Source organism: Schistocerca americana, chromosome 4 (assembly GCF_021461395.2).
Source record: "Schistocerca americana isolate TAMUIC-IGC-003095 chromosome 4, iqSchAmer2.1, whole genome shotgun sequence".
Taxonomy (NCBI): Eukaryota; Metazoa; Arthropoda; class Insecta; order Orthoptera; family Acrididae; genus Schistocerca; species Schistocerca americana.
The window spans coordinates 48,481,802-48,553,890 of record NC_060122.1 but is presented as its reverse complement, the minus strand read 5'-3'; positions in this window follow the sequence as shown (position 1 = coordinate 48,553,890).

Here is a 72,089-nt window from a genome sequence, read left to right as displayed (position 1 = left end):
GGAATAGTGCATCGGAAAGGAGACAGTCGTATCCGAAAAGAAAATCCCCTCGTTTCCGTAGAAACGTTACTCGATTTACAAGGAGATATCATAGAAGACATTGTATTTTATAGCGACGGAATTCCTGCGTTAAATCGTCAATGTGAGGGAGTGAGGGATGCAGTAAAAAGGAGTAGTGCATCGGAAAATAGATACTCGAATCCCAAAAGAAATTACTGTCGTTTCCATAGAAACGTTACTCGATTTAGACGGAGATGTCACAGAACCCAAAGTATTTTATAGCCCCCCAATTTTTGTGTTAATTCGTCAAAGTGAGCTATTCATTGATGCAGTAAGGAAGGAATACTGCATCGGAACGGAGAGAGTCGTATCCCAACAGAAAATTGTGTAGTTTCCATAGAAACTATACTCCATTTAGAACGAGAAGACATAAATCACATAGAATTTCATAGCGACGCAATTTCTGTGCTAATTCGTCAATTTGAGGGAGCGAGAGATGCAGTACAGAAGAAATAGTGCATCGGAAAGGAGATACTCGTATCCCAAAAGAAAATACAGTTGTTTCCACAGAAACGTTATTTGATTCAGAAGGAAAAGTCATAGAACACATTGTATTTTTTAACTACGCTATTTCTGTGTTAAATCGTCAATGTGAGGCAGCGAGGGATGCAGTAAAGCAGGAATAGTGCATCGGAAATTAGATAGTCGTATCCCAAAAGAAAATCCTGTCGTTTCCATAGAAACTTTACTCCATTTACAAGGAGTTGTCACCAAACACATAGTATTTCATAGCGATGCAAATTCTGTGTTAAGTCGTCAATGTGAGAGAGTGAGGGATGCAGTAAAGAATTAATAGTGCATCGGAAAGGAGGTACTCGTATCCCAAAAGAAAATCCTGTCGTTTCCATAGAAACGTTACTCGACTTAGAAGATGTCATATAACCCATAGTATTTCATAGCGGCGAAATATTTGTGTTAATTCGTCAATGTGAGGGAGCGAGGGATGCAGTAAAAAAGGAATAGTGCACCGGAAAGGAGATACTCGTATCCGAAAAGATAAATCCTGTCGTTTCCATAGACACGTTACTCGATTTAGAAGGACATGTCATAGAACCCGGTGTACTTCATAGCGGCGCAATTTCTGTGTTAATTCGTCAATGTGAGGGCGCCAAGAATGCAGTAATGAAGGATTAGTGCCCCGGAAATGAGTTACTCGTATCCCAAAAGAAAATCCTGTCGTTTCCATAGTTACGTTACTCGAAATTGATGGAGATGTCTTAGAACCCAAATTATTCCATAGCGACGCGATTTCTGTGTTAATTCCTCAATATGAGGGAGCGAGGGATGCAGTTCAGAAGGGATTGTACATCGGGAAGTAGATAGTCGTATCCCAAAAGAAAATCCTGTCGTTTCCATTAAAACGTTACTCCATTTAGAGGTAGATGTCCCACAACCCATAGTATTTCATAGCGACCCGATAACAGTATTAATTCGACAATGTGAGGGAGCGAGGGATGCAGTAAACAACGAATAGTGCATCGGAAAGGAGACAGTCGTATCCCATAAGAAAATCCTGTCGTTTCTATAGAAACGTTACTCGATTTAGAAGCAGATGTCATACAACCCTTTGTATTTCATAGCGCCGCAATTTCTCTGTCATTTCGTCAATGTGAGGGAGCGAGGTTTGCAGTAAGGAAGGAAGAGTGCATCGCATAGGAGATACTCGTATCCCAAAAGAAAATCCTGTCGTTTCCATAGAAACGTTACTCGATTTATAAGATGTCATATAACCCATAGTATTTCATAGCGGCGAAATTTTTGTGTTAATTCGTCAATGTGAGGGAGCGAGGGATGCAGTAAAAAAGGAATAGTGCACCGGATCGGAGATACTCGTATCCCAAAAGATAAATCCTGTCGTTTCCATAGACACGTTACTCGATTTAGAAGGAGATGTCATAGAACGCGGTGTACTTCATAGCGGCGCAATTTCTGTGTTAATTCGTCAATGTGAGGGCGCCAGGAGTGCAGTAATGAAGGAATAGTGCTTCGGAAAGGAGACAGTCGTATCCCAAAAGAAAATCCTGTCGTATCCATAAAAACAATACTCGATTTAGAAGGAGATGTCATAGAACCCATACTATTTCATAGCGACGCAATATCTGTGTTAATTCGTCAAAATAAGGGGGGGCGATGGACGCAGTAATGAAAAAATAGTGCATCGGAAAGGAGACACTCGAATCGCAAAAGAAGTTACTTTCGTTTTCATAGAAACGTTACTCGATTTAGAAGGAGAAGTCATAGAACCCATAGCACTTCATAGCGACGCAATTTCTGAGTTAATTCGTCAATGTGAGGGAGCGAGGAATGCAGTAATGAAGGAATAGTGCATCGGAAAGGTGATAATCATATCTCAAAAGAAAATCCTGTCGTTTCCATAGAAACGTTACTCGATTTAGAAGGAGAAGTCATAGAACCCATAGTATTTCATAGCGACAGAATTTCTGTGTTATTTCGTCAATGTGAGGGAGCGAGGGATGCAGTAAAGAAGGAGTAGTGCATCGGAAAGGAGACACTCGTATCACAAAAGAAAATCCTGTCGTTTCCATAGAAACGATATTCTATTCAGAAGGAGAAGTCATACAACCCTTAATATTTCATAGCCCCGCAATATCTGTGTTAAGTCGTCAATGTGAGGGAGTGAGGAATGCAGTAAAGAATTAATAGTGCATTGGAAAGGAGATACTCAAAACACTAATGAAAATAATGCCGTTTCCATAGAGACGTAACTCGTTTTAGAAGGAGATGTCATAGTACCCATAGTATTTCATAGCGCCGCCAGTTCTGTGTTATTTCGTCAATGTGAGGGAGCGAGGGATGCAGTAAAGAAGGAATAGTGCATAGGAAAGGAGATACTCGTATCCCAAAAGAAAATCCTGTCGTTTCCATAGAAACGTTATTCGATTTAGAAGGAGAAGCCATTGAACCCCTAGCATTTTATAGCCCCTCAATCTCTGTGTTATGTCGTCTATGTGAGGGAGTGACGGATGCAGTAAAAAACTAATAGTGCATCGGAATGGAGACACTCGTATGCCAAAAGAAAAAAAACGGTCGTTTCCATAGAAACGTTACTCGAATTAGAAGGAGATGTCATAGAACACAAAGTATGTCATAGCGACGCAATTTCTATGTTAATTCGTCAATGTGAGGGAGCATGGGATGCAGTGAAGAAGGAATAGTGCATCGGAAGGGAGATAGTCGTAACCCAGAAGTAAATCCTGTCGTTTCCATAGAAACGTTACTCGATTTTGAATGAGATGTCTTGGAACCCATAGTATTTCATAGCGACGCGATTTCTGTGTTAATTCTTCAATGTGAGGGAGCGAGGGATGCAGTAAAGAAGGTATAGTGCATCGGAAAGGAGATACTCGAATCCCAAAAGAATTTACTGTCGTTTCCATTGAAACGTTACTCGTTTTAGAAGGAAAAGTCATAGACCTCACACTATTTCACAGCGACGCAATTTCGGTGTTAATTCTTCCATGTGAGGGAGCGAGGGTTGGAGTAAAGAAGGAATAGTGGATCGGAGTGGAGATAGACGTATCCCAAAAAAATTCTGTCATTTCCATTGAAACGCTACTCGATTTACAAGGAGATGTCATAGAAGCCACTGTATTTGATAGCGACGCAATTGCTGTGTTAATTATTCAATATGAGGGAGCGAGGGTTGCAGTAAAGAAGGGATAGTTGCATCGGAAAGGGGATACTGGTATCCCAAAAGAAAATCCTGTCGTTTCCATAGAAACGTACTCGATTCAGAAGGAGATGTCACAGAACACGTAGTATTTAATAGCCCCGCAATTTCTGTATTAAATCGTCAATGTGAGGTATTGAAGGATGCAGTAAAGAAGGAATACTGCAATGGAAAGGAAATAGTCGTATCCCAAAAGAAAATCCTGTCGTTTCCATAGAAACTTTACTCCATTTACAAGGAGTTGTCACCAAACACATAGTATTTCATAGCGATGCAAATTCTGTGTTAAGTCGTCAATGTGAGAGAGTGAGGGATGCAGTAAAGAATTAATAGTGCATCGGAAAGGAGGTACTCGTATCCCAAAAGAAAATCCTGTCGTTTCCATAGAAACGTTACTCGACTTAGAAGATGTCATATAACCCATAGTATTTCATAGCGGCGAAATATTTGTGTTAATTCGTCAATGTGAGGGAGCGAGGGATGCAGTAAAAAAGGAATAGTGCACCGGAAAGGAGATACTCGTATCCGAAAAGATAAATCCTGTCGTTTCCATAGACACGTTACTCGATTTAGAAGGACATGTCATAGAACCCGGTGTACTTCATAGCGGCGCAATTTCTGTGTTAATTCGTCAATGTGAGGGCGCCAAGAATGCAGTAATGAAGGATTAGTGCCCCGGAAATGAGTTACTCGTATCCCAAAAGAAAATCCTGTCGTTTCCATAGTTACGTTACTCGAAATTGATGGAGATGTCTTAGAACCCAAATTATTCTATAGCGACGCGATTTCTGTGTTAATTCCTCAATATGAGGGAGCGAGGGATGCAGTTCAGAAGGGATTGTACATCGGGAAGTAGATAGTCGTATCCCAAAAGAAAATCCTGTCGTTTCCATTAAAACGTTACTCCATTTAGAGGTAGATGTCCCACAACCCATAGTATTTCATAGCGACCCGATAACAGTATTAATTCGACAATGTGAGGGAGCGAGGGATGCAGTAAACAACGAATAGTGCATCGGAAAGGAGACAGTCGTATCCCATAAGAAAATCCTGTCGTTTCTATAGAAACGTTACTCGATTTAGAAGCAGATGTCATACAACCCTTTGTATTTCATAGCGCCGCAATTTCTCTGTCATTTCGTCAATGTGAGGGAGCGAGGTTTGCAGTAAGGAAGGAAGAGTGCATCGCATAGGAGATACTCGTATCCCAAAAGAAAATCCTGTCGTTTCCATAGAAACGTTACTCGATTTATAAGATGTCATATAACCCATAGTATTTCATAGCGGCGAAATTTTTGTGTTAATTCGTCAATGTGAGGGAGCGAGGGATGCAGTAAAAAAGGAATAGTGCACCGGATCGGAGATACTCGTATCCCAAAAGATAAATCCTGTCGTTTCCATAGACACGTTACTCGATTTAGAAGGAGATGTCATAGAACGCGGTGTACGTCATAGCGGCGCAATTTCTGTGTTAATTCGTCAATGTGAGGGCGCCAGGAGTGCAGTAATGAAGGAATAGTGCTTCGGAAAGGAGACAGTCGTATCCCAAAAGAAAATCCTGTCGTATCCATAAAAACAATACTCGATTTAGAAGGAGATGTCATAGAACCCATACTATTTCATAGCGACGCAATATCTGTGTTAATTCGTCAAAATAAGGGGGGGCGATGGACGCAGTAATGAAAAAATAGTGCATCGGAAAGGAGACACTCGAATCGCAAAAGAAGTTACTTTCGTTTTCATAGAAACGTTACTCGATTTAGAAGGAGAAGTCATAGAACCCATAGCACTTCATAGCGACGCAATTTCTGAGTTAATTCGTCAATGTGAGGGAGCGAGGAATGCAGTAATGAAGGAATAGTGCATCGGAAAGGTGATAATCATATCTCAAAAGAAAATCCTGTCGTTTCCATAGAAACGTTACTCGATTTAGAAGGAGAAGTCATAGAACCCATAGTATTTCATAGCGACAGAATTTCTGTGTTATTTCGTCAATGTGAGGGAGCGAGGGATGCAGTAAAGAAGGAGTAGTGCATCGGAAAGGAGACACTCGTATCACAAAAGAAAATCCTGTCGTTTCCATAGAAACGATATTCTATTCAGAAGGAGAAGTCATACAACCCTTAATATTTCATAGCCCCGCAATATCTGTGTTAAGTCGTCAATGTGAGGGAGTGAGGAATGCAGTAAAGAATTAATAGTGCATTGGAAAGGAGATACTCAAAACACTAATGAAAATAATGCCGTTTCCATAGAGACGTAACTCGTTTTAGAAGGAGATGTCATAGTACCCATAGTATTTCATAGCGCCGCCAGTTCTGTGTTATTTCGTCAATGTGAGGGAGCGAGGGATGCAGTAAAGAAGGAATAGTGCATAGGAAAGGAGATACTCGTATCCCAAAAGAAAATCCTGTCGTTTCCATAGAAACGTTATTCGATTTAGAAGGAGAAGCCATTGAACCCCTAGCATTTTATAGCCCCTCAATCTCTGTGTTATGTCGTCTATGTGAGGGAGTGACGGATGCAGTAAAAAACTAATAGTGCATCGGAATGGAGACACTCGTATGCCAAAAGAAAAAAAACGGTCGTTTCCATAGAAACGTTACTCGAATTAGAAGGAGATGTCATAGAACACAAAGTATGTCATAGCGACGCAATTTCTATGTTAATTCGTCAATGTGAGGGAGCATGGGATGCAGTGAAGAAGGAATAGTGCATCGGAAGGGAGATAGTCGTAACCCAGAAGTAAATCCTGTCGTTTCCATAGAAACGTTACTCGATTTTGAATGAGATGTCTTGGAACCCATAGTATTTCATAGCGACGCGATTTCTGTGTTAATTCTTCAATGTGAGGGAGCGAGGGATGCAGTAAAGAAGGTATAGTGCATCGGAAAGGAGATACTCGAATCCCAAAAGAATTTACTGTCGTTTCCATTGAAACGTTACTCGTTTTAGAAGGAAAAGTCATAGACCTCACACTATTTCACAGCGACGCAATTTCGGTGTTAATTCTTCCATGTGAGGGAGCGAGGGTTGGAGTAAAGAAGGAATAGTGGATCGGAGTGGAGATAGACGTATCCCAAAAAAATTCTGTCATTTCCATTGAAACGCTACTCGATTTACAAGGAGATGTCATAGAAGCCACTGTATTTGATAGCGACGCAATTGCTGTGTTAATTATTCAATATGAGGGAGCGAGGGTTGCAGTAAAGAAGGGATAGTTGCATCGGAAAGGGGATACTGGTATCCCAAAAGAAAATCCTGTCGTTTCCATAGAAACGTACTCGATTCAGAAGGAGATGTCACAGAACACGTAGTATTTAATAGTCCCGCAATTTCTGTATTAAATCGTCAATGTGAGGTATTGAAGGATGCAGTAAAGAAGGAATACTGCAATGGAAAGGAAATAGTCGTATCCCAAAAGAAAATCCTGTCGTTTCCATAGATACGTTACTCGATTCTGAAGGAGAAGTTTTGGAAACCATAGTGGCTCATAGCGACGCAATATCTGTGTTAATTCGTCAATGTAAGGGAGCGAGGGATGCAGTAAAGAAGGAATGGAGCTTCGGAAAGGAGAAAGCCGTATTCCAAAAGAAAACCCAGTTTCCATAGAAACGTTACTCGATTTTGAAGGAGATGCCATAGAACCCATGGTAGTTCTTAGCGACGCAATTTCTGTCTTAATTCGTCAATTTGATGGATCGAGGGATGCAGTAAAGAAGGAATAGTTCATCGGAAAGGAGATAGTCGATTCCCAAAAGAAAATCCTGTCGTTGCCATACAAACGTTACACGATTTACAAGGAGAAGTCATAGAACACATAGTATTTAATAGCGATGGAATTTCTGGGTTAATTCGTCAATGTGAGGGAGCTAGGGATGCAGTAAGGAAGGAATAGTGCATCGGAAATTAGATAGTCGTATCCCAAAAGAAAATCCAGTCGTTTCTATAGTTACGTTACTCGACTTAGAAGGAGAAGTCATAGAACCCATAGTATTTCAAAGCGACGCAATTTCTGTGTTCATTCGTCAATGTGAGGGCTCCAGGAGTGCAGCCAAGAGAGATTAGTGCATCGGAAAGGAGATACTCGTATCCGAAAGGAAAATCCTGTCGTTTCCATAGAAACATTACTCGATTTAGAAGGTGATGTCATTGAACACAAAGTATTTCATGGCGACGCAATATCTGTGTTAATTCGTCAATGTTAGGGAGCGAGGGATGCAGTAAAGAAGGAATAGTTCATCGGAAAGGAGATAGTCGTATACGAGACGAAAAACCTGTCGTTTTCATAGAAACGTTACTCGATTTAGAAGGTGATGTCATAGACCACAAAGTATTTCCTAGCGACGCAATAACTGTATTAATTCGTCAAAGTGAGGGAGCGAGGGATGCAGTAAAGAAGGAATAGTGCATTGGAAAGGAGATACTCGTATCCCAAAGAAAATCCTATCGTTTCCACAGAAAAGTTACTCGATTTAGAAGGGGATGTCATAGAAACCATAGTATTTCATAGCGACGCAATTTCAGTGTTCTCCAATCCCTAAAGAAAGTAGAGTCGTTTCCATAGAAACGTTACTCGATTAAGAAAGAGAAATCATACAACCCATAGTAATTCATAGCGACGCAATTTCTGTGTTAATTCGTCAATCTGAGGGAGCGAGGGATGCAGTAAAGAAGGAATAGTGCATCGGAAACGTAGATAGACGTATCCGAAAAGAAAATCCTGCAGTTTCCATTAAACGTTATCCGATTTAGAAGGAGAAGTCATAGAACACATAGTATTTCATAGCGACGCCATTTCTGTGTTAATTCGTCAATGTGAGGGAGCGAAGGATGCAGTAAAAAAGGAATAGTGCATCGGAAAGAAGATAGTCGTATCCCAAAAAAAAGCCTTGTCGTTTCCATTGAAACGTTACTCGATTTAGAAGGAGATGTCATAGAACCCATGGTATTTCATAGCGGGGCAATTTCTGTGTTAATTCGTCAATGTGAGGGAGCGAGGGATGCAGTTAAGAAAGAATTGTGCATCGGAAAGTAGAGACTCGTATCCCAAAAGAAATTCATGTCGTTTCCATTGAAACGTTACTCGATTTAGAAGGAGAGCTCATAGAACCCACAGTACTTCATAGCGACGCAATTTCTGTGTTAAATCGTCACTGTAAGGGAGCGAGGGATGCAGTGAAGCAGGAGTAGTGCATCGGAAATTTGTTAGTCGTATCCCAAAAGATAATCCTGTCGTTTCCATAGAAACTTTACTCCATTTAGAAGGAAATGTCGTCGAACACATTGTATTTCGTAGCGACGCAATTTCTGTGTTAATTCGTCAATGTGAGGAAGCGTGGGATGCAGTATAGAAGGAGTAGTGCATCGCAATGGAGATAGTTGCATCCCAAAAGAAAATCCTGTCGTTTCCATAGAAACGTTATTCGAATTAAATGGAGGTGTCATAGAACCCATTGAATTTCATAGCGACGCAATTTATGTGTTAATTCGTCAATGTGAGAGAGCGAGGGATGCAGTAATGAAGGAATAGGGCATCGGAATGGAGACAGACGTATTCGAAAACAAAATCCTGTCGTTTCCATTGAAACGTTACTCGTTTTAGAAGGTGATGTCATAGAACCTATTGTATTTCATAGCGACGTAATGTCTGTGTTAATTTGTCAACGTGAGGGATTGAGGGATGCCGAAAAGAAGGAATAGTGCATCGGAAAGGAAATACTCGTATCCCAAAAGAAAATCCTGCCGTTTCCATTGAAACGTTACTCAATTTAGAAGGAGAAGCCATAGAACCCATAGTATTTTAGAGAAACGCAATGTCTGTGTTAAGCCGTCAAAGTGAGGGAGTGAGGGATGCAATAAAGAATTAATTGTGCATCGGAAATGAGATAATCGGATCCCTAAAGAAAATCCGTTCGTATCCATAGAAACGTAACTCGATTTAGAAATTGTCATAGAATCCATAATATTTCATAGCGACGCAATTTCTGTGTTAATTCACCAGTGTGAGGGAGCGCGGGATGCAGTAAAGAAGGAATAGTGCATCGGAAAGGAGATAGTCGTATCGCAAAAGAAAACCCTGTTTCCATAAATACGTTACTCGATTTAGAAGGAAATCTCATAGAACCCATAGTATTTCACAGCGACGCATTTTCCGTGTTAAATCGTCAATGTGAGGTGTGAGGGATGCAGTAATGAAGGAATAGTTCATCGGAAAGTGCATGGTCGTATCCCAATACAAATTCCTGTCGTTTCCTTAGAAACGTTACTTGATTTAGAAGGAGATGTCTTAGAACCCATAGTATATCATAGCGCCACAATTTCTGTGTTATTTCGTCAATGTGAGGGAGCGAGGGATACAGTAAAGAAGGAATAGTGCATCGGAAAGGAGATAGTCGTATCCCAAAAGAAATTCCTGCCGTTTCCATAGAAACGTTATTCGATTTAGAAGGAGATGTCATAGAACCCATAATACACTCCTGGAAATGGAAAAAAGAACACATTGACACCGGTGTGTCAGACCCACCATACTTTCTCCGGACACTGCGGGAGGGCTGTACAAGCAATGATCACACGCACGGCACAGCGGACACACCAGTTACCGCGGTGTTGGCCGTCGAATGGCGCTAGCTGCGCAGCATTTGTGCACCGCCGCCGTCAGTGTCAGCCAGTTTGCCGTGGCATACGGAGCTCCATCGCAGTCTTTAACACTGGTAGCATGCCGCGACAGCGTGGACGTGAACCGTATGTGCAGTTGACGGACTGTGAGCGAGGGCGTATAGTGGGCATGCGGGAGGCTGGGTGGACGTACCGCCGAATTACTCAACACGTGGGGCGTGAGGTCTCCACAGTACATCGATGTTGTCGCCAGTAGTCGGCGGAAGGTGCACGTGCCCGTCGACCTGGGACCGGACCTCAGCGACGCACGGATGCACGCCAAGACCGTAGGATCCTACGCATTGCCGTAGGGGACCGCACCGCCACTTCCCAGCAAATTAGGGACACTGTTGCTCCTGGGGTATCGGCGAGGACCATTCGCAACCGTCTCCATGAAGCTGGGCTACGGTCCCGCTCACCGTTAGGCCGTCTTCCGCTCACGCCCCAACATCGTGCAGCCCGCCTCCAGTGGTGTCGCGACAGGCGTGAATGGAGGGACGAATGGAGACGTGTCGTTTTCAGCGATGAGAGTCGCTTCTGCCTTGGTGCCAATGATGGTCGTATGCGTGTTTGGCACCGTGCAGGTGAGCGCCACAATCAGGACTGCATACGACCGAGGCACACAGGGCCAACACCCGGCATCATGGTGTGGGGAACGATCTACTACACTGGCCGTACACCACTGGTGATCGTCGAGGGGACACTGAATAGTGCACGGTACATCCAAACCGTCATCGAACCCATCGTTCTACCATTCCTAGACCGGCAAGGGAACTTGCTGTTCCAACAGGACAATGCACGTCCGCATGTATCCCGTGCCACCCAACGTGCTCTAGAAGGTGTAAGTCAACTACCCTGGCCAGCAAGATCTCCGGATCTGTCCCCCATTGAGCATGTTTGGGATTGGATGAAGCGTCGTCTCAAGCGGTCTGCACGTCCAGGACGAACGCTGGTTCAACTGAGGTGCCTGGTGGAAATGGCATGGCAAGCCGTTCCACAGGACTACATCCAGCATCTCTACGATCATCTCCATTGGAGAATAGCAGCCTGCATTGCTGCGAAAGGTGGATACACACTGTACTAGTGCCGACATTGTGCATGCTCTGTTACCTGTGTCTATGTGCCTGTGGTTCTGTCAGTGTGATCATGTGATGTATCTGACCCCAGGAATGTGTTAATAAAGTTTCCCCTTCCTGGGCCAATGAATTCACGGGGTTCTTATTTCAATTTCCAGGAGTGTATATCATAGCGCCGCAATTTCTGTGATAATCCGTCAATGTGAGGGAGCGAGGGATGCTGCAAAGAAGGAATAGTGAATCGGAAAGGAGTTAGTCATATCCCAAAAGAAAATCCTGTCGTTTCCATAGATACGTTACTCGATTTAGGAGATGTCATAGTACGCGTTATATTTCATAGCGACGCAATATCTGTGATAATTCGTTAATGTGAGGGAGCGAGGGATGCAGTAAAGAAGGGATTGTCCATCGGAAAAAAGAAAGTCGTATCCCAAAAGAAAATCCTCTCGTTTCCATAGAAACGTTACTCGATTTAGAAGGAGATGTCATAGAACCCTTTGTATTTCATAGCGCCGCAAATTATGTGTTAAGTCGTCAATTTGAGGGAGCGAGGGAATCAGTAAATAAGGAAGAGTGCATCGGAAAGGAGATACTCGGATCCCAAAAGAAAATCCTGTCGTTTCCATAGAAACGTTACTCTATTTAGAAGGAGATGTCATAGAACCCATAGTACTTCATAGCAACGCAATTCCTGTGTTAGTTCGTCAATGTGAGGGCGCCAGGAGTGCAGTAAAGAAGGATAAGTGCATCGTTTAGGAGTTAGTCGTATCCCAAAAGAGAATCCTGTCGTATACATAGAAACGTTTTTCGGTTTAGAGGGAATCGTCATAGAACCAATAGTATTTCATAGCGACGCAATTTCTGTGTTAAATTGTCAATGTGAGGGAGGGAGGGATGCAGTAAAGACGGAAAAGTGCATCGGAAAGGAGATAGTCGTATCCCTAAATAAAATCCTGTCGTTGCCACAGAAACGTTACTCGATTTAGATGGAGACGATATAGAACCCATAGTATTTCATGGCGACGCAATTTCCTTGTTAATTCGTCAATGTGAGGGAGTGAGGGATGCAGTAAAGAATTAATAGTGCATCGGAATGGAGATACTCGTATCCCAAAAGAATATCCTGCCGTTTCCATAGCAACGTTAATCGATTTAGAAGGAGATGCCGTAGAAACCAAAGTATTTCAAAGCGACGCAATTTCTGGGTTAATTCGTCATTGTGAGGGAGCGCGGGATGCAGTAAGGAAGGAATAGTACATCGGAAAGGAGATAGTTGTATCCACAAAGGAAATCCTGCTGTTTCCATAGAAACGTATCTCGATTTAGAAGGAGGAGTCATAGAACCCATAGTATTTCCTAGCTACGCAATTTCTGTGTTAATTCGTCGATGTGAGGGCGCCAGGAGTGCAGTAAAGAATGATACGTGCATCGGATAGGAGATAGTAGTATCCCAAAAGAAAATCCTGTCGTTTCCGTGGAAACATTACATGATTTAGAAGGATTTGTCATACTACCCATAGTATTTCATAACGACGCAATTTCTATGTTAATTCGTGAATGTGAGGGAGTTAGGGATGCAGTAAAATGGGAATGGTGCATCGGAAATTAGATACTCGCATCCCAAAAGAAATTACCGTCGTTTCAATAGAAACGTTTCTCGATTTAGAAGGAAATGTCATAGAACCCATAGTATTTCACAGCGACGCATTTTCCGTGTTAATTCGTCAGTGTGAGGAGTGAGGGATGCCGTAAAGAAGGAATAGTTCATCGGAATGTGGATGGTCGTATCCCAAAACAAATTCCTGTCGTTTCCTTAGAAACGTTACTTGATTTAGAAGGAGAGGTCATAGAACCCATAGTATTTCATAGCGACGCAATTCCTGTGTTAAATCGTCAATGTGAGGGAGCGAGGGATGCAGTGAAGCAGGAATAGTGCATCGGAAATTAGTTAGTCGTATCCCAAAAGAAAATCCTGTCGTTTCCATAGAAAATTTACACCATTTAGCAGGAGATGTCATCGAACACATTGTAATTCATAGCGACGCAATATCTGTGTTAATTCGTCAATGTGAGGGCGCGAGGAGTGCAGTAAAGCAGGAATAGTGCATCGGATACGAGATAGTCGTATCCCAAAAGATAATCCAGTCGTTTCCATAGAAACGTTACTCGATTTACAAGGAGATGTCATAGAACCCATAGTATTTCATAGCGACGCAATTCCTGTGTTAATTCGTCAATGTGAGGGAACGAGGGATGCAATAAAGAAGGAATAGTGCATCGGAAAGGAGATACTCGTATTCCAAAAGAAAATCCTGTCGTTTCCATAGAAACGTTATTCGATTCAGAAGGAGAAGTTATGGAACCCATGGTATTTCACAGCAACGCTATTTCTGTGTAAAGTCGTCAATGTGAGGGAGTGAGGGATGCAGTAAAGTATTAATAGTGCATCGGAAAGGAGATACTCGTATCCCAAAAGAAAATCCTGCCGTTTCCATAGAAACGATACTCGATTTAGAAGGAGATGTCATTGAACCCATAGTATATCATGGCGCCGCAATTTCTGTGTTATTTCGTCAATGTGAGGGAGCGAGGGATGCTGTAAAGAAGGAATAGTGCATCGGAAAGGGGATACTCGTATCCCAAAAGAAAACCCTGTCGTCTCCATAGAAACGTTAGTCGACTTATAAGATGTCATAGAACTCATAGTATTTCATAGCGACGCAATTTCTGTGATAATTCACAATGTGAGGGCGCGAGGGGTGTAGTAAAGAAAGAATGGTGCTTCGGAAAGGAGATAGTCGTATCCCAAAAGATAATCCTGTCGTTTCCATAGAAACGTTACTCGATATAGAAGGAGATGTCATAGAACCCATATTATTTCATAGCGACGCAATTTCTGTGTTAATTTGTCAATGTGAGGGCGCCAGGTGTGCGGTAAAGAAGGATCAGTGCATCGGATAGAAGTTAGTCGTATCCCAAGAGAAAATCCTGTCGTTTCCATAGTAACGTTACATGATTTAGAAGCATAAGTCATACAACGCAAAGTATTTCATTGCGACGCAATTTCTGTGGTAATCCGTCAATGTGAGGGAGCGAGGGATGCAGTAAAGAAGGAATAGGGCATCGGAAAGGAGATAGTCGTATCCGAAATGAAAATCCTGTCATTTCCACAGAAACGTTACTCCATTTAAAAGGCGATGTCATAGAAACCATTGTATTTCATAGCGACGCAATATCTGTGTTAATTCGTCAATGTGAGGGAGCGAGGCATGCAGTAAAGAAGGAGTAGTGAATCGGAAAGGAGATACTCTTATCCCAATAGAAAATCCTGTCGTTTCCATAGAAACGTTACTCGATTTACAAGGAGATTTCATGGATCCCATAGTATTTCATAAAGACGCAATTCCTGTGTTTATTCGTCAATGTTAAGGAGCGAAGAATGCAGTAAAGAAGGGGTAGTGCTTCGTAAAGGCGATACTCGTATCTTAAAAGAAAATCCTGTTGTTTCCATAGAAACGTTACTTGATTCAGAAGGAAAAGTCATAGAACGCATAGTATTTCATAGCGACGTTTATTCTGTGATAATTCGTCAATGTGTGGGCGCAAGGAGTGCAGTAAAGAAGGATAAGTGCATCGGTAGGGCGTAGTCGTATCCCAAATGAAAATCCTGTCGTTTCCATAGAAAAGTTACATGATTTACAAGGATTTGTCATACAACTGATAGTATTCCATAGCGACGCAATATCTGTGTCAATTCGTCAATGTGAAGGAGCGAGGGAAGCATAAAAGAAGGAATAGTGAATCGGAAAGGAGATACACTTATCCCAATAGAAAATCCTGTCGTTTCCGTAGAAACGTTACCCGATTTACACGGGGATTTCATGGATACCATAGTATTTCATAACGACGCAATTCCTGTGTTTATTCGTCAATGTTAGGGAGCGAAGGATGCAGTAAAGAAGGAGTAGTGCATCGGAAAGGTGATACTCGTATCTTAAAAGAAAATCCTGTCGTTTCCATAGAAACGTTACTCGATTCAGAAGGAAAAGTCATAGAACACATAGTATTTCATAGCGACGTTTATTCTGTGAGAATTCGTCAATGTGTGGGCGTAAGGAGTGCAGTTAAGAAGGATAAGTGCATCGGATAGGAGGTAGTCGTATCCCAAAAGAAAGTCCTGTCGTTTCCATAGAAACGTTACATGATTTAGAAGGATATGTCATACAACTGATAGTATTCCATAGCGACGCAATTTCTGGATCAATTCGTCAATGTGAGGAAGCGAGGGATGCAGTAAGATGGAATAGTGCATCGGAAAGGAGATAGTCGTATCCTAAAATAAAATCCTGTCGTTGCCACAGAAACGTTACTCGATTTAGATGGAGACGATATAGAACCCATAGTATTTCATGGCGACGCAATTTCCTTGTTAATTCGTCAAAGTGAAGGCGCGAGGAGTGCAGTAAAGAAGGAATAGTGCATCGGAAAGGAGATTGTCGTATCCCAAAAGAAAATCCAGCCGTTTCCATAGAAACGTTTCTCGATTTACAAGGCGATGTCATAGAACCCATAGTATTTCGTAGCGACGCAATTTCTGTGTTAATTGCTCAATGTGTGGGATGGAGGGATGCAATAAAGAAGGTATAGTGCATCGGAAAGGAGCTACTCGTATCCCAATAGAATATCCTGTCGTTTCCATAGAAATGTTTTTCGATTCAGAAGGCGATGTCATGGAACAAATAGTAATTCATAGCCCAGCAATTTCTGTGTTAAGTCGTCCATGTGAGGGAGTGAGGGATGGAGTAAAGAATTAATAGTGCATCGGAAAGAAGATACTCGTATCCCAAAAGAAATTCCTGCCGTTTCCATAGAAACGTTACTCGATTTAGAAGGAGATGTCATAGAAGCCATAATACACTCCTGGAAATGGAAAAAAGAACACATTGACACCGGTGTATCAGACCCTCCATACTTGCTCCGGACACTGCGAGAGGGCTGTACAAACAATGGTCACACGCACGGCACAGCGGACACACCAGTTTCCGCGGTGTTGGGCGTCGAATAGTGCTAGCTGCGCAGCATTTGTGCACCGCCGCCGTCAGTGTCAGCCAGTTTGCTGTGGCATACGGAGCTCCATCGCAGTCTTTAACACTGGTAGCATGCCGCGACAGCGTGGACGTGAACCGTATGTGCAGTTTACGGACTTTGAGCGAGGGCGTATAGTGGGCATGCGGGTGGCCGGGTGGACGTACCGCCGAATTGTTCAACACGTGGGGCGTGAGGTCTCCACAGTATATCGATGTTGTCGCCAGTGGTCGGCGGAAGGTGCACGTGCCCGTCGACCTGGGACCGGACCTCAGCGACGCACGGATGCACGCCAAGACCGTAGGATCCTACGCAGTGCCGTAGGGGACCGCACCGCCACTTCCCAGCAAATTAGGGACACTGTTGCTCCTGGGGTATCGGCGAGGACCATTCGCAACCGTCTCCATGAAGCTGGGCTACGGTCCCGCACACCGTTAGGCCGTCTTCCGCTCACGCCCCAACATCGTGCAGCCCGCCTCCAGTGGTTTCGCGACAGGCGTGAATGGAGGGACGAATGGAGACGTGTCGTCTCCAGCGATGAGAGTCGCTTCTGCCTTGGTCCCAACGATGGTCGTATGCGTGTTTGGCGCCGTGCAGGTGAGCGCCACAATCAGGACTGCATACGACCGAGGCACACAGGGCCAACACCCGGCATCATGGTGTGGGGAACGATCTCCTACACTGGCCGTACACCACTGGTGATCGTCGAGGGGACACTGAATAGTGCACGGTACATCCAAACCGTCATCGAACCCATCGTTCTACCATTCCTAGTCCGGCAAGGGAACTTGCTGTTCCAACAGGACAATGCACGTCCGCATGTATCCCGTGCCACCCAACGTGCTCTAGAAGGTGTAAGTCAACTACCCTGGCCAGCAAGATCTCCGGATCTGTCCCCCATTGAGCATGTTTGGGCCTGGATGAAGCGTCGTCTCACGCGGTCTGCACGTCCAGGACGAACGCTGGTCCAACTGAGGCGCCTGGTGGAAAAGGCATGGCAAGCCGTTCCACGGGACTACATCCAGCATCTCTACGATAGTCTCCATGGGAGAATAGCAGCCTGCATTGCTGCGAAAGGTGGATATTCACTGTACTAGTGCCGACATTGTGCATGCTCTGTTGCCTGTGTCTATGTGCCTGTGGTTCTGTCAGTGTGATCATGTGATGTATCTGACCCCAGGAATGTGTTAATAAAGTTTCCCCTTCCTGGGCCAATGAATTCACGGGGTTCTTATTTCAATTTCCAGGAGTGTATATCATAGCGCCGCAATTTCTGTGTTAATCCGTCAATGTGAGGGAGCGAGGGATGCTGCAAAGAAGGAACAGTGCATCGGAAAGGAGATACTCGTATGCCAAAAGAAAATCCTGTCGTTTCTATAGAAACGTTACTCGGTTTAGAGGGAGATGTCATGGAACCCATAGTATTACATAGCGGCGCAGTTTCTGTGTTAATTCGTCGATGTAAGGGCGCCAGGAGTGCAGTAAAGAAGGATAAGTGCAACGGATAGGAGTTAGTCGTGTCCCAAAAGAAAATCCTGTCGTTTCCATAGAAACATTACATGATTTAGAAGGATATGTCTTACAACCCATAGTATTTCATAGCGAACCAATTTCTGTGTTAATTCGTCAAAGTGAGGGAGCGAGGGATGCAGTTAAGAAGGATTAGTGCATCGGAAAGGAGATGGTCGTATCCCAAAAGAGAATCCTGTCGTATACATAGAAACGTTACTCAGTTTAGAGGGAATCGTCATAGAACCCAAAGTATTTCATAGCGACGCAATTTCTGTGTTAAATTGTCAATGTGAGGGAGCGAGGGATACAGTAAAGACGGAAAAGTGCATCGGAAAGGAGATAGTCGTATCCCTAAATAAAATCCTGTCGTTTCGATAGAAACGTTACTCGTTTTAGAAGGATATATCATACAACCCATAGTATTTCATAGCGACCCAATTTCGGTGTTTTATTCGTCAATGTGAGGGAGCAAGGGATGCAGTAAAGAATGAATAGTGCATTGGAAAGGAAATAGCGTTTCCGAAAAGAAAATGCTGTTGTTTCCATAGAAACGTATCTCGATTTAGGAGGAGGAGTCATAGAACACATAGTATTTTCTAGCTACGCAATTTCTGTGTTAATTCATCAATGTGAGGGTGCCAGGAGTGCAGTATAGATGGATTAGTGCATTGGAAATTAGATAGTCGTATCCCAAAAGAAATTCCTGTCGTATCCATAGAAACGTTACTCGGTTTAGAGGGAGATGTCATAGAACCCATAGTATTTCATAGCAATGCAATTCCTGTGTTAGTTCGTCAATGTGAGGGCGCCAGGAGTGCAGTAAAGAAGGATAAGTGCTTCGGAAATTAGATAGTCGTATCCCAAAAGAAAATCCTGTCGTTTCCATAGAAATATTACATGATTATGAAGGATAAGTCATACAACACATAGTATATCATAGCGACGCAATTTCTGTGTTAATTCGTCAATGTGAGGGAGCGAGGGATGAAGTAAAGAAGGAATAGTGCATCGGATAGGAGTTAGTCGTATCCCAAAAGAAAATCCTGTCGTTTCCATAGAAACATTACATGATTTAGAAGGATATGTCATACAACCCATAGTATTTCATAGCGAACCAATTTCTGTGTTAATTCGTCAAAGTGAGGGAGCGAGGGATGCAGGTAAGAAGGATTAGTGCATCGGAAAGGAGATGGTCGTATCCCAAAAGAGAATCCTGTCGTATACATAGAAACGTTACTCAGTTTAGAGGGAATCGTCATAGAACCCATAGTATTTCATAGCGACGCAATTTCTGTGTTAAATTGTCAATGTGTGGGAGCGAGGGATACAGTAAGGACGGAAAAGTGCATCGGAAATGAGATAGTCGAATCCCTAAATAAAATCCTGTCGTTTCAATAGAAACGTTACTCGTGTTAGAAGGATATGTCATACAACCCATAGTATTTCATAGCGACCCAATTTCGGTGTTTTATTCGTCAAAGTGAGGGAGCGAGGGATGCAGTAAACAAGGAACAGTGCATCTTTAAGAAAATAGTCGTATCCCAAAAGAATATCCTGTCGTTTCCATTGGAAAGTATCTCAATTTGGAAGGAGATGTTTTAGAACCCATAGTATTTCATAGCGACGCAATTTCTGTGTTAATTCGTCAATGTGAGGGAACGAGGGATGCAGTAAAAAAGGAATAGTACATCGGAAAGGAGATAGTTGTATCCCAAAAGAAAATCCTGTCGTTTCCGTAGACACATTATTCGATTTAGAAGGAGAAGTCGTAGAACCCATAGTATTACATAGCGACGCAATTTCTGTGTTACTTCGTCAATGTGAGGGAGCGAGGGATGCTGTAAAGAAGGAATAGTGCATCGGAAAGGCGGTACTAATATCCCAAAAGAAAATGCTGTCGTTTCCAAAGGAACGTTACTCAATTTAGGAGAAGAAGTCATAGAACACATAGTATTACATAGCGACGCAATTTCTGTGTTAATTCGTCATTGTGAGGGCGCCAGGAGTGCAGTATAGATGGATTAGTGTATCGGAAATTAGATAGTCGTATCCCAAAAGAATTTCCTGTCGTATCCATAGAAACGTTACTCGGGTTATAGGGAGATGTCATAGAACCCATAGTATTTCATAGCGACGCAGTTTCTGTGTTAATTCGTCGATGTGAGGGCGCCAGGAGTGCAGTAAAGAAGGATAGGTGCATCGGATAGGAGATAGTAGTATCCTAAAAGAAAATCCGGACGTATCCATAGAAACGTTACTCGGTTTAGAGGGAGATGCCATAGAACCCATAGTATTTCATAGCGACGCAATTTCTGTGTTAATTCGTCAATGTGAGGGAGCGAGGGATGCAGTAAAAAAGGAATAGTACATCGGAAAGGAGATAGTCTTATCACAAAAGAAAATCCTGTCGTCTCCATTGAACCGTTACTCGAATTAGAAGGAGAATTCGTAGAACCCATAGTTTTACATAGCGATGCAATTTTTGTGTTAATTCGTCAATGTGAGGGTGCGAGGGATGCAGTAAAGAAGGAATGGTGCATCGGAAAGGAGATAGTCGTATCCCAAAAGAAAATCCTGTCGTTACTCGATTTCGAAGGATATGTCATACAACCCATAGTATTTCTTAGCGACGCAATTTCTGTGTTAATTCGGCAATGTGAGAGAGCGAGGGATGCAGTAAAGAATGAATAGTGAGTCGGAAAGGAAATAGTCGTAACCCAAAAGAGAAAACTGTCCTTTCCATAGGAACGTTACTCGATTTAGAAAGAGATTTTATTGGAGAAATAGTATTTCATAGCGACGCAATTTCTGTGTTAATTCGGCAATGTGAGGGAGCGAGGGATGCAGTGAACAATGATTAGTGCATCTTAAAGAAAATAGTCGTATCACAAAAGAAAATCATGTCGTTTCCATTGGTAAGTTTCTCGATTTAGAAGGAGATGTTTTAGAACCCATAGTATTTCATAGCGACGCAATTTCTGTGTTAATTCGGCAATGTGAGGGAGCGAGGGATGCAGTACAAAGAGGAATAGTAGATCGGAAAGGAGATAGTCGTATCCCAAGAGGAAATCCTGTCGTTTCCATAGAAACGTAACTCGATTTTGAAAGGGATGTCATAGAACCCAAAGTATTTCATAGCGACGCAATTTCTGTGTCAATTCGTCATTGTGAGGGCGCCAGGAGTGCAGTATTGATGGATTAGTGCATCGGAAATGAGATAGTCGTATCCCAAAAGAATTTCCTGTCGTATCCATAGAAACGTTACTCGGGTTATAGGGAGATGTCATAGAACCCATAGTATTTCATAGCGACGCAGTTTCTGTGTTAATTCGTCGATGTGAGGGCGCCAGGAGTGCAGTAAAGAAGGATAGGTGCATCGGATAGGAGATAGTAGTATCCCAAAAGAAAATCCTGTCGTTTCCATGGAAACATTACATGATTTAGAAGGATATGTCATACTACCCATAGTATTTCATAACGACGCAATTTCTATGTTAATTCGTGAATGTGAGGGAGCGAGGAATGCAGTAAAGATGGAGTAATGCATCGGAAAGGCGGTACTTATATCCCAAAAGAAAATCCTGTCGTTTCCAAAGAAACGTTACTCGAATTACAAGGGGATGTCATAGAACACAAAGTATTTCATAGCGACGCAATTTCTGTGTTAATTCGTGAATGTGAGGGAGCGGGGGATGCAGGAAAGAAGGAATAGTGCATCGGATAGGAGATAGTAGTATCCCAAAAGAAAATCCTATCGTATCCATAGAAACGTTACTCGATTTAGAGGGAGGTGTCATAGAACCCATTGTAATTCGTAGCGACGCAATTTCTGCGTTAAATAGTCAATGTGAGGGAGCGAGGGATGCAGTAAAGACGGAATTGTGCATCGGAAAGGAGTTAGTCGTATCCCAAACTAAAATCCTGTCGTTTCCATAGAAACGTTACTCGATTTAGAAGGATATGTCATACAACCCATAGTATTTCTCAGCGACGCAATTTCTGTGTTAATTCGCCAATGTGAGGGAGCGAGGGATGCAGTAAAGAATGAATAGTGAATCGGAATAGAAATAGTCGGATCCCAAAACAGAATACTGTCGTTTCCATAGAAACGTTACTCGATTTAGAAGGAGATTTTATTGGACCCATAGTCTTTCATAGCGACGCAATTTCTGTGTTAATTCGTCAATGTGAGGGAGCGAGGGATGCAGTAAACAAGGAATAGTGCATCTTACAGGAAATGGTCGTATCCCAAAAAACAATCCCGTCGTTTCCATTAAAACGTTTCTCGATTCAGAAGGAGATGTTATAGAACCCATAGTATTTCATAGCGACGCAATTTCTATGTTAATTCGTCAATGTGAGGGTGCGAGGGATGCAGTAAAGAAGGGATAGTACATCGGAAAGGAGAAAGTCGTATCCCAAAAGAAAATCCTGTCGTTTCCATGGAAACGTTACTCGAATTAGAATGAGAAGTCGTAGAACCCATAATATTACATAGCGACGCAATATCTGTGTTAATTCGTCAATGTGAGGGAGCGAGGGATGTAGTAAAGAAGGAATAGAGCATCGGAAAGGAGATACTCGTATCCCAAAAGAAAATCCTGTCGTATCCATAGAAACGTAACTCGGTTTAGAGGGAGATGTCATGGAACCCATAGTATTACATAGCGGCGCAGTTTCTGTGTTAATTCGTCGATGTGAGGGCGCCAGGAGTGCAGTAAAGAAGGACAAGTGCATCGGATAGGAGTTAGGCGTATCCCAAAAGAAAATCCTGTCGTTTCCATAGAAACATTACATGATTTAGAAGGATATGTCATACAACCCATAGTATTTCATAGCGAACCAATTTCTGTGTTAATTCGTCAAAGTGAGGGAGCGAGGGATGCAGTTAAGAAGGATTAGTGCATCGGAAAGGAGATGGTCGTATCCCAGAAGAGAATCCTGTCGTATACATAGAAACGTTACTCAGTTTCGAGGGAGTCGTCATAGAACCCATAGTATATCATAGCGACGCAATTTCTGAGTTAAATTGTCAATGTGAGGGAGCGAGGGATGCAGTAAAGACGGAAAAGTGCATCGGAAAGGAGATAGTCGTATCCCTAAATAAAATCCTGTCTTTTCGATAGAAACGTTACCCGTTTTAGAAGGATATATCATACAACCCATAGTATTTCATAGCGACCCAATTTCGGTGTCTTATTGGTCAATGTGAGGGAGCAACGGATGCAGTAAAGAATGAATAGTGCATTGGAAAGGAAATAGTTGTATCCCAAAAGATAATCCAGTCGTTTCCATAGAAACGTGACTCAATTTAGAAGGAGATCTTACTCAAACCATAGTACTCCATAGCGACACAATTTCTGTGTTGATTCGTCAATGTGTGGGAGCGAGGGATACATTAAACAAGGAACAGTGCATCGGAAAGAAAATGGTCGTAACCCTAAAGAAAATCCGGTCGTTCCATTGAAACAATACTCGATTTAGTAGGAGATGTTATAGAACCCATAGTATTTCATAGCGACGCAAATTCTGTGTTAATTCGTCAATGTGATTGAGCGAGGGATGCAGTAAAGAAGGAATAGTACATCGGAATGGAGATAGTCGTATCCCAAAAGAAAATCCTGTCGTTTCCATAGACACGTTATTCGATTTAGAAGGAGAAGTCGTAGAACCCATAGTATTACATAGCGACGCAATTTCTGTGTTAATTCGTCAATGTGAGAGAGCGAGGGATGCAGTAAAGAAGGAATAGTGCATCGGAAAGGAGATAGTAGTATCCCAAAAGAGAATACTGTCCTTTCCATAGAAACGTTACTCGATTTAGAAAGAGATTTTTTTGGACCCATAGTATTTCATAGCGACGCAACTTCTGTGGTAATTCGTCAATGTGAGGGAGCGAGGGATGCAGTAAACAAGGAATAGTGCATCTTAAAGAAATGAGTCGTATCCCAAAGGAAAATCCTGTCGTTTCCATTGGAAAGTTTCTCAATTTAGAAGGAGATATTTTAGAACCCATAGTATTTCATAGCGACGCAATTTCTGTGTTAATTCGTCAATGTGAGGGAGCGAGGGATGCAGTAAAAAAGGATTAGTACATCGGAAAGGAGATAGTCGTATCCCAAAAGAAAATCCTGTCGTTTCCATAGACACGTTATTCGATTTAGAAGGAGAAGTCGTAGAACCCATAGTATTACATAGGGACGCAATTTCTGTGTTAATTCGTCAATGTGAGAGAGCGAGGGATGCAGTAAAGAAGGAATAGTGCATCGGAAAGGCGGTACTTTTATCCCAAAAGAAAATCCTGTCGTTTCCAAAGAAACGTTACTCGAATTAGAAGGGGATGTCATAGAACCCTAAGTATTTCATAGCGATGAAATTTCTGTGTTAATTCGTGAATGTGAGGGAGCGGGGGATGCAGGAAAGAAGGAATAGGTCATCGGATAGGAGATAGTAGTATCCCAAAAGAAAATCCTGTCGTATCCATAGAAACGTTACTCGGTTTAGAGGGAGATGTCATAGAACCCATAGTAATTCATAGCGACGCAATTTCTGTGTTAATTCGTCAATGTGAGGGAGCGAGGGATGCAGTAAAAAAGGAATAGTACATCGGAAAGGAGATAGTCTTATCACAAAAGAAAATCCTGTCATTTCCATTGAACCGTTACTCCATTTAGAAGGAGAAGTCGTATAACCCATAGTATTTCTTAGCGACACATTTTCTGTGTTAATTCGGCAATGTGAGAGAGCGAGGGATGCAGTAAAGAATGAATAGTGAGTCGGAAAGGAAATAGTCGTATCCCAAAAGAGAATACTGTCCTTTCCATAGAAACGTTACTCGATTTAGAAGGAGATTTTATTGGACCCATAGTATTTCATAGCGACGCAATTTCTGTGTCAATACGTGAATGTGTGGTAGCGCGGGATGCAGTTAAGAATGAATAGTGCATCGGAAAGGAGATAGTCGTATCCGAAATGAAAATCCTGTCGTTTCCATTGAAACGTAACTAGATTTAGAAGATGTCATAGAATCCATAGTATTTCATGGCGACGCAATTTCTGTGTTAATTTGTCAATGTGAGTGCGCGAGGTGTGCAGTAAAGAAGGAATAGAGCATCGGAAAGTAGATACTCGTATCCCAAAAGAAGGTCCTGTCGATTCCATAGAAACGTTACGCGGTTTAGAGGGAGATGTCATAGAACCCATAGTATTTCATAGCGACGCAGTTTCTGTGTTAATTCGTCAATGTGAGTTCGCCAGGGGTGCAGTAAGGAAGGATAAGTGCTTCGGATAGGAGATAGTAATATCCCAAAAGAAAATCCTGTCGTTTCCATAGAAACATTATACGATTTAGAACGAAATGTCATACAACCCATAGTATTTCATAACGACGAAATTTCTGTGTTAATTCGTCAATGTGAGGGAGCGAGGGAAGCAAGAAAGAAGGAATAGTGCATCGGATAGGAGATAGTCGTATCCCAAAAGAAAATCCTGTCGTTTCCATAGAAACGTTACTCGATTTAGAAGGAGAAGTCGTAGAACCCATAGTATTTCATAGCGACGCAGTTTCTGTGTTAATTCGTCAATGTGAAATCGCCAGGGGTGCAGTAAAGTAGGATAAGTGCTTCGGATAGGAGATAGTAATATCCCAAAAGAAAATCCTGTCTTTTCCATAGCAACATTACATGATTTAGAACGATATGTCATACAACCCATAGTATCTCATAACGATGCAATTTCTGTGTTAATTCGTCAATGTGAGGGAGCGAGGGAAGCAGGAATGAAGGAATATTGCATCGGAAAGGAGATGGTCGTATCCCAAACTAAAATCCTGTCTTTTCCATAGCAACGTTACTCGAATTAGAAGGAGATATTATTGGACCCATAGTATTTCATAGCGACGCAATTTCTGTGTTAATTCGTGAATGTGTGGTAGCGCGGGATGCAGTTAAGAATGAATAGTGCATCGGAAAGGAGATAGTCGTATCCCAATATAAAACACTGTCGTTTCAATAGAAACGTTACTCGATTTAGAAGGATACGTCATACAACCCATAGTACTTCTTAGCGACGCAATTTCTGTGTTAATTCGTCAATGTGAGGGAGCGAGGGATGCAGTAAACAAGGAATAGTGCATCGGAAAGAAAATAGTCGTACCCCAAAATAAATCCTGTCGTATCCATTGAAACGTTACTCGATTTAGAAAGGGAAGTCATAGAACACAAAGTATTTCTTAGCGACGCAATTTCTGTGTCAATTCGTGAATGTGTGGTAGCGCGGGATGCAGTTAAGAATGAATAGTGCATCGAAAAGGAGATAGTCGTATCCCAAAAGAGAATACTGTCGTTTCCATAGAAACGTTACTCGATTTAGAAGGATATGTCATACAACCCATAGTATTTCATAGCGACGCAGTTTCTGTGTTAATTCGTCGATGTGAGGGCGCCAGGAGCGCAGTAAAGAAGGATAAGTGCATCGGCTAGGAGATAGTAGAACCCCAAATGAAAATCCTGTCGTATCCATAGAAACGTTACTCGGTTTAGGGGGGGATGTCATAGAACCCATTGTATTTCATAACGACGCAATTTCTGTGTTAAATTGTCAATGTGAGGGAGCGAGGGATGCAGTAAAAACGGAATAGTGCAACGGAGAGGAGTTAGTCGTATCCCAAACTAAAATCTTTTCGTTTCCATAGAAACGTTACTCGATTTAGACGGATATGTCATACAACCCATAGTATTTCTTAGCGACGCAATTTCTGTGTTAATTCGCCAATGTGAGGGAGGGAAGGATGCAGTAAACAATTAATAGTGAATCGGAAAGGAAATAGTCGTATCCCTAAAGAGAATACTGTCGTTTCCATAGAAACGTTACTCGATTTAGAAGGAGATATTATTGGACCCATAGTATTTCATAGCGACGCAATTTCTGTGTTAATTCGTCAATGTGAGGGAGCAAGGGATACAGTTAACAAGGAACAGTGCATCTTAAAGAAAATAGTCGTATCCGAAAAGAAAATCCTTTCGTTTCCATTGGAACGTTTCTCGATTTAGAAGGAGATGTTATAGAACCCATAGTATTTCATAGTGACGCAATTTCTGTATTAATTCGTCAATGTGAGGGAGCGAGGGATGCAGTAAAGAAGGAATAGTACATCGGAAAGGAGAAAGTCGTATCCCAAAAGAAAATCCTGTCGTTTCCAAAGAAATGTTACTCGATTTAGAGGGAGAAGTCGTAGAACCCATAGTATTACATAGCGTCGCAATTTCTGTGTTAATTCGTCAATGTGAGGGAGCGAGGGATGCAGTAAAGAAGGAATGGTGAATCAGAAAGCAGATAGTCGTATCCCAAAAGAAAATCCTGTCGTTTCCATAGAAACGTTACTCGATTTCGAAGGATACGACATACAACCCTAAGTATTTCTTAGCGACGCAATTTCTGTGTTAATTCGTCAATGTGAGAGAGCGAGGGATGCAGTAAAGAATGAATAGTTAGACGGAAAGGAAATAGTCGTATCCCAAAAGAGTATACTGTCCTTTCCATAGAAACGTTATTCGATTTAGAAGGTGATATTATTGGACCCATAGCATTTCATAGCGACGCAATTTCTGTGTTAATTCTTCAATGTGAGGGAGCGAGGGATGCAGTGAACAAGGAATAGTGCATCTTATAGAAAATAGTCGTAGCCCAAAAGAAAATCCTGCGTTTCCATTGGAAAGTTTCTCGATTTAGAAGGAGATGTTTTAGAACCCATAGTATTTCATAGCGACGCAATTTCTGTGTTAATTCGTCAATGTGAGGGGGCGACGGATGCAGTAAAAAAAGAATAGTACATCGGAAAGGAGATAGTCGTACCCTAAAAGGAAATCATGTCGATTCCATAGAAACGTTACTCGATTTAGAAGGGGATGTCATAGAACCCAAAGTATTTCAAGGCCTCGCAATTTCTGTGTTAATTCGCGAATGTGTGGTAGCGCGGGATGCAGTAAAGAAGGAATAGTGCATCGGAAAGGAGATAGTCGTATCCGAAATGAAAATCTAGTCGTTTCCATTGAAGCGTAACTCGATTTAGGAGATGTCTTAGAATCCATAGTATTTCATGGCGACGCAATTTCTGTGTTAATTCGTCAATGTGAGTGCGCGAGGAGTGCAGTAAAGAAGGAATAGCGCATCGGATAGGAGATACTCGTATCCCAAAAAGGGATCCTGTTGATTCCATAGAAACGTTACTCGGTTTAGAGGGAGATGCCTTAGAACACATAGTATTTCATAGCGACGCCACTTATGTGTTAATTCGTCAATGTTAGGGAGCGAGGGATGCAGTAAAGAAGGAAAAGTGCATAGGAAAAGAGATACCCGTATCCCAGAAGAAAATGTGTTGTTTCCATAGAAACGTTACTCGATTTAGAGGGACATGTTACGGAACACATAGTATTTCATAGCGGCGCAATTTCTGTGTTAATTCGTGATGTGTGGTAGCGCGGGATGCAGTTAAGATTGAATAGTGCATCGGAAAAGAGATAGTCGTATCCGAAATGAAAATCCTGTCGTTTCCATTGAAACGTAACTAGATTTAGAAGATGTCATAGAATCCATGGTATTTCATGGCGACGCAATTTCTGTGTTAGTTCGTCAATGTGAGGGAGCGACGGATGTAGCAAAGAAGGAATACTGCATCGGAAAGGAAATAGTCGTATCCCAAAATAAAATCCTGTCGTTTCCATAGAAACGTTACTCAATTTAGAAGGATATGTCATACAACCCATAGTATTTCTTAGCGACGCAATTTCAGTGTTAATTCGTCAATGTGAGGGAGCGACGGATGCAGCAAAGAAGGAATAGTGCATCGGAAAGGAAATAGTCGTATCCCAAAAGAGAATACTGTCGTTTCCATAGAAACGTCACTCGATTTAGTAGGAGATTTTATTGAACCCATAGTATTACATAGCGACGCAATTTCTGTGTTAAATCGTCAATGTGAGGGAGCAAGGGATGCAGTAAATAATGAATAGTGCATCGGAAAGGAAATAGTCGTATCCCAAAAGAAAATCAGGTCGTTTCCTTAGGAACGTTACTCGGTTTAGAGGGAGATGTCATAGAACGCATAGTATTTCATAGCGACGCTATTTCTGTGTTAAATTGTCAATGTGAGGGAGCGAGGGATGCAGTAAAGAAGGGGTAGTGTATCGGAAAGGAGATAGTCGTATCCCAAAAGAAAATCCTGTCGTTTCCATAGAAACGATTCTCGATTTAGAAGGAACTGTCATACAATCCATAGCATTTCATAGCGACGCAATTTCTGTGTTAATTCGTCAATGTGAGGGAGCGAATGATGCAGTAAAGAATGAATGGTGCATCGGAAAGGAAATAGTCGTATCACAAAAGAAAATCCTGTCGTTTCCATAGAAACGTTACTCGATTTAGATGGAGATGTTATAGATCCCATAGTATTTCATAGCGACGCAATTTCAGTGTTAATTCAACAATGTGTGGGAGGGAGGGATGCAGTAAAGAAGGAATAGTGCATCGGAAAGGAGATACTACTATCCCAATAGAAATTCCTGTCGTTTATATAGAATTGTTACTACATTTTAAAGGAGAAGTCACAGAACACTTAGTAATTCATAGCGACGCAATTTCTGTGTTAATTCGTCAATGTGAGGGAGCGAGGGATGAAGGAAAGAAGGAATAGTGCATCGGAAAGGAGATGCTCGTATCAAAAAAAAAAAGATCCTGTCGATTCCATAGAAACGTTACTCGATTTAGAAGGAGAAGACATAGAACCCAAAGTGTTTCATAACAATGTAATTTATGTGTTAATTCGTCAATGTGAGGGCGCCAGGAGTGCAGTATAGAAGGATAAGTGCATCGGAAATTAGATAGTCGTATCCCAAAAGGAACTCCTGTTGTATCCATAGAAACGTTACTCGGTTTAGAGGGAGATGTCATACAACCCATAGTATTTCATAGCGACGCAGTTTCTGTGTTAATTCGTCTATGTGAGGGCGCCAGGAGTGCAGTAAAGAACTATAAGTGCATCGGATAGGAGATAATAGTATCCCAAAAGAAAATCCTGTCGTATCCATAGAAACGTTACTCGGTTTACGGGGGGATGTCATTGAACCCATTGTATTTCATAACGACGCAATTTCTGTGTTAAATTGTCAATGTGAGGGAGCGAGGGATGCAGTAAAAACGGAATAGTGCAACGGAAAGGAGTTAGTCGTATCCCAAACTAAAATCTTGTCGTTTCCATAGAAACGTTTCTCGATTTAGAAGGATATGTCATACAACCCATAGTATTTCTTAGCGACGCAATTTCTGTGTTAATTCGCCAATGTGAGGGAGCGAAAAATGCAGTAAAGAATTAATAGTGAATCGGAAAGGAAATAGTCGTATCCCTAAAGAGAATACTGTCGTTTCCATAGATTTGTTACTCGATTTAGAAGGAGATTTTATTGGACCCATAATATTTCATAGCGACGCAATTTCTGTGATAATTCGTCAATGTGAGGGAGCGAGGGATGCAGTAATCAACGAATAGTGCATCTTAAGGAAATTGTCGTATTCCAAAAGAAAATCCTATGGTTTCCATTGGAACGTTTCTCGATTTAGAAGGAGATGTTATAGAACACATAGTTTTTCATAGCGACGCAATTTCTATGTTAATTCGTCAATGTGAGGGAGCGAGGGATGCAGTATAGAAGGAATGGTGCATCAGAAAGCAGATAGTCGTATCCCAAAAGAAAATCCTGTCGTATCCATAGAAACGTTACTCGATTTCGAAGGATACGTCATACAACCCATAGTATTTCTTACCGACGCAATTTCTGTGTTAATTCGTCAATGTGAGAGAGCGAGGGATGCAGTTAAGAATGAATAGTGAGACGGAAAGGAAATAGTCGTATCCCAAAAGAGTATACTGTCCTTTCCATAGAAACGTTACTCGATTTAGAAGGAGATTTTATTGGACCCATAGCATTTCGTAGCGACGCAATTTCTGTGTTAATTCGTCAATGTGAGGGAGCGGGGGATGCAGTGAACAAGGAATAGTGCATCTTAAAGAAAATAGTCATAGCCCAAAAGAAAATCCTGCGTTTCCATTGGAAAGTTTCTCGATTTAGAAGGAGATGTTTTAGAACCCAAAGTATTTCAAAGCCTCGCAATTTCTGTGTTAATTCGTGAATGTGTGGTAGCGCGGGATGCAGTAAAGAAGGAATAGTGCATCGGAAAGGAGATAATCGTTAGAGAAACGTTACTATGGAACACATAGTATTTCATAGCGGCGCAATTTCTGTGTTAATCGTGATGTGTGGTAGCGCGGGATGCAGTTAAGAATGAATAGTGCATCGGAAGAGAGATAGTCGTATCCGAAATGAAAATCCTGTCGTTTCCATTGAAACGTAACTAGATTTAGAAGATGTCATAGAATCCATAGTATTTTATGGTGACGCAATTACTGTGTTAGTTCGTCAATGTGAGGGAGCGAAGGATGCAGCAAAGAGGGAATAGTGCATCGGAAAGGAAATAGTCGTATCCCAAAATTAAATCCTGTCGTATCCATAGAAACATTACTCGAGTTAGAAGCATATGTCATACAACCCATAGTATTTCTTAGCGACGCAATTTCTGTGTTTATTCGTCAATGTAAGGGAGCGACGGATGCAGCAAAGAAGGAATAGTGCATCGGAAAGGAAATAGTCGTATCCCAAAAGAGAATACTGACGTTTCCATAGAAACGTCACTCGATATAGAAGGAGATTTTTTTGAACCCATAGTATTACATAGAGACGCAATTTCTGTGTTAATTCGTCAATGTGAGGGAGCGAGGGATGCAGTAAATAAGGAATAGTGCATCGGAATGTAAATAGTCGTATCCCAAAATAAAATCCTGTCGTTTCCATTGAAACGTTACTCAATTTAGAAGGAGATGTCATTGAACACATAGTATTTCATAGCGACGCAATTTATGTGTTAATTCGTCAATGAGAGAGAGCGAGGGATGCAGTAAAGAAGGAATTGAGCATCAGAAAGGAGGTACTCCTATCCCAAAAGAAATCCTGTCATTTCCATAGAAACGTTACTCGGTTTAGAGGAAGATGCCATAGAACACATAGTATTTCATAGCGACGCTATTTCTGTGTTAATTCGTCAATGTGAGGGAGCGGGGGATAAATTAAAGATGGAATAGTGCATCGGAAAGGAGATGGTCGTATTCCAAAAGAAAATCCTGTCGTTTCCATAGAAACGTTTCTCGATTTAGAAGGAAATGTCATAGAACACATAGTATTTCATAGCGACGCAATTTCTGTGTTAATTCGTCAATGTGAGGGAGCGAGGGATGCAGTAAATAATGAATAGTGGATCGGAAAGGAAATAGTCGTATCCCAAAAGAAAATCAGGTCGTTTCCTTAGGAACGTTACTCGGTTTAGAGGGAGATGTCATAGAACGCATAGTATTTCATAGCGACGCTATTTCTGTGTTGAATTGTCAATGTAGTTAATTTCTGTGTTAATTCGTCAATGTGAGCGAGCGAGGGATGAAGGAAAGAAGGAATAGTGCATCGGAATGGAGGTACTCGTATCCCAAAAGAAAAACCTGTCGTTTCCATAGAAACGTTACTCGATTTAGAAGGATATGTCATACAACCCACAGTATTTCTTAGCGACGCAATTTCTGTGTTAATTCGTCAATGTGAGGGGGCGACGGATGCAGCAAGGAAGGAATAGTGCATCGGAAAGGAAATAGTCGTATCCCAAAAGAAAATCCTGTCGTTTCCATTGAAACGTTACTAGATTTAGAAGGAGATGTCATTGAACACATAGTATTTAATAGCGACGCAATTTATGTGTTAATTCGTCAATGAGAGGGAGTGAGGGATGCAGAAAAGAAGGAATAGTGCATCCGAAAGGAGGTACTCCTATCCCAAAAGAAAATCCTGTCGTTTCCATAGAAACGTTACTCGATTTAGAAGGAGAAGTCGTAGAACCCATAGTATTACATATCAATGCAATTTCTGTGTTAATTCGTCAATGTGAGGGCGCCAGGAGTGCAGTAAAGATGGATAAGTACATCGGAATTTAGGTAGTCCCATCCCAAAAGAAAATCCAGTCGTTTCCACAGTAACGTTACATGATTTAGAAGGATATGTCATACAACCCATAGCATTTTATAGCGACGCAATTTCTGTGTTAATTCGTCAATGTGAGGGAGCGAGGGATGCAGTAAAGAAGGAATAGTGCATCGGACAGGAGATAGGCGTATCCCAAAAGAAAATCCTGTCGTATCCATAGAAACGTTACTCGCTTTAGAGGGAGATGCCATAGAACACATAGTATTTCATAGCGACGCTCTTTCTGTGTTAATTCGTCAATGTGAGGGAGCGAGGGATGCAGTAATGAAGGAATAGTGCATCGGAAAGGAGATAGTCGTATCCCAAAAGAAAACCTTTCGTTCCCATAGAAACGTTACTCGACTTAGAAGGAAATGTCATACAACACATAGTATTTCATAGCGACGCAATTTCTGTGTTAATTCATCAATGTGAGGGAGCGAGGGATGCAGTAAATAATTAATAGTGCATCGGAAAGGAAATAGTCGTATCCCAAAAGAAAATCCTGTCGTTTCTATAGAAACGTTAGTCGATTGAAGAGGAGATGTCATACAACCCGTTGTATTTCATATCGACGCAATATCTGTGTTAATTCGTCAATGTGAGGGAGCGAGGGATGCAGTGCAGAGAGAATAGTGCATCGGAAGAGAGATAGTCTTATCCCAAAAGGAAATCATGTCTTTTCCATAGAGACGTTACACGATTTAGAACAGAAGTCATGGCACACATTGTATTTCAAAGCGACGCTATTTCTGTGTTAATTCGTCAATGTGAGGGAGCGAGGGATGCAGTAAATAATGAATAGTGCATCGGAAAGGAAATAGTCGTATCCCAAAAGAAAATCAAGTCGTTTCCTTAGGAACGTTACTCGGTTTAGAGGGAGATGTCATAGAACGCATAAAATTTCATAGCGACGCTATTTCTGTGTTAAATTGTCAATGTAGTTAATTTCTGTGTTAATTCGTCAATCTGAGGGAGCGAGGGATGCTGTAAAGAATTAATAGTGCATCGCAAACGAGATACTCGTATCCCAAAAGAAAATCCTGTCTTTTCCATTGAAACGTTACTCGATTTAGAAGGAGATGTCATAGAAGCCATAGTATTTCATAACGACGCAATTTTTGTGTTAAATCGCCCATGTGAGGGAGCGAGGGATGCAGTAAGGAATTAATAGTGCATCGGAAAGGAAATAGTCGTATCCCAAAAGAAAATCCTGCCGTTTATATAGAAACGTTACTACATTTTAAAGGAGAAGTCACAGAACACTTAGTATTTCATAGCGACGCAATTTCTGTGTTAATTTGTCAATGTGAGGGAGCGTGGGATGAAGGATAGAAGGAAAAGAGCATCGGAAAGGAGATTGTCGTATCCCAGAAGAAAATCCAGTCGTTTCCATAGAAACGTTACTCGATTTAGAAGGAGGAGTCATAGAGTCCATAGTATTGCTTAGCGACATAGTTTCTGTGTTAATTCGGCAATGTGAGGGAGCGAGGGATGCAGTAAAGAAGGTATAGTGCATCGGAAAGTTTATAGTCGTATCCCAAAAGAAAATCCTGTTGATTCCATAGAAACGTTAGTCGATTTAAGAGGAGATGTCATACAACACGTTGTATTTCATATCTACGCATTCTCTGTGTTAAATCGTCAATGGGAGGGAGCGAGGGATGAAGTGCAGAGGGAATAGTGCATCTGATCGGAGATAGTCCTATCCCAAAAGGAAATCATGTCTTCTCCATAGAAAAGTTACACGATTTAGAGTAGAAGTCATGGAACCCATAGTATTTCATAGCAACGCAATTTCTGTGTTAATGCGATCATGTGAGGGAGTGGGGGATGCAGTAAAGAATTAATAGTGCATCGCAATGGAGATACTCGTATCCCAAAAGAAAATCCTGTCCTTTCCATTGAAACGTTACTCGATTTAGACGGAAGTGTCATAGAACACATAGTAATTCATAGCGCTGCAATATCTAAGTTAATTCGTCAGTGTTAGGGAGCGAGGGATGCAGTAAAGAAGGAATGGTGCACCGGAAAAGAGATACCCGTATCCCAAAAGAAAATCTGTCGTTTCCACGGAAACGTTACTCGATTTAGAGGGAGATGTTATGGAACACATAGTATTTCATAGCGACGCAATTTCTGTGTTAAATCGCCAATGTGAGGGAGCGAGGGATGCAGTAAAGAATTAATAGTGCATCGGAATGGAGATAGTCTTATGCCAAAAATAATCCTGTCGTTTACATAGAAACGATACTCGATTTACAAGAAGATGGCATAGAACCCATAGTATTTGATAGCGACGCAATTCTTTTGTTAATTCGTCAATGTGAGGGAGCGAGGTATGCAGTAAAGAAGGAATAGTGCATCGGAAAGGAGATACTCGTATCCCAAAGAGAAATCCAGTCGTTTCTATAGAAACGATACTCGATTTAGAAGGAGATGTTATAGATCACATAGTATTTCATACCGACGCAATTTCAGTGTTAATTCAACAATGTGTGGGAGCGAGGGATGCAGTAAAGAAGGAATAGTGCATCGGAAAAGAGATACTCGTATCCCAATAGGAATTCCTGTCGTTTATATAGAAACGTTACTACATTTTAAAGGAGAAGTCACAGAACACTTAGTATTTCATAGCGACGCAATTTCTGTGTTAATTCGTCAATGTGAGGGAGCGAGGGATGAAGTAAAGAAGGAATAGTGCATCGGAAAGGAGTTGGTCGTATCCCAAAAGAAAATCCTGTCGTTTCCGTTGAAACATTACATGATTTAGAAAGATATGTCTCACAACCCATAGTATTTCATAGCGACGCAATTTCTGTGTTAATTCTTCGATGTAAGGGAGCGAGGGATGCAGTAAAGATGGAATAGTGCATCGGAAATGAGACAGACGTATCCTAAATGAAAATCCTACCGTTTCTGTAGAAACGTTACTCGATTTAGAGGGAGATGTTATGGAACACATAGTATTTCATAGCGGCGCAATTTCTGTGTTAATTCGTCAATGTGAGGGGGCGACGGATGCAGCAAGGAAGGAATAGTGCATCGGAAAGGAAATAGTCGTATCCCAAAAGAAAATCCTATCGTTTCCATTGAAACGATACTAGATTTAGAAGGAGATGTCATTGAACACATAGTATTTCATAGCGACGCAATTTATGTGTTAATTCGTCAATGAGAGGGAGTGAGGGATGCAGAAAAGAAGGAATAGTGCATCCGAAAGGAGGTACTCCTATCCCAAAAGAAAATCCTGTCGTTTCCATAGAAACGTTACTCGATTTAGAAGGGGAAGTCGTAGAACCCATAGTATTACATATCAATGCAATTTCTGTGTTAATTCGTCAATGTGAGGGCGCCAGGAGTGCAGTAAAGATGGATAAGTGCATCGGAATTTAGGTAGTCGCATCCCAAAAGAAAATCCAGTCGTTTCCACAGTAACGTTACATGATTTAGAAGGATATGTCATGCAACCCATAGTATTTTATAGCGACGCAATTTCTGTGTTTATTCGTCAATGTGAGGGAGCGAGGGATGCAGTAAAGAAGGAATAGTGCATCGGACAGGAGATAGGCGTATCCCAAAAGAAAATCCTGTCGTATCCATAGAAACGTTACTCGGTTTAGAGGGAGATGCCATAGAACACATAGTATTTCATAGCGACGCTCTTTCTGTGTTAATTCGTCAATGTGAGGGAGCGAGGGATGCAGTAATGAAGGAATAGTGCATCGGAAAGGAGATAGTCGTATCCCAAAAGAAAACCTTTCGTTCCCATAGAAACGTTACTCGACTTAGAAGGAAATGTCATACAACACATAGTATTTCATAGCGACGCAATTTCTGTGTTAATTCATCAATGTGAGGGAGCGAAGGATGCAGTAAATAATTAATAGTGAATCGGAAAGGAAATAGTCGTATCCCAAAAGAAAATCCTGTCGTTTCTATAGAAACGTTAGTCGATTGAAGAGGAGATGTCATACAACCCGTTGTATTTCATATCGACGCAATATCTGTGTTAATTCGTCAATGTGAGGGAGCGAGGGATGCAGTGCAGAGAGAATAGTGCATCGGAAGAGAGATAGTCTTATCCCAAAAGAAAATCATGTCTTCTCCATAGAGACGTTACACGATTTAGAACAGAAGTCATGGCACACATTGTATTTCAAAGCGACGCAATTTCTGTGTTAATTCGTCAATGTGAGGGAGCGAGGGATGCAGTAAATAATGAATAGTGCATCGGAAAGGAAATAGTCGTATCCCAAAAGAAAATCAGGTCGTTTCCTTAGGAACGTTACTCGGTTTAGAGGGAGATGTCATAGAACGCATAGTATTTCATAGCGACGCTATTTCTGTGTTAAATTGTCAATGTAGTTAATTTCTGTGTTAATTCGTCAATGTGAGGGAGCGAGGGATGCTGTAAAGAATTAATAGTGCATCGCAAACGAGATACTCGTATCCCAAAGAGAAATCCAGTCGTTTCTATACAAACGATACTCGATTTAGAAGGAGAAGTCATAGAACCCATAGTATTTCATAGCAACGCAATATCTGTTTTAATTCGTCAATGTGAGTGCGCCAGTTGTGCAGTAAAGGAGGATAAGTGCATCGGAAAGAAAATAGTCGTATCCCAAAAAAAAAAAAAATCCTCTCGTCTCCATAAAAAAGTTACATGATTTAGAAGGATATGTCATACAAAACATAGTATTTCATAGCGACGCAATTTCTGTGTTAATTCGTGAATGTGAGGTAGCGAGGGATGCAGTAAGGAAGGAATAGTGCATCGGAAAGGAGATGGTCGTATCCGAAATGAAAATCCTGCCATTTCCATTGAAACGTAACTCGATTTAGAAGATGTCATTGAATCCATAGTATATCATGGCGACGCAAATTCTGTGTTAATTCGTCAATGTGAGTGCGCGAGGAGTGCAGTAACGAAAGAATAGTGCATCGGAGAGGAATAACTCGTATCCCAAAAGACTATCCTGTCGATTCCATAGAAACGTTACTCGATTTAGAAGGAGAAATCATAGAACTCATAGTACTTCACAGCGACGCAGTTTCTGTGTTAATTCGTCAATGACAGGGCGCCAGGAGTGCAGTAACGAAGGATAAGTGCTTCGCATAGGAGATAGTAGTATCCAAAAAGAAAATCCTGTCGTCCCCGTTGAAACATTACATGATTTAGAAGGATATGTCACACAACCCATAGTATTTCATAACGACGCAATTTCTGTGTTAATTCGACAATGTGAGGGAGCGAGGGATGCAGTAAAGAAGGAATAGTGCATCGGAAAGGAAATAGTCGTATCCCAAAAGAAAATCCTGTCGTATCCATAGAAACGTTACTCGGTTTAGAGGGAGATGTCATAGAACCCATGGAATTTCATAGCGACGCTATTTCTGTGTTAAATTGCCAATGTGAGGGAGCGAGGGATGCAGTAAAGAAGGAGTAGTGCATCGGAAAGGAGTTGGTCGTATCCCAAAAGAAAATCCTGTCGTTTCCGTTGAAACATTACATGATTTAGAAAGATATGTCTCTCAACCCATAGTATTTCATAGCGACGCAATTTCTGTGTTAATTCTTCGATGTAAGGGAGCGAGGGATGCAGTAAAGATGGAATAGTGCATCGGAAAAGAAATAGTGGTATCCCAAAAGAAAATCCTGTCGTTTCCATAGAAACGTTACTCGATTTAGAAGGAAACGCCATACAACCCATAGTATTTCATAGCGACGCAATGTCTGTGTTAATTTGTCAATGAGAGGGAGCGAGGGATTCAGTAAAAAATGAATAGTGCATCGGAAAGGAAATAGTCGTATCCCAAAAGAAAATCCTGTCGTTTCCATGGAAACGTTACTCGATTTAGAAGGAGATGTTATAGATCAAATAGTATTTCATAGCGACGCAATTTCTGTGTTAATTCAACAATGTGTGGGAGCGAGGGATGCAGTAAAGATGGAATAGTGCATCGGAAAGGAGATACTCGTATCCCAATATAAATTCCTGTCGTTTATATAGAAACGTTACTACATTTGAAAGGAGAAGTCACAAAACACTTAGTATTTCATAGCGACGCAATTTCTGTGTTAATTCGTCAATGTGAGGGAGCGAGGGATGAAGTAAAGGAGGAATAGTGCGTCGGAAAGGAGTTGGTCGTATCCCAAAAGAAAATCCTGTCGTTTCCGTCGAAACATTACATGGTTTAGAAGGATATGTCACACAACATATAGTATTTCATAGCGACGCAATTTCTGTGTTAATTCTTCGATGTAAGGGAGCGAGGGATGCAGTAAAGTAGGAATAGTGCATCGGAAAGGTGATAGTCGTATCCCAAAAGAAATTCCTGTTGTTCCCATAGAAACATTACTCGATTTATGAGTAGATGTCATACAACCCGTTGTATTTAATATCGACGCAATTTCTGAGTTAATTAGTCAATGTGTGGGAGCGAGGGATGCAGAGCAGAGCGAATAGTGCATCGGAACGGAGATAGTCTTATCCCAAACGGATATCATGTCTTTTCCATAGAAACGTTACACGATACAGAAGCAGAAGTCATGGAACCCATAGTATTTTATAGCGACGCAATTTCTGTGTTAATTCGTCAATGTGAGGTAGCGAGGGATGCAGTAAAGAAGGAATTGTGCATCGGACAGGAGATAGTCGATCCCAAAAGAAAATCCTGTCGTATCCATAGAAAAGTTATTCGGTTTAGAGGTAGATGCCATAGAAGCCATTCTATTTCCTAGCGACGCTATTTCTGTGTTAAATTGTCAATGTGAGGGAGCGAGGGATGCAATAAAGAAGGAATAGTGCACCGGAAAGGAGATAGTCGTTTCCCAAAACAAAATCCTGTCGTTTCCATAGAAACGTTACTCGATTTAGAAGGAGAGGTCGTAGAACCCGTAGTATATCATAGCGACGCAATTTCTGTGTTAATTCGTCAATGTGAGGGAGCGAGGGATGCACTAAAGATAGAATAGTGCATCTGAAAGGTGAGAGTCGTATCCCAAAAGAAAATCCTGTCGTTTCTATAGAAACGTTACTCGATTTAGAAAGCGATGTCATAGAGCCCATAGTATTTCTTAGCGCCTCAATTTCTGTGTTCATTCGTCAATGTGAGGGAGCGAGGGTTGCAGTAAAGAAGGAATAGTTCATCGCATAGGAGATACTCGTATCCCAAAAGAAAATCCTGTCGTTTCCATAGAAACGTTACTCGATTTAGAAGATGTCATAGAACACATAGTATTTCATAGCGACGCCATTTCTGTGTTGTTTCATCAATGTGAGCGAGCGAGGAATGCAGTAAAGAAGGAGTAGTGCATCGGAAAGGAGACACTCGTATCCCAAAAGAGAATCCTGTCGTTTCCATAGAAACGTTATTCTATTCAGAAGGAGAAGTCATAGAACCCTTAGTATTTCATAGCCCCGCAATATCTGTGTTAAGTCGTCAATGTGAGGGAGTGAGGGATGCAGTAAAGAATTAATAGTGCAATGGAAAGGAGATACTCAAAACCCAAATGATAATCCTGCCGTTTCCATACAAACGTAACTCGATTTAGAAGGAGATGTCATAGTACCCATAGTATTTCATAGTGCCGCAATTTCTGTGTTAATTCGTCAATGTGAGGGAGCGTGGGATGCAGTAAAGGAAGAATAGTACATCGGAAATGAGATACTCGTATCCGAAAAGAAAAGCCTGTCGTTTCCATAAAAACGTTACTCGATTGAGAAGGAGATGTCATAGAACCCATAGTATTACATAGCGACGCAATTTCTGTGTTTTTCGTCAATGTGAGGGAGCGAGGGTAGCTGTAAAGACGGAATAGAGCATAGGAAAGGAGATACTCGTAACCCAAAGGATATTTTAGTCGTGTGCATAGAAACGTCACTCGAATTAGAAGGAGATGTCATAGAACACAAAGTATTTCATAGCGACGCAATTTCTGTGTTAATTCGTCAATGTGACGGTGCGAGGGATGCAGTAAAGAAGGAATAGTTCATCGCATAGGAGATACTCGTATAACAAAAGTAAATCCTATCGTGTCCATAGAAACGTTACTCGATTTAGAAGGAGATGTATAGAACCCATAGTTTTTCTAGCGACGCAATTTCTGTGTTAATTCGTCAATGTGATGTAGCGAGAGATGCAGTAAAGAAGGAATAATGCACCGGAAAGGAGATAGTCGTAACACAAAAGAAAATCCTGTCGTTTCCATAGAAACGTTACTCCATTTAGAAGGAGATGTCATTCATATCATAGTGTTTCATAGCGACGCGATTTCTGTGTTAATTCATCAATGTGATTGAGCGAGGGATGCAGTAAAGAAGGAATAGTGCAACGGAAAGGAGATAGTCGTATCCCAAAAGAAAATCCAGTCGTTTTCATAGAAATGTCACTCGATTTACAAGGAGAAGTCATACAACACATAGTATTTGATAGCGACTCAATTTCTGTGTTAATTCGTCAATGTGAGGGAGCGAGGGTTGCAGTAAAGAAGGAATAGTGCATCGGAAAGGAGATACTCGTATCCCAAAAGAAAATCCTGTCGTTTCCATAGAAACGTTATTCGTTTTAGAAGGAGAAGCCATAGAACCCATAGTATTTTATAGCCCCTCAATTTCTGTGTTATGTCGTCTATGTGATGGAGTGAGGGATGCAGTAAAGAAGGAATAGTGCATCGGAAAGGAGATACTCGTAACCCAAAGGATATTTCAGTCGTTTGCATAGAAACGTCACTCGAATTAGAAGGAGATGTCATAGAACCCATAGTATATCACAGCGACGAAATTTCTGTGTAAATTCGTGAATGTGAGGGAGCGATGGATGCAGTGAAGATCGAACAGCGCATTGCAAATGACATACTCGTATCCCAAACGAAACTCCTGTCCTTTCCATAGAAACGGTACTCGATATAGAAGGAGATGTCATAGAACCCACAGTATTTCATAGCGACGCAATTTCTGTGTGAATTCGTCAATGTGACGGGGCGAGGGATGCAGTAAAGAAGTAATAGTGCATCGGAGAGGAGATACTCGTATAACAAAAGTAAATCCTGTCGTGTCCATAGAAACGTTACTCGATATAGATGGAGATGTCATAGAAGCCATAGTCTTTCTAGCGACGCAATTTCTGTGTTAATTCGTCAATGTGATGTAGCGAGGGATGCAGTAATGAAAGAATAGTGCATCGGAAAGGAGATAGTCGTATCCCGAAAGAAACTTCTGTCGTTTCCATAGAAACGTTACTCGATTTAGAAGATGTCATAGAACCCATAGTAATTCATAGCCACGCAATTTCTGTTTTTATTCGTCAATGTGAGGGAGCGTGGTATACAGTAAAGAAGGAATAATACACCGGAAAGGAGATAGTCGTAACACAAAGGAAAATCCTGTTGTTTCCATAGAAACGTTACTCGATTTAGAAGGAGATGTCATTGAACACATAGTATTTCATAGCGACGCGATTTCTGTGTTAATTCATCAACGTGATTGAGCGAGGGATGCAGTAAAGAATTAATAGTGCATCGGAAATGAGATAGTCGTATCCCAAAAGGAAATCCTGTCGATTCCATAGAAACGTTTCTCGATTTACTAGGAGATGTCATAGAACTCATAGTATTTCATAGCGACGCAATTTCTGTGTTAATTGGTCAATGTGAGGGAGCGAGGGTTGCAGTAATAAGGGAATAGTGCATCGGAAAGGAGATAGTCGTCTCCCAAAGGAAAATCCTGTGGTTTCCATTGAAACGTTTGTCGATTTAGAAGGAGAAGCCATAGAACCCATAGTATTTCATAGAGACGCAATTTCTGTGTTAATTCTTCAATGTGAGGGAGCGATGGATGCAGTAAAGAAGGAATAGTGCATCGGAATGGAGATAGACGTATCCCAAGAAAAACCTGTCGTTTCCATAGAAACGTTACTCGATTTAGAAGGAGAAGCCATAGAACCCACAGTATTTTATAGCCCCTCAATCTCTGAGTTAAGTCGTCTCTGTGAGGGAGTGAGGGATGCAGTAAAGAATTTTTAGTGCATCGGAAAGGAGTCACTCGTATCCCATAAGAAAATCCTGACGTCTCCATAGAAACGTTTCTCGAATTAGAAGGAGATGTCATAGAACACAAACTATTTCATAGCGACGCAATTTCTGTGCTAATTCGTCAATGTGAGGGAGCAAGGGATGCAGTAAAGAAGGAATAGTGCATCGGAAAGGAGGTAGTCGTATCCCAAAAGAAAATGCTGTCGTTTCCACAGAAACGTTACTCGATTTAGAAGATGTCATCGAACCCATAGTATTTCTTAGCGACGCAATTTCTGTATTAATTCGTCAACGTGACGGAGCGAGGGGTGCAGTAAAGAAGGAATAGTGCATCGGAAAGGAGATAGTCGTATAACTAAAGTAAACCCTGTTGTTTCCACAGAAACGTTACTCGATTTAGAAGGTGATCTCATAGAACCCACAGTATTTCATAGCGACCCAATTTCTGTGTTAATTCGTCAATGTGAGGTAGCGAGGGATGCAGTAAAGAAGGAATAGTGCATCGGAAAGGAGGTAGTCGTATCCCAAAAGAAAATGCTGTCGTTTCCATAGAAACGTTACTCGATTTAGAAGATGTCATAGAACCAATAGTAATTCATAGCGACGCAACTTCTGTATTAATTCGTCAACGTGACGGAGCGAGGGATGCAGCAAAGAAGGAATAGTGCATCGGAAAGGAGATACTCGAATCCCAAAGGAATTTACTGTCGTATCCATAGAAACGTTACTCGATTTAGAGGGAGTAGTCATAGAACCCACAGTATTTCATGGCGAAGCAATTTCTGTGTTAATTCTTCAAGGTGAGGGAGCGAAGGATTCAGTAAAGAAGGAATAGTGCATCGGAATGGAGATAGAAGTATCCCAAAAAAATCCCGTCGTTTCCATAGAAACGCTACTCGATTTACAAAGAGATGTCATTGGAGCCATTGTATTTCATAGCGACGCAATTTCTGTGTTAATTCGTCAATGTGAGGGAGCGAGGGTTGCAGTAAAGAAGGAATTGTGCATCGGAAAGGAGATCCTGGTTTCCCAAAAGAAAATCCTTTCGTTTCCATAGAAACTTACTCGATTAAGAAGGAGATGTCATAGAACACATAGTATTTGATAACCCCGCAATTTCTGTGTTAAATCATCAATGTGAGGTACTGAAGGATGCAGTAAAGAAGGAATACTGCATCGGAAATGGGACTGCCGTATCCCAAATGAAAATCCTGTCGTTCCCATAGAAACTTTACTCGATTTTGAAGGAGTAGTTTTAGAAACCATAGTATCTCATAGCGACGCAATATCTGTGTTAATTCGTCAATGTGAGGGAGCGAGGGATGCAGTAAAGAAGGAATGGAGCGTCGGAAAGGAGAAAGCCGTATTCAAAAGAAAATCCTGTTTTCATAGAAACGTTACTCGATTTAGAAGGAGATGCCATAGAACCCATAGTGGTTCTTAGCGACGCTATTTCTGTGTTAATTAGATGCCATAGAACCCATAGTAGCTCTTAGCGGCGCTATTTCTGTGTTAATTCGTCAATGCGAGGGAGCGAGGAATGCAGTAAAGAAGGAATAGTTCATCGGAAAGGAGATAGTCGTATCCCAAAAGAAAATCCTGTCGTTTCCATACAAACGTTACTCGATTTACAAGGTGAAGTCTTAGAACCCATAGTATTTAATTGCGATGCAATTTCTGTGTTAATTCGTCAATGTGAGGGAGCTAGGGATGCAGTAAAGAAGGAATAGTGCATCGGTAATTAGACAGTCGTATCCGAAAAGAAAATCCAGTCGTTTCTATAGATACGTTGCTCGATTTAAAAGGAGAAGTCATAGGGCCCATAGTATTTCAAAACGACGCAATTTCTGTGTTCATTCGTGTTTGTGAGGGCTCCAGAAGTGCAGTCTAGAGAGATTAGTGCATCGGAAAGGAGATAGTCGTATCCCAAAAGAAAATCCTGTCCTTTCAATAGATCCGTTACATGATTTAGAAGGATATGTCATTCAACCCATAGTATTTCATAATGACGCAATTTCTGTGTTGATTCGTCAATTTGAGGGAGCGAGGGATGCAGTAATGAAGGAATAGTGCATCGGAAAGGAGATATTCGTATCCCAAAGGAAAGTCCTGTCGTTTCCATAGAGACGTTACTCGATTTAGAATGGGATGTCATTGAACACAAAGTATTTCATAGCGACGCAATATCTGTGTTAATTCGTCAATGTGAGGGAGCGAGGGATGCAGTAAAGAAGGAATAGTTCATCGGAAAGGAGATAGTCGTATACGAGAAGAAAAACCTGTCGCTTCCATAGAAACGTTACTCGAATTAGAAGGTGATGAAATAGACCCCAAAGTATTTCATAGCGACGCAATATCTGTGTTAATTCGTCAATTTGAGGGTGCGAAGGATGCACTAAAGAAGGAATAGTGCATCAGAAAGGAGATACTCGTATCCCAAAGAAAATCCTGTCGTTTCCCTTTCTATCAGCAATTTATCGTAGATCGCTGGAAGAACGTAAAGTACCTAGCGACTGGAAGAAAGCGCAGGTCGTTCCCATTTTCAAGAAGGGTCATAAATCAGATGCGAATAATTATAGGCCTATTTCGCTTACGTCAATCTGTTGTAGAATAATGGAACATGTTTTGTGTTCTCGTATTATGACGTTCTTAGATAATACAAATCTCCTTCATCATAACCAACATGGATTCCGCAAACAGAGATCATGTGAAACTCAGCTCGTCCTATTTGCCCAAGAAATTCACAGTGCCGTAGACACTGGCAGGCAGATTGATGCCGTATTCCTGGACTTCAGGAAGGCATTTGATACGGTTCCGCACTTACGTTTAGTGAAAAAAATACGAGCTTACGGAATATCGGACCAGGTTTGTGATTGGATTCAGGATTTCCTAGAAGAAAGAACACAACATGTCATTCTTAACGGTTCAAAATCTGCAGATGTAGAGGTAATTTCGGGAGTACCGCAGGGAAGCGTGATAGGACCTTTATTGTTTACAATATACATAAATGACTTAGTTGACAACATCGGTAGCTCCGTGAGGCTATTTGCAGATGACACGGTTGTCTACAAGAAAGTAGCAACATCAGAAGACTCGTACATACTCCAGGAGGACCTGCAGAGGATTAATGCATGGTGCGACAGCTGGCAGCTTTCCCTAAACGTAGATAAATGTAATATAATGCGCATACATAGGGTCAGAAATCCATTCCAGTACGATTATGCCATAGGTGGTAAATCATTGGAAGCGGTAACGACCGTAAAATACTTAGGAGTTACTATCCGGAGCGATCTGAAGTGGAATGATCACATAAAACAAATAGTGGGAAAAGCAGGCGCCAGGTTGAGATTCATAGGAAGAATTCTAAGAAAATGTGACTCATCGACGAAAGAAGTAGCTTACAAAACACTTGTTCGTCCGATACTTGAGTATTGCTCATCAGTATGGGACCCTTACCAGGTTGGATTAATAGAAGAGATAGACATGATCCAGCGAAAAGCAGCGCGATTCGTCATGGGGACATTTAGTCAGCGCGAGAGCGTTACGGAGATGCTGAACAAGCTCCAGTGGCGGACACTTCAAGAAAGGCGTTACGCAATACGGAGAGGTTTATTATCGAAATTACGAGAGAGCACATTCCGGGAAGAGATGGGCAACATATTACTACCGCCCACATATATCTCGCGTAATGATCACAACGAAAAGATCCGAGAAATTAGAGCAAATACGGAGACTTACAAGCAGTCGTTCTTCCCACGCACAATTCGTGAATGGAACAGGGAAGGTGGGATCAGATAGTGGTACAATAAGTACCCTCCGCCACACACCGTAAGGTGGCTCGCGGAGTATAGATGTAGATGTAGATGTAGAGATAGTCGTATCCCATAAGAAAATCCTGTCGTTTCCATTGAAACGTTACTCGATTTAGAAGGAGATGTCATTGAACCTATTGCATTTCATAGCGACGCAATGTCTGTGTTAATTCATCATTGTGAGGGAGTGAGAGATGCGGTTAAGAAGGAATTGTGCATCGGAAAGGAGATACTCGTATCCCAAAAGAAAATCTTGTCGTTTTCTTAGAAACGTTACTCGATTTATGAAGTTGTCATAGAACCCATAGTATTTCATAGCGACGCAATTTCTGTGTAATCCGTCAATGTGAGGGCGCGAGGAGTGCAGTAATGAAGGAATAGTGCATCTGAAAGGAGATACTCGTATCCCAAAAGAAAATCCTGTCGTTTCCATAGAAACGTTACTCGATTTACAACGAGATGTCATAGAACCCATAGTATTTCTTAGTGACGCAATTCCTGTGTAAATTCGTCATTGTGAGGGAGTGAGGGATGCAGTTAGGAAGGAAATGTGCATCAGAAAGTATATACTCGTATCCCAAAAGAACATCCTGTCGTTTCCATAGAAACGTCACTCGATTTAGAAGGAGAAGTCATAGAACACATAGAATATCATAGCGACGCAATTTCTGTGTTAATTCGTCAACGGAAGGGGGCGAGGGATGCAGTAAAAAAGGAATGGTTCATCCGAAATTAGATACTCACATCCCAAAAGAAATTACTGTCGTTGCAATAGAAACGTTACTCGATTCGGAAGGAGATGTCACAGAACCCATAGTATTTCATAGCCCCGCAATTTCTGTGTTAATTCGTCAGGGTGAGGAATTGAGGGATGCAGTAAAGAAGGAAAACAGCATCGGAAAGGAGATAGTCGTATCCCAAAAGAAAATCCTGTCCTGTCCGATGAAACATTACTCGATTTAGAAGGAGAAGTCACAGTACCCATAGTATTTCATAGCGACGCTATTTCTGTGTTAGTTCGCCAATGTGAGGGAGCGACGTATCCAGTAGAGAAGGAATAGTGCATCGGAAAGGAGATAGTCGTATCCCAAAAGAAGATCCGGTTTCCATATATACGTTACTCGATTTAGAAGGAAATGTCATAGAACACATAGTACTTCATAGCGACCCTATTTCCGTGTTAATTCGTCAATGTGAGGGAGCGAGGGATGAAGTAAAGACGGAATAGTGCATCGGAAAGGAGATACTCGTAATCCAAAGCATATTTCAGTCGTTTGCATAGAAACGTCACTCGAATTAGAAGGAGATGTCATTGAACCCATAGTTTTTCTAGCGACGCAATTTCTGTGTTAATTCGTCAATGTGATGTAGCGAGGGATGCAGTAATGAAGGAATAGTGTATGGGAAAGGAGATAGTCGTATCCAGAAAGAAAATTCTGTCGTTTCCATAGAAACGTTACTCCTTTTAGAAGAAGTCATAGAACCCATAGTAATTCATAGCCACGCAATTTCTGTTTTTATTCGTCAATGTGAGGGAGCGTGGGATGCAGTAAGGAAGGAATAATGCACCGGAAAGGAGATAGTCGTAACACAAAAGAAAATCCTGTCGTTCCATAGAAACGTTACTAGATTTAGAAGGAGATGTCATTGAACACATAGTATTTCATAGCGACGCGATTTCTGTGTTCATTCACCAACGTGATTGAGCGAGGGATGCAGTAAAGAAAGAATAGTGCATCGGAAAGGAGATACTCGAATCCCAAAAGAATTTACCGTCGTTTCCATAGAAACGATTCTCGATTTACTAGGAGATGTCATAGAACCCATAGTATCTCATGGCGTCGCTGTTACTGTGTTAATTCGTCAATGTGAGGGAGCGAGGGATGCAGTGAAGAAGGAATAGTGCATCGGAAAGGGGATAGTCGTGTAACAAAAGTAAATCCTGTCGTTTCCATAGAAACGTTACTCGATTTGGACGGAGATGTCAAAGAACCAATAGTATTTCATAGAGACGCAATTTCTGTGTTAGTTCGTCAATGTGAGGTAGCGTAGGCTGCAATAAAGAAGGTATAGTCCATCGGAAAAGAGTTAGTCGTATGCCAAAAGAAAATCCTATCGTTTCCATAGAAACGTTACTCGATTTGGAAGATGTCATAGGATCAATAGTAATTCATAGCGACGCAATTTCTGTTTTATTTCGTCAACGTGAGGGAGCGCGGGATGCAGTAAAGAAGGAATAGTGCATCGGAATGGAGATAGAAGTATCCCAAAAAAATCCTGTCGTTTCCATAAGAACGCTACTCGATTTACAAAGAGATGTCATTGGAGCCATTGTATTTCATAGCGACGCAATTTCTGTGTTAATTCGTCAATGTGAGGGAGCGAGGGTTGCAGTAAAGAAGGAATTGTGCATCGGAAAGCAGATACTTGTATCCCAAAAGAAAATCCTGTCGTTTCCATAGAAACGTACTCGATTAAGAAGGAGATGTCATAGAACCCATAGTATTTGATAGCCCCGCAATTTCTGTGTTAAATCGTCAATGTGAGGTACTGAAGGATGCAGTAAAGAAGGAATACTGCATCGGAAATGGGATTGACGTATCCCAAAAGAAAATCCTGTCGTTTCTATAGAAATGTTACTCGATTTTGAAGGAGAAGTTTTAGAAACCATAGTATCTCATAGCGACGCAATATCTGTGTTAATTCGTCAATGTGAGGGAGCGTGGAATGCAGTAAAGAAGGAATAGTTCATCGGAAAGGAGATAGTCGTATCCCAAAAGAAAATCCTGTCGTTTCCATACAAACGTTACTCGACTTACAAGGAGAAGTCATAGAACCCATAGTATTTAATAGTGATGCAATTTCTGTGGTAATTCGTCAATGTGAGGGAGCTAGGGATGCAGTAAAGGAGGAATAGTGCATCGGAAATTAGATAGTCGTATCCGAAAAGAAAATCCAGTCGTTTCTATAGTTACGTTACTCGATTTAGAAGGCGAAGTCACAGAGCCCATAGTATTTCAAAGCGACGCAATTTCTGTGTTCATTCGTGAATGTGAGGGCTCCAGGAGTGCAGTCAAGAGAGATTAGTGCATCGGAAAGGAGATAGTCGTATCCCAAAAGAAAATCCTGTCCTTTCAATAGATCCATTACATGATTTAGAAGGATATGTCATTCAACCCATAGTATTTCATAATGACGCTATTTCTGTGTTGATTCGTCAATTTGAGGCAGCGAGGGATGCAGTAATGAAGGAATAGTGCATCGGAAAGGAAATACTCGTATCCCAAAGGAAAGTCCTGTCGTTTCCATGAAGACGTTACTCGATTTCGAATGGGATGTCATTGAACACAAAGTGTTTCATAGCGACGCAATATGTGTGTTAATTCGTCAATGTGAGGGAGCGAGGGATGCAGTAAAGAAGGAATAGTGCATCGGAATCGAAATACTCGTATCCCAAAAGAAATTCCTGTCGTTTCCATACAAACGTTACTCGATTTAGAATGAGAGGTCATAGAACCCATAGTATTTCATAGCGACGCAATTTCTGTGTTAAATCGTCATTGTGAGGGAGCGAGGGATGCAGTGAAGCAGGAATAGTGCATCGGAAATTAGTTAGTCGTATCCCAAAAGATAATCCTGTCGTTTCCATTGAAACTTTACTCCATTTAGAAGGAGATGTCATCGAACACATTGTATTTCATAGCGACGCCATTTCTGTGTTAATTCGTCAATGTGAGGAAGCGAGGGATGCAGTAAAGAAGGAGTAGTGCATCTGAATGGAGATAGTGGTATCCCAAAAGAAATTCCTGTCGTTTCCATACAAACGTTACTCGATTTAGAAGGAGAGGTCATAGAACCCATAGTAATTCATAACGCCGCTATTTCTGTGTTAAATCGTCAATGTGAGGGAGCGAGGGATGCAGTGAAGAAGGAATAGCGCATCGGAAACGAAATACTCGTATCCCAAAAGGAAATCCTCTCGTTTCTATTGAAACGTTACTCGATTTAGAAGGTGATGCCATAGAACCAATTGTATTACATAGCGACGCAATGTTTGTGTTAATTCGTCAATGTGAGGGAGCGAGGGATGCAGTAAAGAAGGAATAGTGCATCGGAAACGAAATACTCGTATCCCAAAAGAAAATCCTGCCGTTTCCATAGAAACGTTACTCGATTTAGAATGAGAAGCCATAGAACCCATAGTATTGTAGAGCAACGCAATTTCTGTGTTAAGCCGTCAAAGTGAGGGAGTGAGGGATGCAGTAAAGAATTAATTGTGCATCGGAAATGAGATACTCGTATCCCAAAAGAAAATCCTGACGTTTCCATAGAAACGTTACTCGATTTAGAAGTTGTCATAGAACCCATAGTATTTCATAGCGACGCAATTTCTGTGTTAATCCGTCAATGGGAGGGCGCGAGGAGTGCAGTAATGAAGGAGTAGTCCATCGGAAAGGAGATACTCTTATCCCAAAAGGAAATCCTGTCGTTTCCATAGAAACATCACACGATTTAGAAGGAGTAATAGAACCCACGGAATATCATTGCGACGCAAATTCTGTGTTAATTCGTCTACGAGAGGGAGCGAAGGATGCAGTAAAATAGGAATGGTGCATCGGAAATTAGATACTGGCATCCCAAAAGAAGTTACTGTCGTTTCAATAGAAACGTTACTCGATTTAGAAGGAGATGTCACAGAACCCATAGTATTTCATGGCCCCTCAATTTCTGTGTTAATTCGTCAAGGTGAGGTATTGAGGGACGCAGTAAAAGAATGAATACAGCATCGGAAATTAGTTAGTCGTATCCCAAAAGATAATCCTGTCGTTTCCATTGAAACTTTACTCCATTTAGAAGGAGATGTCATCGAACACATAGTATTTCACAGCGACGCAATTTCTGTGTTAATGTGCCAATGTGAGGGAGCGGGGTATGCAGTAAAGAAGGAATAGTGCATCGGAAAGGAGATAGTCGTATACCAAAAGAAAATCCTGTCGTTTCCATAAAAACGTTACTCGATTTAGAATGATATGTCATACAACCCATAGTATTTCTCAGCGACGCAATTTCTGTGTTAATTCGTCAATTTGAGGGAGCGAGGGATGCAGTAAAGAATGAATAGTGAGTCGGAAAGGAAATAGTCGTATCCCAAAAGAGATTACAGTCGTATCCATAGAAACTTTACTCGGTTTAGAGGGAGATGTCATAGATCCCATAGGATTTCATAGCGACGCAGTTTCTGTGTTAATTCGTCAATGTGAGGGCGCCAGGAGTGCAGTAAAGGAGGTTAAGTGCTTCGGATAGGAGATAGTAGTATCCCAAAAGAAAATCCTATCGTTTCCATTGAAACATTACATTTATTTAGATGGATATGCCATACAACCCATAGTATTTCATAACGACGCAGTATCTGTGTTAATACGTCAATGTGAGGGAGCGAGGGATGCAGTAAAGAAGAAATAGTGCATCGGAAAGGAAATAGTCGTATCCCAAAAGAGAATACTGTCGTTTCCATAGAAATGTTACACCATTTAGAAGGAGATTTTATTGGACCCATAGTATTTCATAGCGCGCAGTTTCTGTGTTAATTCGTCAATGTGAGTGCGCCAGGAGTGCAGTAAAGAAGGATAAGTGATTCGGATAGGAGATAGTAGTATCCTGAAAGAAAATCCTGTCGTTTCCATAGAAACATTACATGATTTAGATGGATTTGCCATACAACCCATAGTATTTCATAACGACGCAATACCTGTGTTAATACGTCAATGTGAGGGAGCGAGGGATGCAGTAAAGAAGGAATTGCGCATCTTAAAGAAAATATTCGTATCCCAAAAGAAAATCTTGTCGTTTCCATTTGAACGTTTCTCGATATAGAAGGAGATGTTATAGAACCCACAGTATTTCATAGCGACGCAATTTCTGTGGTAATTCGTCAATGTGAAGGAGCGAGGGATGCAGTAAAGAAGGAATAGTACATCGGAAAGGAGATAGCCGTTTCCCAAAAGAAGATCCTGTCGATTCCATAGAAACGTTACTCGATTTAGAAGGAGAAGTCATAGAACCCATAGTATTTCTAAGCGACGCAACTTCAGTGTAAATTCGCCAATGTGAAGGAGCGAGGGAAGCAGTAAAGAATGAATAGTGAATCGGAAAGGAAATAGTCGTTTATCAAAAGAGAATACTGTCGTTTCCATAGATATGTTACTCGATTTAGAAGGAGATTTTGTTGGTACCCATAGTATTTCATAGCAACGCAATTTCTGTGTTAATTCGTCAATGTGAGGGAGCGAGGGATGCAGTAAACAAGAAATAGTGCATCTTAAAGAAAATATTCGTATCCCAAAAGAAAATCTTGTCGTTTCCATTTGAACGTTTCTCGATTTAGAAGGAGATGTTATAGAACCCATAGTCTTTCATAGCGACGCAATTTCTATGGTAATTCGTCAATGTGAAGGAGCGAGGGATGCAGTAAAGAAGGAATAGTACATCGGAAAGGAGATAGCCGTATCCCAAAAGAAAATCCTGTCGTTTCCATAGAAACGTTATATGATTTAGAAGGATATGTCATACAACTCATAGTATTTCTTAGCGACGCAATTTCTGTCTTAATTCGTCAATGTGAGGGAGCGAGGGATGCTGTAAAGAATGATTAGTGAGTCGGAAAGGAAATAGTCGTTTCCCAAAAAGGAATATTGTCCTTTCCATAGAAACGTTACTCGATTTAGCAGGAGATTTTATTGGACCCATAGTATTTCGTAGCGGCGTAATTTCTGTGTAAATTCGTCAATGTGAGGGAGCGAGTGATGCAGTGAACAACGAATAGTGCATCTTAAAGAAAATAGTCGTATCCCAAAAGAAAATCCTGTCGTTTCCATTGGAACGTTTCTCGATTTAGAAGGAGATTTTATTGAACCCATAGTATTTCATAGCGACGCAATTTCTGTGTTAATTCGTCAATGTGAGGGAGCGAAGGATGCAGTCAACAAGGAATAGTGCATCGGAAAGAAAATGGTCGTATCCCAAAGAAAATCCTGTCGTTTCCATTGAAACGTTACTCGATTTAGAAGGAGATGTCATACTACCCGTTGTATTTCATATCGACACAATTTCTGCGTTAATTCGTCAATGTAAGGGAGCGAGGGATGCAGTGCAGGGGGAATAGTGCATCGGAACGGAGATAGTCTTATCCCAAAAGGAAATCAAGTCTTTTCCATACAAACGTTACACGATTTAGAGCAGAAGTCATGGATCCCATAGTATTTCATAGCGACGCAATTTCTGTGTTAATGCGATCATGTGAGGGAGTGAGGGATGCTGTAAAGAATTAATAGTGCATCGCAAAGGAGATACTCGTATCCCAAAAGAAAGTACTGTCCTTTCCATTGAAACGATACTCGATTTAGAAGGAGATGTCACAGAACCCATAGTATTTCATAGCGCTGCAATTTCTGAGTTAATTCGTCAATGTTGGGGAGCGAGGGATGCAGTAAGGAAGGAATAGTGCATCGGAAAAGAGATACCCGTATCCCAAAAGAAAATCTGTCGTTTCCACAGAAACGTTACTCGATTTAGAGGGAGATGTTGTGGAACACATAGTATTTCATAGCGCCGCAAATTCTGTGTTAATTCGTCAATGTGAGGGAGCGCGGGATGCAGTAAAGAAGGAATAGTGCATCGGAAAGGAGATAGTCGAATCCCAAAAGAAAATCCTGTCGTTTCCATTGAAACGTTACTCGATTTAGAAGGAGATGTCACAGAACTCATAGTATTTCATAGCGACGCAATATCTGTGTTAAATCGCCAATGTGAGGGAGCGAGGGATGCCGTAAAGAATTAATAGTGCATCGGAAAGGAGATAGTCGTCTTCCAAAGGAAATCCTGTCGTTTACATAGAAACGATATTCGATTTACAAGAAGATGTCATAGAACCCATAGTATTTGATAGCGACGCAATTCTTGTGTTAATTCGTCAATGTGAGGGTGCGAGGTATGCAGTGAAGAAGGAATAGTGCATCGCAAAGGAGATTCTCGTATCCTAAAGGGAAATCCAGTCGTATCTATAGAAACGATACTAGATTTAGAAGGAGAAGGCATAGAACCCATAGGATTTCATAGTAACGCAATATCTGTGTTAAATCGTCAATGTGAGGGCGCCAGTATTGCAGTAAAGGGGGATAAGTGCATCGGAAATTAGATAGTCGTTTCCCAAAAGAAAATCCTGTCGTTTCCATAGAAACGATACTCGATTTAGAAGGAAATGTCATAAATCCCATTGTATTTCATAGCGACGCAATTTCTATGTTAATTCGTCAATGTGAGGGAGCGAGGTAATCTGTAAAGAATGAATAGTGCATCGGATAGGAGATAGTAGTATCCCAAAATAAAATCCTGTCGCGTCCATAGAAACGTTACTCGGTTTAGAGGGATATGTCATAGAACCCATTGTATTTCATAGCAACGCAATTTCTGTGTTAATTCGTCAATGTGATGGAGCGAGGGATGCAGTAAATAAGGAATAGTGCATCTTAAAGAAAATAGTCGTATCCCAAAAGAAAATCCTGTCGTTTACATTGGAACGTTTCTCGATTTAGAAGGAGAAGTTATAGATGTTTCAAATGGCTCTGAGCACTATGCGACTTAACTTCCGAGGTCATCAGTCGCCTAGATCTTAGAACTAATTAAACCTAACTAACCTAAGGACATCACACACATCCATGCCCGAGGCAAGATTCGAACCGGCGACCGTAGCGGTCACGCGGTTCCAGACTGAAGCGCCTTAAACCGCACGGCCACACCGGCCGGCAGATGTTATAGAACCCATAGTATTTCATAGCGACGCAATTTCTGTGTTAATTCGTCAATGTGAGGGAGCGAGGGATGCAGTACTGAAGGAATAGTACATCGGAAAGAAGATAGTCGTATCCCAAAAGAAAATCCTGTCGTTTCCATAAAAACGTAACTCGATTAAGAAGGATATGTCATACAACCCATAGTATTTATTAGCGACGCAATTTCTGTGTTAATTCGTCAATTTGAGGGAGCGAGGGATGCAGTAAAGGAGGATAAGTGTATCGGCAATTAGATAGTCGTATCCCAAAAGAAAATCCTCTCGTATCCATAGATACGTTACGTGATTTAGAAGGATATGTTATACAAAACATAATATTTCATAACGACGCAATTTCTGTGTTAATTCGTCAATTTGAGGGAGCGAGGGATGTAGTAAAGAATGAATAGTGATTCGGAAAGGAAATAGTCGTACTCCAAAAGAGAATACTGTCGTTTCCACAGAAACGTTACTCGATTTAGAAGGAGACTTTATTGGACACATGGTATTTCACAGCGACGCAATTACTGTGTTAATTCGTCGATGTGAGGGAGCGAGGGATGCAGTGAACTAGGAATAGGGCATCTTAAAGAAAATAGTTGTATCCCAAATGAAATTCCTATCGTTTCCATTGAAACGTTACTCGATTTGGAAGGAGAAGTCATAGAACCCATAGTATTTCATAGCGACGCAATTTATGTGTTAATTCGTCAATGGGAGGGCGCCAGGAGTGCAGTAAAGAAGGATTAGTGCATTGGAAATTAGATAGTCGTATCCCAAAAGAAAATCCTGTCGTATCCCTAGAAACGTTACTCGGTTTAGAGGGAGATGTCACACATCCCATAGGATTTCATAGCGACGCAATATATGTGTTAATACGTCAATGTGAGGGAGCGAGGGATGCAGTAAAGAAGGAATAGTGCATCGGAAAGAAAATAGTCGTTTCCCAAAAGAGAATACTGTCGTTTCCATAGAAACGTTACTCGATTTCGCAGGAGATTTTATTGAAACCATAGTATTTCATAGCGGCGCAATTTCTGTGTTAATTCGTCAATGTGAGGGAGCGAGGGATGCAAAAAAACAAGGAATAGTGCATCGGAAAGAAAATGGTCGTATCCCAAAGAAAATCCTGTCGTTTCCATTGAAACGTTACTCGATTTAGAAGGACATGTCATTGAACCCATTGTATTTCATTGCGTCGCAATTTATGTGTTAATTCGTCAATGTGAGGGAGCGAGGGATGCAGTGAAAAAGGAATAGTGCATCGGAATGGAGGTACTCCTATTCCAAAAGAAAATCCTGTCGTTTGCATAGTAACGTTACTCGATTTGGAAGGAGAAGTCATAGAACCCATAGTATTTCATAGCAACGCAATTTCTGTGTTAATTCGTCAATGTGAAAGCGCCAGGAGTGCAGTAAATATGGATAAGTGCATCGGAAATTAGGTAGTCGCATCCCAAAAGAAAATCCTGTCGTTTCCACAGTAACGTTACATGATTTAGAGGGATATGTCATACAACGCATAGTATTTCATAGCGACGCAATTTCTGTGTTAATTCGTCAATGTGAGGGTGCGAGGGATGCATTAAAGAAGGAAAGGTGATAGTCGTAACCCAAAAGAAAACATTTCGTTTCCATAGGAACGTTACTCGATTTAGAAGGAAATGTCATACAACACATAGTATTTCGTAGCGACGCAATTTGTGTGTTTATTCGTCAATGTGAGGGAGCGAGGGATGCAGTAAAGAATGAATAGTGCATCGGAAAGGAAATAGTCGTATCCCAATAGAAAATCCTATCGTTTCCATAGTAACGTTACTCGGTTTAGAGGGAGATGTCATAGAACCCATATTATATCATAGCGACGATATTTCTGTGTTAAATTGTCAATGTGAGGGAGCGAGGGATGCAGTAAAGAAGGAGTAGTGTATCGGAGAGGACATAGTCGTATCCCAAAAGAAAATCCTTTCGTTTCCATAGAAACATTACTCGATTTAGAAGGAACTATCATACAATCCATAGTATATCATAGCGACGCAATATCTGTGTTAATTCATCAAAGTGATGGAGCGAGGGATGCAGTAAAGAATGAATAGTGCATGGGAAAGGAAATTGTCGTATCCCAAAAGAAAATCCTGTAGTTTCCATAGAAACGTTACTCGATTTAGAAGGAGATGTTATAGATCCCGTAGTAATTCATAGCGACGCAATTTCTGTGTTAATTCAACTATGTGTGGGAGCGAGGGATGCAGTAAAGAAGGAATAGTGCATCGGAAAGGAGGTGGTCGTATCCCAAAAGAAAATCCTTTCGTTTCCATAGATACGTTACTCGATTTAGAAGGAGATGTCACAGAACACGTTGTATTTCATAGCGACGTAATTTCTGTGTTAATTCGTCAATGTAAGGGAGCGAGGGATGCAGTAAAGAAGGAATAGTGCTTCGGAAATAAGACAGTCGTATCCCAATAGATAATCCTGTCGTTTCTATAGAAACGTTACTCGATTTAGAAGGAGAAGGCGTAGAACACATGGTATTTCAAAGCGACGTAATTTCTGTGCTAATTTGTCAATGTGAGGGAGCGAGGGATGCAGTAAAGGAGGAATAGTGCATCGGAAAGGAGATTGTCGTATCCCAAAAGAAATTCCTGTTGTTTCCATAGAAACGTCGGTCGATTTAAGAGGAGATGTCATACAACCCGTTGTCTTTCATATCGACGCAATTTCTGTGTTAATTCGTCAATGTAAGGGAGCGAGGGATGCAGTGCAGAGGGAATTGTGCATCGGAACGGAGATAGTCTTATCCGAAAAGGAAATCAAGTCTTTTCCATAGAAACGTTACACGATTTAGAGCAGGAGTCATGGATCCCATAGTATATCATAGCGACGCAATCTCTGTGTTAATGTGATCATGTGAGGGAGTGAGGGATGGTGTAAAGAATTAATAGTGCATCGCAAAGGAGATACTTGTATCCCAAAAGAAAATCCTGTCCTTTCCTTTGAAACGATACTCGATTTAGAAGGAGATGTCATAGAACCCATAGTATTTCATAGCGCTGCAATTTCTGAGTTAATTCGTCAATGTTTGGGAGCGAGGGATGCAGTAAAGAAGGAATAGTGCATCGGAAAAGAGATACCCGTATCCCAAAAGAAAATCTGTCGTTTCCATAGAAACGTTACTCGATTTAGAGGGAGATGTAATGGAACACATAGTATTTCATAGCGCCGCAATTTCTGTGTTAATTCGTCAATGTGAGGGAGCGGGGGATGCGGTAAACAAGGAATAGTGCATCGGAATGGTGATAGTCGTATCCCAAAAGAAAATCCTGTCGTTTCCATTGAAAAGTTACTCGATTTTGAAGATGTCATAGAATACATAGTATATGATAGCGACACAATTTCTGTGTTAATTCGTCAATGTGAGTGCGCGAGGAATGCAGTAAAGAAGGAATAGTGCATCGGAAAGGAGAAACTCATATCCCAAAGTAAATTCTGCCGTTTCCATAGAAACGTTGCTCAATTTAGAAGGAGATGTCATAGAACGCATAGTATTTCATAGCGCCGCATTTTCTATGATTATTCGTCAATGTGAGAAGGCGAGGGATGCAGTAGAGAAGGAATAGTGAATCGGAAAGGACATACTCGTATCCCAAAAGGTAATCCTGTCGTTTCCATAGTAACGTTACTCGATTTTGAAAGTGATGTCACAGAACACATTGTGTTTCATAGCGACGCAATTTCTGCGATAATTCGTCAATGTGAGGGCGCCAGGAGTGCAGTAATGAAGGATTAGTGCATCGGAAAGGGGATGCTCGTATCCCAAAAGAAAATCCTGTCGTTTCCGTAGTAGCGTTACTCGTTTTCGAGGGAGGTGTCATAGAACCCATAGTATCTCATAGCGACGCAACGTCTGTGTTAATTCGTGAATGTGAGGGAGCGAGGGATGTAGTAAAGGAGGAATAGTGCATCGGAAAGGAGACAGTCGTATCCGAAAAGAAAACCCTGTCGTTTCCATAGGAACGTTACTCGATTTAGAAGATGTCACAGAATCCATAGTATTTCATAGCGACGCAATTGCCGTGTTAATTCGTCAATGTGAGGGAGCGGGGGATGCAGTAATGAAGGAACAGTGCATCGGAAAAGAGATGGTCGTATCCCAATAGAAATTCCTGTCGTTTCCATAGAGACGTTACTCCATTTTAAAGGAGAAGTCATAGAACACTTAGTATTTCATAGCGACGCCATTTCTGTGTTAATTCGCCAATGTGAGGGCGCGAGGGATGAAGTAAAGAGAGAATAGAGAATCGGAAAGGAGATAGTCGTATCCCAAAACAAAATCTTTTCGTTTCCATAGTAACGTTACTCGATTTAGAAGGAGATGTCATAGAACCAGTTGTATTTCATAGCGACGCAGTTTCTGTGTTAATTCGTCAATGTGAAGGAGCGAGGGATGCAGTAAAGAAGAAATAGTGCATCGGAAAGGAAATAGTCGTATCCCAATAGAAAATCCTGTCGTTTCCATAGAAACGTTACTTGATTTAGAAGGATTTGTCATACAACCCGTAGTGTTTCATAGCGACGCAATTTCTGTGTTAATTCGTCAATGTGAGGGCGCCAGGAGTGCAGATAAAGAAGGATTTGTGCATCGGAAAGGAGATAGTCGTATCCCAAAAGAAAATCCTTTCTTTTCCATTGAAACGTTACTCGATTTAGAAGGAGATGTCATAGAACTCATAGTACTTCATAGCGACGCAATATCAGTGTTAAATCGTCAATGTGAGGGAGCGAGGGATGCAGTAAACAATTAATAGTGCATCGGAAAAGAGATAGTCGTATCCCAAATGATAATCCTTATAAAGGCACATTTGCATGCCGAGCGTGAGTTTCCGTGGAAACGCGAAATACTAATTAAATAAATGATCAGTGACAAATAAATAAAGCCTATGGCACACAACTGCAGCGCTGTGTCGCTGATAAAACAAAAGCACAATTACGTTACTCTTATGTTTGATTAAGAAAGGGAGAGCTCTGGTTGAAGTGGTGCGAGAAGCACGTATTTTATTTTGTTGTCTGGCCCACGCCATATTTCATGTTATAGAAAAATACTGCGAGTTGCAACCACACTAGGCACTCGATTCTGTAAAGAATTTATATTTATAAAAGTAAGTAGGATTATGAACTGTAGGATTATTCATTGAATATATCTGATTTAACTAACTGCCGGCCGAAGGGGCCGTGCGGTTAAAGGCGCTGCAGTCTGGAACCGCAAGACCGCTACGGTCGCAGGTTCGAATCCTGCCTCGGGCATGGGTGTTTGTGATGTCCTTAGGTTAGTTAGGTTTAACTAGTTCTAAGTTCTCGGGGACTAATGACCTCAGCAGTTAAGTCCCATAGTGCTCAGAGCCATTTGAACCATTTTTTTTTTAACTAACTGTGTAACTTTTTTATGTTTAGTAGACAATCACCTCTGTACGACGTATTGGCATGGCTGGCGAATTATTGTAAAATTGAGATTTAGATTATGAGTCCGCACCTACCGCAGCAGTCTTTGGAACGATTTAGTTACGAAGTCCGATTATTCAGTTTTATTTCACGGTCAACTACGAGTAACATTGCCTTTACGAAAAAGCCATTGTCAAGCGTCTGATACCGAATAATTAAACGTCCACGTTCCAGATAAGCAAATACAATTGCATTCACAATCACCATCATACAGACAGAATAATTAACATATTTAAAATAACATTTTTTTATTTATTTTATTTATTTTATATTGGCGACTGCGTGTCGGACTTGTTATTTTGTCATTTGTTGCATTGTTCTCTTTGTTTCATGTAAAAAATCAGCTTTCTGGACCTGGACGTCAATGTATGAGAGATAACAAAATCTGAAGATATTTTCCAATTCTGAAATTTTGCGGAAGACGCAATGAAACTTCCAGCAAAATAAGGTAAGACGCAGCATCTTTGCATTGGTAGGCTTGACCAGACGTATAATTCAGTGTATTAGCTTTTCAGTAAATTCTGTAGTGGTTCTTTTCTGCATAACAGTTTCAGTGATAAATTTCATTCTCAGTACTTTTCCCTAAACAATAACGTATGCAACAATACCAATACACGAGTGTACAATATGGCCGACTTCTGTACGATATCATGTAACATGGCCAGCAGCCATTACCAATAATCTCAAATTCAGTTTATATTTTTAAATTAACAGACAGCCATTGTTGCTACGAGCGATTCATGCTCAACTACATTTTATTTTAAAATCAGTGTCAAAAAATTTTCTTGAAACATATATCACGTGTGGCATGGTAATAACTAGAAAACAATACGCAAAAATGGAACAGCAAGCACGTACTATTCAGACGCAATCCGACTCGGACGTGAGACAAGTGTTAGAAAATGACTTTACGACACCAACCGGTAGTGACGATTCATCAAACATTGACGCAAGTGTTGACGAAAATTTTGGCGATAGGCCGTCCACTACAAAAATTTCAAAATCTCAATCAGAGCCCATGTTAATGCATGACGTCACGTCTAATGACGCGGCGGGGGCAGAGACCTTGCAAACGGTAAACATTGCCGACATGTTACAAATGCTAATGAAACAAAACGCCGAAAACATGGCAACCTTAAAGGCACAATTAGAGACACAAAATGAACAGTTAAAAACACAAAATGACGAAATCAAATCTGATCTCATAGCACTCAAGATAGGTAATGACACTTTATGTAAGCGTGTGGAACTTATAGACGCCACACTGACCAAACAGATGACCGAACTCAGTACTAAATTTTCCCAGCTCAATACGAGACAAGAAAAGACTACAATTGACGTAGCACTTTTACAGACACAAGTAAAAAACCTTAATGTCACGTGTGAAGTTCTTACTGAACAAATTCAAACATATCCTTCAGTACATGACAACCTTGAAAAACGAATTACTGACGTACAGAATAAATTTGACAATGTTGAACAACACCTGACTGACATCTTACAATCTGATGCCACAGCTCATTTTCAAAATATTAATAAAGAATTTCATGATTGGGTTGAGAACAAAGACAAACAATTTGATAGATGCTTACGTGAAAATTTATCAACAATTGTGCACGACTCCGTAGCGCAATACATTACTAATAACAAACAGCTGATCAGTGACGCAGTACAATCCGTCACTGCACCCATGAGACAATTCACCGATCAACTACAGTCTGACTGTAACAAAAATATCAGTCAAAATGTACAGTTCAGAAACCAATATACATTCGAGTATGATACACACATTCCGCACACGACAAATACACAAGAACAAAACACACCACGACTACAACACATACCACGATGTGGAAACACAAACACAAGCTATTATCATGGTAAACCACAGCAACATTATCGTAATTACTCGCCAGCTGAACATACCAGTAATTACAGTGGAATAAATCCATATCACAATGCGAAGGAAGATGAAAGCTTAATGAAACACAGGCAATTTCAGATTTTTATCCCAGAAAAACGAACCATTCATCCGGTGATTTTTCTTAAATCTTTTAGTAACGCATTTCCACGCACTTGGAGTGACCGGAAAAAGATTTCATATATTGTCGGTTACATCCAAGGCGATGCAGCTGTCTGGGCATACAGTCAAGCTGACGTATGTACCACGTACAGTGAGTTTGAGCGTGCTTTTCTGAACAAATTCTGGTCGCAATCCGTCCAGGAGCGACTCAGAAGACAAATTTTAGAACCTGAGACTTTTAACAGTAAAAATGGTAACTTACGCAGATATTTTGAAAAATACTTGAACATGGGACACTTTTTAGACGATCCAGTCGCAACGCGTGATATACTCCGAGCGTTGAAGGCCAAATTGCCTTTCAACATTAAGGAAAAACTTCTACATATCCCGGATGACGATTCAGATTACTTTTTAACAGCTTTAGATTCGGTTGACATGTTACTTGAAGATCAGCGCTTCGCGCGGCAAAACAGCAGCCACAATGTTTACACTAGTGGTATGCAAAACATGCAGGCTTGCCAACACAATTCTGGCGCGCCCACAGTTGGATACGCGGTACAACAAAAACAGCAAACTCACATGCCGTCTCAGTACGGAAATCAAAATCAACACGCGTATTCCAATACAAACAATAGTTACAACAGTAATAACATTTCATGCGGCAATCCATACAAAAGGCACCGCGGTAATAACTACAACGGTAACAACGGATACAAAGGTAATAACAAAAACACAAACAGAAATAGAAATAATAATAACTACGAGCCAAGACAGCATCAAGGTTGGACTCGTAACGATCAGTACTTTCATTCAAACTCTGCTTTACCACAGCAGTCACCAGGTCAAAATTGGAGCATACCTTACGACCGACAGGTAAGTTATAATGCGCAACAGCAACAACAACCGCTAAAGTTAGGAGATCATAATAGGCAATATCCGAATGTGAATATAATAGAAATGACACCTGATGCACAACCTCAATCTGTGTCAGTACTTAGTACAAATGATAATCCAACAAACTAGAAACAGTCACTACTTTGCCCCAGGTCGTGGCTGAAGAATTCTTGGGGGGCGACTTCAATGTTAATCAGTTATTTGACACCACACTTGAACAACAGAATAATGATATGCCGAGTAATTCTAAACAAAAACTACCTGTTTTATTTATAAGATACAACCACAATAACAATATATCAGATGAACTTTTACAGGACAGTACACAATGTCGTTTAAACACAAATGAAATTGTTTTAGCATCTACTACTGGTGTAGTAGGTGGGATTCCAACTACTATTATCCTAGATACAGGTGCAGCTGTGAGCGTTTTGTCTTTTAATTTCTATAAAAAGATGTGTGAATTGGAACCTGTGCCTGAGTTTCCTGCCCAAAACTGTAAAATAACTACTGCACTAGGTAATAAGTCATGTAGGGTTACGAAGCAAGTTTTTGTAAACGTTAAAATAGGTAATGGAACCGTACAATGGCCATTCCTGGTTGTACAAAACCTTGTGACAAATTGCATATTAGGAATAGATATTATGAGCGAGAAGGACTGCATTATAGACTTCTCCAAGGGTAAATGTATTTTAAATGATAAAGGCAGTGTAATTATTATTGATTTGGACAGGAGAACTCTAAAGCATGACAAACACTGTACAGGGTACAAGGTTCAGTTAGTACTTGACAATGACATTCAAGACATGCAAACACACTCATCTGACACAGAGCTAATGGACTTGAAAACATTGCTTGATCATAAGATAAGTGAAGCTACAGCTCTCAGTGTACATGAACGTATAAAATTACAGGAAGTGTTATCCAAATATTTACAAGTTTTTACCAAACGATTAGGTGTTATCAACACGTATGTGTACAAGATTGAAGTTAAGCCTCACAAGATCTTCTACCATAAGACATATAACGTACCGTTATCTCAACGACCTGCTGTGTGGCAAGAATTAAAACAAATGTTAGACTGGAAGGTCATTGAACCATCCACCTCACCTTATTGTAGTCCTCTACTTGTTGTCAAAAAATCAAATGGAAGCATTAGGTTAGTGTTAGACGCACGAGCTATTAATGAAATAATTTTACCGGTTCACACAAAACCTGAAAATTTAGAAGAGCAATTACAGAAATTTCTAGATGCAAAATATTTTTCCACAATAGATCTCGCTAATTCGTTTTGGCAGGTGGGTATCACTCCTGATTCTCGGAAATATACTGCATTTATGTTCGGGGGGCGAACTTATCAGTTTTGTGTTCTACCCTTTGGACTGAATGTCAGCTCTGGGGTATTCATTACAGCCCTGGATACCGTGCTTGGCGACGATTTAGTTGAGACAGTCACACACTATGTAGATGATATACTGATAGCTACACAATCTTGGAATGAACACGTTGACACTCTTCAAAGAATTTTAGAAAAATTTGCACAAGCTGGAGTCACAGCCAACCTAAGAAAATCAAAGTTTGGTTGCAGTGAGATAAAGTATTTAGGACATATCATTAATTCACAGGGCATACGTCCGGATCCCAGTAAATTAGATGCTATCAGAAACTTTCCTAGCCCTCGAACTAAAAAGCAGTTAAAATCATTCCCTGGGCTATGTTCATTTTTCAGACGTTTTTTGCCACAACCACTTTTGAACAGTAAACATCTGCTAAATCTACTCAGAAAGAATCAAGTTTGGATCTGGTCGGAACAGTGCCAGAATGACTTTAATACAATTAAACATGCTTTAGTGAATGCTAACATATTGAGCCATCCAGATTTCAATTTAGATTTTTGTATGACTTGTGACGCTTCACGTACTGGCTTGGGCTGTTGCTTATTTCAAGTTGTAAAGAATAAAGAGTAGGAACAGATAAGAATTATTGGGTTTGCGAGTCGCACTCTAACTGAATGTGAGCGTACATACTCCACTACTGAGTTAGAAACACTTTTCATAGTATGGGCATTCAAGAAATTCAATTATTATTTATTTGGAAAAAATACGGTAATTTAACCGATCACCAGGCCCTGACATTTTTGTTAACTTGTAAACTTGTACATCCTAGACTATCACGATGGGCAGTTACACTCCAGAACTACTCTTTTGAAATTAAGTACATAAGAGGTAAGGACAACACCATTGCAGACACTTTGTCTAGACTTCCACAAGGTATGAATGATACCAACAGTGACTTAGAAAATATAAATGACTACAGGATTCTCTTAATGCAAGACAAGCAGTATCACCAATATTATATTGATATGTGCAGAAACATGGCTGAATTACAAAAATCTGATCCTCACTGGTATAAGATAATAACATTACTGGTAGAAAAACACAATCATCCTTTGACTAAGTATTACAAGTTACACAATGATGTGCTATTTTATCGACGACATCCAAATGCTACTAACTGGTGTGTATGCATTCCCAAAGAGTCTGAACGTAATTTAATTTGGGACAGACACTTATTTTGGGGTCATTATGGGACAAGAAAGTGTTTAGCGAAGCTCAGCACATACTGTTACTTTAGCTATATGAGAAGAAAAATTTACAGGGAACTGAAAACATGTGTCATATGTCAAAAATCAAAACCTCAGAATTTATCCACAAAAATAGATTTACATTCTATTTTATCCAGTAAACCCCTGGAAATTCTGTGTACTGACATCAGTGGACCGCATCCAGCAAGCTCTGGAGGCGTCAAATATATCTTAGCTTTTTACGATATATTTTCTAAACATGTAAAACTTTATGCTTTAAAATCCGCCACTGCAAATGCTATAATACGAAGATTCTCAAGTGATTACCTGACGCACGTGGGAAAACCTAAAGCAATTCTATCAGATAATGCAGCATACTACTCTGGGTACAAATGGAGAAATTTCTTGAAGGACAATAACATTAAAAGTATATTTATTTCGAGGTTTAGTCCACAATGTAACGCGACTGAGAGACTTTTCCGAGAATTAAATCGATTCATGAGGACCTATATTTCATCAAAACATACTAATTGGGTGTCCTACCTAAGTCTTTTCGAAGACGTACACAATAACTTAAATATTTACGATACGAATTACACACCTAACGAGATCATGTTCAATTGCAAACAGAACGATCAGTGGATAGAACCATTACCTAAGTTGTCAGACAAGGAAATCACACCTGAACAGAAAATAAAAGAAGTATTGACTACATTGACACATCACGCACAAATACGAAACAAACATCACAGAAACATAATAAAAAGAAAACAAAAATTCGAGGTAGGAATGCTTGTACTACTTCGTACTCATCATAAATCTGTAGCACTCAAACGACGCAACGCTAAGTGGCGTCTGCTATATGAAGGACCTTATATAATTGTTAACATACCGCATCCTGGTGCGTATCTGTTAAAACATCTTAGAACTAACAAAATTATTGGGCTATACGCACACCGAGATCTTAGAGCATTTCATGCTGAATAATGTCAAAGTCATACCCATCAAAATATTGCTAAGCAACTCGAAAAACTCTGTTGTTACAACACAGATAATAAGTAGTATAGAAATTTTCATTTCAGCGGTTCCAGTGACGCAGTTGAAGACAGAAGAACTCTTCTTACAGCACGCGCCTCCACCTGAAAGACGGAATATTAAAGTAAAATTTATGATTACGTAGCAGTGGATGACATATTAATTTTTCACGGAACATTTGTTACTGAAGGTACCACTGACTTGGTGTGACACCTGACGAACTGACAGACGTCATCTGTGAAGCGATCTTTTACTTTGAGAAATAGATTAGACGCACATCTCTCAACACGAAAAGCATCTATCAGTAGTCAAGGCCACACAGACACTCTACACACACGCACAAAACGCGAGGAATCGAACATTTTCTCTCTCTTACTATTTTGAATATTTATTGAGTGGTGAAAACGCCTGGTCTTGCCTACTGATGTAATGAATGTTGTGTCTAACCTATCTTAATTTCAGATGACATCACAAAAAACATCGATAATATCCCAGCAAAACCGCTAAAGAGGATGTAAATATCTGCAATTCATGTAATCAAATGTGACACAATGTAATAACCTATAGCGATGTAATGATGATGTAAACTTGTTTATGTGCAACTATATTATGTTTATGCTAAGAAAATATGTGACGTGTGTATGTATAATTCCTTATTTTTTTAAACTGATTTATAGTGTAACTGTTACTTTGTAAAAATTTGAACAAAACGAGTGCCAAAAAGACATTGCATAGTGAACCACTGTTCACGGACATTAACGAACATTACTAACTCTGCAACTACGCGGAAACCCATGTGAAAGAAACTGTTAATGCCATTCATTATGCAGCGTATCTATGTAAACGCGATGAACGATTTCCTTGATTAATAACTACGAACATTTAGGTGAGCTATATTCAGCAAAAAACTGAAAATGTGAAGTGCATAATTCGTGCATCGTCTAGTGACATTACTACAGTACCCAACTTCAAGATGTTAACTGGATTAAATGGACACAAAGTGCCTGTCCAGAAAACAACACGACGGGTGGAAGAATTTTGGTTGGAACTTCAGGGAATGAAATGTTCTCGAAATGTGACGGACACTCTTACCTGGACTGTCCAAGGATCGACGCCAGCTATGTGCCGTCGGAGGTTCTGCAACCAAGCTTCCACGGAATGTAAAAAACGAACTGCACGTGGACCAATTACTCGACGGGTAACGTCTGATCTGTAATAAGCAATGCTTTTAGTCACAACCAACTGCATCACTACGACTATAATGGAAATGAGAAATGGACACGCTTATGTATTAATCACGTTGTTATACAACGATGTTACTGTGATCAAAAAACTTGACCACGACGATACTAACCTGTAAAAAATTATTGTGCAGCGGATGAATATGAACTGTAATAACGACACGATGTGTATAGGTCAACGCACCTGAAAAATACGGACATTTTTCTTTGAAGTATTTCAAAACAATACTATGTAACTAAGAACATTCAACAATCTAAGTTGTATTGTGTTATAACAAATATTGTAAATTTAAAACTAAGTTACCTGTCATAGAATGTAGTCTTCATATGTAATCTTGGTTGAATATTTTCTTTGTGCAACGACTGAAAAACGCGCGCACACGAACAATATGATCTGCAATACTGTGCCGCGTGATCTAACTGTACAATATAATGGCAGTGCCGCAGTTACATAGACGCTTCTGCGCATGCGCGCACTCTATCTGCCAACATTAGAACTTTTACGGCGCACCCGCGTCATTCAAATTTTGCATATAATGTATATAATGTGTAATGTAAGTCATGTAAATAGTTGTAGATAACTTAGATTTTCTTGTGCCTTTAGGTGAATTGCTCGCCTGCAGGTGTGTCCTTTCGCCTCGCAATTCAGGGGGCAATATAAAGGCACATTTGCATGCCGAGCGTGAGTTTCCGCGGAAACGCGAAATACTAATTAAATAAATGATCAGTGACAAATAAATAAAGCCTATGGCACACAACTGCAGCGCTGTGTCGCTGATAAAACAAAAGCACAATTACGTTACTCTTATGTTTGATTAAGAAAGGGAGAGCTCTGGTTGAAGTGGTGCGAGAAGCACGTATTTTATTTTATTGTCTGGCACACCGCCATATTTCATGTTATAGAAGAATACTGCGAGTTGCAACCACACTAGGCACTCGATTCTGTAAAGAATTTATATTTATAAAAGTAAGTAGGATTATGAACTGTAGGCTTATTCATTGAATATATCTGATTTAACTAACTGTGTAACTTTTTTATGTTTAGTAGACAATCACCTCTGTACGACGTATTGGCATGGCTGGCAAATTATTGTAATATTGAGATTTAGATTATGAGTCCGCACTTACCGCAGCAGTCTTTGGAACGATTTAATTACGAAGTCCGATTGTTCAGTTTTATTTCACGGTCAACTACGAGTAACATTGCCTTTACGAAAAAGCCATTGTCAAGCGTCTGATACCGAATAATTAAACGTCCACGTTCCAGATAAGCAAATACAATTGCAATCACAATCACCATCATACAGATACAAAAATTAACATATTTAAAATAACATTTTTGATTTATTTTATTTATTTTATATCCTGGCATTTCCATAGAAACATGACTCGAGTTAGAAGGATAGATCACACAACCCATAGTATCATAGCGACGCAATTTCTGTGCTAATTCGTCAATGTGTGGGAGCGAGGGATGCAGTAAAGAAAGAATAGTGCTTCGGAAAGTAGATAGTCGTATCCCAAAACAAAATCCTTTCGTTTCCATAGAAACTTTACCCGATTTAGAAGGAGATGTTATAGAACACATAATTTTCCATAGCGGTGCAATTTCTGTGTTAATTCGTCAATGTGAGGGAGCGAGGGATGCAGTAAAGAAGGAATAGTGCATCGTAAAGGAGGTAGTCTTATCCCAAAAGGAAATCGTGTCGTTTCCAAGGAAACGTTACACGATTTAGAAGCAGATGTCATGGAACCCATAGTATTTCATCGCGACGCAATTTCTGTGTTAATTCGTCAATGTGAGGAATTGAGGGATGCAGTATAGAAGGAATAGTGCATCGGAAAGTAGATACTCGTATCCCAAAAGATTATCCTGTCGTTTCCATAGAAACGTTACTTGATTTAGAAGGAGATGTCATAGATCCCATAGTATTTCATAGCGCCGCAATGTCTGTGTTAATTCGTCAATGAGAGGGAGCGACGGATGCTGTAAAGAAGGAATACTGCATCGGAAAGGAGATAATCGTGTCCCAAAAGAAAATCCTGTCGTTACCATTGATACGTCACTCGATTTAGAAGGTGGGGTCATAGAAGAGATTCTATTTCATAGCGACGCAATTTCTGCGATAATTCGTCAATGTGAGGAAGCGAGGGAAGCAGTAAAGAAGGAATAATGCATCAAAATGGAGACAGTCGGATCCCAAAAGAACATCCTGTCGTTTCCATAGAAACGTTATTAGATTTCGAATGAGATGACATAGAACACATAAAATTTCATAGCGACGCAGTTTCTGTATTAATTCGTCAAAGTGAGGGACCGAGGGTTGCAGTAAAGAAGGAATAATGCATCGCAAAGGAGATAGTCGTATCCCAAAAGAAAATCCTGTCGTTTCCATAGAAACGTTACTCGATTTAGAAGGAGATGTTATAGAACCCATAGTATTTCATAGCGCCGCAATTTCTGTGTTAATCCGCCAATGTGAGTGAGCGAGGGATGCAGTAAAGAAGGAATAGTGCATCGGAAAGGAAATAGTCGCATCCCAAAAGAAAATCCTGTCGTTTCCATAAAAACGTTATTCCATTTAGAAGGAGATGGCATAGAACACATAGTATTTCTTGGCGACGCAATTCCGTTGTTAATTCGTCATTGTGAGGGAGCGAGGGATGCAGTAAAGAAGGAATAGTGAATCGGAAAGGAAATAGTCGCATCCCAAAAGAAAATCCTGTCGTTTCCATAGAAACGTTCCTCGATTTAGAAGGAGATGTCATCGAATTCGTTGTAACTCATAGCGAAGCAATTTCTGTGTTAATTAGTCAATGTGGAGGAACGACGAAAGCAGTAAAGAAGGAAAAGTGCATCGGAAAGGAGACAGTCGTATCCCAAAAGAAAATCCTGTCGTTTCTAAAGGAACGTTATTCGAATTAGAAGGAGAAGTCCTTGAACCCA